General features: G+C 33.6%; 1 protein-coding gene, 1 long non-coding RNA gene, 1 other non-coding gene and 1 pseudogene across 5 annotated transcripts; 2 read left to right on the forward strand and 2 right to left on the reverse strand.

The window, feature by feature from the left end:
* Positions 1–12,295: 12,295 nt before the first annotated feature.
* Positions 12,296–15,104, forward strand: LOC107911310 (uncharacterized). Of its 3 annotated transcripts, XR_001687841.2 has the most exons (5): positions 12,296–12,383; positions 13,008–13,107; positions 13,792–13,863; positions 14,130–14,253; positions 14,695–15,104. It is a non-coding gene; the product is annotated as an uncharacterized lncRNA (long non-coding RNA). The 3 variants fall into 3 exon arrangements; XR_001687839.2 differs by having other exon boundaries at positions 13,792–14,253; XR_001687838.2 differs by having other exon boundaries at positions 13,008–14,253.
* A 5,267-nt stretch (positions 15,105–20,371) lies between these two features.
* Positions 20,372–21,536, forward strand: LOC121220334 (probable protein phosphatase 2C 55; annotated as a pseudogene).
* Positions 21,537–41,634: 20,098 nt separating this feature from the next.
* TRNAQ-CUG (transfer RNA glutamine (anticodon CUG)) lies at positions 41,635–41,706 on the reverse strand. Its single transcript has one exon. It is a non-coding gene; the product is annotated as a tRNA-Gln (tRNA).
* A 1,118-nt stretch (positions 41,707–42,824) lies between these two features.
* Positions 42,825–48,701, reverse strand: LOC107911299 (probable inactive ATP-dependent zinc metalloprotease FTSHI 1, chloroplastic). The gene is given in 16 exon segments (XM_016839166.2): positions 42,825–43,075; positions 43,198–43,447; positions 43,533–43,645; positions 43,737–43,820; positions 43,993–44,267; positions 44,402–44,516; positions 44,867–45,062; positions 45,443–45,495; positions 45,799–45,927; positions 46,011–46,106; positions 46,284–46,349; positions 46,438–46,491; positions 46,584–46,729; positions 46,732–47,017; positions 47,517–47,601; positions 47,762–48,701. Coding segments are annotated over 16 exon segments (2,850 nt in total). The 5' UTR covers positions 48,469–48,701; the 3' UTR covers positions 42,825–42,880.
* Positions 48,702–72,089: the final 23,388 nt, after the last annotated feature.

Consider the following 72,089-nt stretch of genomic DNA (forward strand, 5'->3'; position numbering starts at 1 on the left):
GTTCGCTAGACCTAGCTTCTCACCTTATGGTACTCCGGTTCTGTTTGTGAAAAGTAATGATGGCACGATGAGAATGTGCATTGATTATCGTCAGATGAACAAAGTGACTATAAAGAACAAATATCCTCTGTCCAGAATAGACGATTTGTTTAATCAGTTGAAAGGTGCTACTGTGTTTTCGAAGATAGATATGAGATCGGGTTATTATTAGTTGCGAGTTAAAGACTTAGATGTGCTGAAAATTGCTTTCTGAACAAGGTACGGACACTATTAGTTTCTGGTTATGTCTTTCGGACTTAGTAATGCACCTGCTGCTTTTATGGATCTTATGAATCGGATCTTTAGACCATATTTGGATCGATTTGTGGTCGTGTTCATAGATGATATCCTGATTTATTCCCGTGATGAATTTGAGCATGCCGAGCATCTAAGATTAGTACTACATAAACAGTTATATGCGAAGTTCAGTAAATGTGAGTTCTAGTTACAAGAAGTCAATTTTCTGGGACATGTTGTATCAGCATCGGGTATTAGAGTTGATCCGAGCAAGATTTCGGCAATATTAGATTGGAAACCTCCGAGAAATGTTTCTAAAGTTTGAAGTTTTTTGGGACTCACTGGTTATTACAGACGATTCATAAAAAGGTTTTTCTATGATTGTAACCCCGATAACAAGACTACTTCAGAAAGATGTTAAGTTCGAGTGGTTAGTAAAGTGCTAGAAAAGTTTTGATCAGTTGAAATCTTTGTTGACTGAAGCTCTGGTATTAGTTTAACCAGAATCGGGTAAAGAATTTATCATTTATAGTGATGCATCTTTGAATGGTATGGGCTGTGTTTTAATGCAAGAAGGTAAAGTCATAGCTTATGCCTCGAGACAGTTAAAGTTGCACGAAAAGAATTATCCAACGCACAATCTAGAATTGGCAGATATTGTATTTGCATTGAAGATTTGGCGTCACTATCTGTTCGGTGAGAAATGTCACATCTATTCTGATCACAAAAGCTTGAAATACCTGATAACTCAGAAAGATTTGAATCTACGACAAAGAAGATGGTTAGAGCTGTTAAAAGACTACGAGCTTGCTATTGATTATCATCCGGGAAAAGGAAATGTTGTTGCTAATGCTTTGAGTCAGAAATCACTGTTTGCATTACGTGCTATGAATGCTCAGTTGTCTAAGTTTGATGATGGTTCAGTTTTAGCCAAATTGAAAGTGAGGCATTTATTCTTACAGCAGATTTTTGATGCTCAGAAGGTTGATAATGAAATATTAGCAAAATGAGTTCAATGTGATTTGAATATTGATTCAGAGTTTCAAATTGATCTGAGGGTTGTTTGAGGTTCAGAGACCGGATCTGTGTAACTAAAAATTCAGAATTGATTCAGATGATTTTAAAAGAAGCTCATAGCAATCAGTTATCTATTCACCCGAGTAGTACAAAAATGTATAATGATCTGAAACAGCTTTACTGGTGGCTTAGTATGAAACGAGATATCTCTGAATTTGTTTTGAAATGTCTAATCTGTCAGCAAGTTAAAGCTGAACATCAGGTACCATCTGGGTTATTGCAGTTGGTTATGATTCCCGAGTGGAAATGAGACAGAATCACAATGGATTTTGTATCGAGTTTGCCTTTGTCATCGAGTAAGAAATATGCAATCTGGGTAGTTATTGATAGATTAACGAAGTCGGTCCATTTCATTCCGGTACGCATGGATTATTCGCTTGATAAGCTTGCTGAGTTGGACATCTCTCAGGTTGTTAGATAGCACGGAGTACCTATTTCTTTTGTTTCAGATAGAGATTCGAGGTTCACATCGCGGTTTTGGAAGAAACTACAAGATACATTAGGTACGAAGCTACACTTTAGCACTGCTTTTCACCCACAGACGGATGGTCAATCTGAGCGGATTATTTAGATACTCGAGGATATGTTGAGATGTTGCATTCTTGAGTTTGAATGTACGTGGGAACAATACTTGCCACTGATTGAATTCACGTATAATAATAGTTTTCAATCGAGTATCACAATGGCACCTTACGAGGCTTTGTATGGTTGCAAATGTCGAACACCTTTGTATTGGACTGAGCTCAGTGAGAATAAGATACACGGGATTGATTTGATCAAATAGATTAAACAGAAAGTGAAAGTGATTCGTGATAGTCTAAAAGTAGCATCGGATCGTCAGAAATCTTATGCAGTTTTGAAACGGAAAGATATTGAGTTTCAGATCAGGGATAAACTGTTTTTGAAAGTATCACCGTGGAAGAAAATACTCGGGTTTGGTCATAAAGGCAAATTGAGTCCAAGATTCATTTGGCCGTATGAGATTATTGAGCGTATGGGGCCGGTTGCTTACAGATTATTGTTGCCACCTGAGTTAGAAAAAATTCATAATGTATTCCACGTACCGATGCTTTGACGATATCGATCTGATCGTTCGCATGTGATTTCACCGTCTGAGATTGAAGTTAAGCTCGATATGACATACGAAGAAGAACCGATCCGAATTTTAGATCGTGAGGTTAAAGAATTGAGGAATATGAAATTTTTTTTAGTTAAAGTCTTATGGCATCATCATGGGGTAGAAGAAGCTACGTGGGAGCCCGAGGACACTATGAGAGAATGATACCCAAACCTTTTCACCGGTAAGATTTTCGGGGACGAAAATCCCTAAGGGGGAGAGTTGTAACATCCTGTTTTAGACCCTAGCCGGACAGTGGTTTCGGGACCATAAATCTGAGTCAAAAAATATTTTAATATTATTTTCCGCACTTATAGTATGTGAATTGATATGTGTGAAATTTTCATGATTTAATTTATCTGTTTGTGGGCTAAATCACATAAAAAGTAAAAGTGACATTCTCATTGTTAATATGCTAATTTGTTGTGATTTGATTTATGAGAAGTCCTTAAACGGTTATTATGCCATTATAAGGTTAGTGGACATTTATGTCCATGATTGAAGTGACTTATATGATGATTTTATTAAGGCTAAAATAGTAAAAAAGAAATAACATGTAATTAAATAAAATTAAAACATAAAACATGCATAAAATCATCATCTTTACTGAAAACACAAAAGAAAAAGAAAGAAAAAGAACAAGTTGGTTCGGCCTTGATTTTTTTCTTGATGAAGTTATGTAAATTACTCGGTTTTTGATAATTTTTACGTTTTTGAGATCGTTGCTTTGAATACTAGCTAGCCCATGCTTGAATTTTTGAATTTGTTGTGTATTTTGTGATTTTCCATTGATGAGAATTTTTTTTGTTATTTGATGATGAAAAATAAATATTTGTTGATAGATTATTAAATTTTGTTAAGCAATTTTTGATAAAAATCTAAATTAGGGATTTATTTGTGAAATTTGTAAATTTAGGGGTTGAAATGTGAAATAAATGAAAGAAATGGGCTGCTAGGGACCCTATTGAAATTTGGCCAAGCTTGGGTGTGGTGAAATTTTGAATATTTTGTGTTTTGTGAAATAGGGGCTAAATTGTGAAAAATGTGAAATGTTAGGGGCTAAAATGCAATTTGCCCATTTATGTGTTTTTGAATAAATTTGAATAAATGTGTTATTAAATAGCCAAATTTGAATTTATATAGATCAAGAACAAAAGAAAACGGAATTAGATTGGGGAAAGTCGAAAGTGGTCGAGTAGTCGATTTCATCCGTTCATTTCCGTACGAGGTAAGTTCGTAAGTGAATAAATGATGTTAAATTGAATGTATTTATTTTATACATAGCCGAATTGAATTGTATATAGGTATAACTATATTGTCGAATTAAATTTAGCATAGGTTGATTAGTTACGAGTTTAATTCGATTGATTTACGACATCCGTAAGCTGTACGAACCACAGGAAATCCGATATGTGATATCGTGTAAGACCACATCTGGGACATTGGCATTGACTTGAGATTTACGTGTAAGACCATGTCCGGGACATTGGCATCGTATATGATTTCGTGTAAGACCCTGTCTGGGACAGTGGCATCGTTATTTGATTACATGTAAGACCACGTCTGGGATGTTGGCATTGTACGGGCTTTTGTAATTATCCGAGTATTCTTTTTGGTTCGGAATGGTACAAAGAGAAATGATACGATAAAAACTGAATGTGAGTTCGAATTAAGTGATTCAGGTATGTTTGAGTTTATGAAATTGGAATGTAAAGGTAAGTAGTGTGGTATAACATAAAGTATGAACTAATCACTTGAATATGAATTATATATGTTCTTTGAAAAATTATTTGCTTATGACTTACTAAGCCATTTAGCTTACTGTGTGTTTGTTCGTTCATTAATTTATATATTTTGGAAGCTAGTTACGAGCTTGGGGATCGTCAAGGAAGCTCGTCACACTATCGATCTCTATTTCGATATTTTAAAAGCTTGAAACTTTGAACATATGACATGTTTAGGCTAGTACTTATTTTGGTTGGTCTTGAAACTTGTATGTATTTAGCCATGCGAAAATGGCTCAATCTTTATGCTATAGTTCTAATGTTTAAGAAATTTTTGATGATGAGACATGCGTGTGGAAATCTTGATATATAGATGTGTTTCGATTGTTAATGAAGTTTATATTAGGTATTTTTGGTAATGGTGTATATTATGTGGTGTGTTAGTATTTGATTTTGATATGAAGTAATGGTTATGTTATTATTTTTGATTGATTATTTAAATGCGAATGGTGATAGTAAATTATAGATATGTTATATGGTGGTTTGGTTTGATTATAAGAGTTTGAATTTGTGGACTGAATATCTGAAAAATGAAACGGTTGAACATATGTTTTTTGTTGTTGATTGTTTTGGTACGTATCTAAATGGTAAATGATGATTATAAATTTGGCATGTTTTGGGTAGATTAAATGGATAGTTAAAAGTATCAAAATAATGTTAATATTATAATAGGTTTGCACATATGTATGCTCGTAAATTTAGTTTAGATATGTGGTTTATTTTGGTGAGCCTAAGATCTTTATAACAGTGTGATTGAATCAATGAACTAGATTAAAGTTCGTAAGCTTATTACTGAGTATATATGTCTGTGATGTTTGTTATATGATTTGGTATGGGATAATGATAAGCATAATGTACATTTGACCATGATGTTAACTTATTTTAAAGTATGTTTGTGGCATATGATATGGAATGGAATGGTATGAATTTTTTTTTATATTTGGTGATTGGATTTAGGACAATTTAGATGGATAACAAAGTTTGTTAATTGTTATAAATAGCTAGTTATAAGTAAAAGAAATGTACACACCAACGTTAAGATCATGTGTTTTTGGTTATAAATTCGGCTCGTGATGGTTTGCAATAATCATGATTTGTAATGACAAGGTTAGATTAATATTGAATGGGAAAATGGTTGTGTTACTTTTAAGTTTAGATTTAATAATCGTAATAGGTGATAAGTGAATTGTTTGTGTGAGTGCAAATTTGTGGCATGAAAATTAGTATGCAAATGGGTGTACTACGATTGTATTTTGTGCTTTTATTATGGTTCATAGGGATAGGCTAAAATGTGCATTATATATGTTACATTAAAAATTTGTTCGGATTTATGGTAATGATCCTAAGATTATATATATGTTTGAATACTCTTATGTGTGCATAGGGAAATTATCATCTATTAAGTTCTTTTAAAAATTTGATTATTTGAATGATTAAAAGGAAATGTACTTATGATTTGTATAATTGAGTTTACATTACCTTAAACATGAATACTAATGAATGGATCTCCTAAGTTGTGTGCTGTTCGGTAATGCCTCGTAACCTTAATCCGGCGACGAATATGGATTAGGGGTGTTACACAAATGGATTACAAGAATTTTGAACGTATATATATAATTTCAATTAAGAAAAATTAACTTCTTACCTTTTGCATTTTAGAGGCAGTGCTGAATTTTCTTTCCCACGACAGCCTAAATTTGGTTGGGATAATAGTAAGTTTTATCCATGTATTTTAACGAAATTATCAATACGATAGTTATATTTTTAATTTGTTCATTTTGATACTTATATTTTCTTTTGATATTATATTTTGATATTAAACCGTAACCACGTTAAATGTGCCAAAAATTTGACACGTAGTCATTAATGAGCAACATGTGTCATTAATGTTCAGATGAAAAGTCGAATGATCAAGGGGAGGAATTTTCCCTTTTTTAATTTTAGGTTTAAAAAAATAAAAAAATAATGATGTTGGAAAACCGGGTTTTCGTCATAAAGATTAATTCCAATTCATTTTCAATGCCAACTAAATTTGAAAGATTAACATCACCAATTGTTTTTGTCATTAGTAGAAACCCTAAAACCTTGAAGGATGTATTAGAATAGTAAAAGAAAGTCTGATAGAAACTTAAAATTATAAATCATGATCTATCATGTTAAATCATTAAGAAAAAACCAAGAACAAAATTAGATGTGGAAGCGTACCTGAATCCATTGATTTATTGAAATCTTCGGTCTTATGGTATTGATCATCCAAATTATCACACAAGTAATTTAGAGAAAGAAAAGTGACTCTCTCTTTTCTCAAGATGGGATATTAGAAAAGTTACTCGTAATTTGAGGACTATAACCCTAATTTATAACTTTTGCATATTAAGCTAATTTATAATCAGCCCATCATTAATTAGAAATTAGTTATTAGAGTATCTATACTTATACTTTATTTAATAACTAAAGCCAAATAAACCTTAACCAAATTATATCACTTTTAATTTGGGCTAACCTTTTATGATAATAAATAATAACATGTAATTACTCTTATTATATATGTGATGTCCATATTTTTCAACAATGTCCCACTTGGACCACATTTATATACTAATTATTCTATAATTACATGTCATTATATAACCTTATAAGCTCAAAACTTTACTATCATATTCAAAAGGTATTCTGAACAATCTCGTCCATTAATTATGTTAACATAGAACTAAGGCGACTTTCGTTACATATATCGTAACTAAATCCATTCCTGATCATGTATATTAACACAACCCAATGACATAGATCAAGTATGGATGTGTAGCATGGAAATTACGTGCAATGTGAACCAAACATGGCTATTTCCAACTAGTCCTCATTAAACTTAAGTGAGGTCAGTATCAAACAGAGTGAATAAACTGAATGCTTCTTTTTTTTATCAGAAAATGACCACATACATAAAGGTCTGAACACTACAGCAAAACAGGCTTTTAGCGGCATTTTCAGCGGCGTTTGGACAAAAAACGCCGCTAAAAATCAAGCATTAGTGGCGCCTTACGTAAATCGCCGCTAAAGATCAAGCATTAGAAAGCGCCGTTAAAAATGAGCATTAGCGGCATTTTTTGAAAAAATGCCGCAAAAAACCTAAGCCCAACGTCATCGTTTTCTACATTTCGGGGCTTTAGCGGCGTTTTTAAAAAAAACTCCGCTAATGCTCAGATCTTTAGCGGAAGCGCCGCTAATGCTCAGATCTTTAGCGACGTTTTTGAAAAAGCGTCGCTAATGCTCGGGGCTTTAGCGGCGTTTTTCAAGACGCACCGCCAATGCTCAGGTCTTTAGCGGCGTTTTAAAGAAGCGACACTAATGCTCGGGGATTTAGCGGCGTTTTCCAAGAAGCGCCGCTAATGCTCAGGGCTTTAGCGGCGTTTTCCAAGAAGGGCCGCTAATGCTCAGGGCTTTAGCAGCGTTTTTGAAAAAACACCTCAAAAGCATTTTATCTGTCTATTTACTATTTAATTTGTTTATTTATATTAATTAAAATTCAATTTGCTTTTAATTGAATATTTGTTAAAAATGGATAAATTTGAAATAATGACATGTAGAAATAATTTGAAATAAAAAAAACACAGAAAAATATTTGTTGAAAATGGAGAAATTAAAATACTATTATTTAAAATAATTTTAAAATTTTTTGGGTACATGATTGATTGATTTTTAATTTATATATTAAATAATTTCAAATAATTGTAATAGATACGATAGTATTAATTTTAAAATATTTAATTTAATTATCATTATAGTTTAGGGTTTAATATATATGGTTTAGGGTATATATATGGTTAATTTAGGGTTTAGGGCCAATTTAAGAGTTACAATTTTAAGGTTTATAGATTATGGAATTAGGGATTCTAATTTAAGGGTTGTGATTTAAGGTTTATGGGTTAGGGGTTAGAGGTTAAGAGTTAAGGATTTAGAGTTTATGGATTCAGTGTCAGGTTAGGGTTTAGGGTTTAAATTAATTAGTGTGTTTTAATTTATATATTAAATAATGTTTAGGGGTTAGGGGTTTAGGGTCGGGTTAGGTTTAGATTAATTAATATTTTTTAATTTATATATTAAATAAGGTTTAGGGGTTAATGGATAGGTGTTTGGGGTTAAGAGTTAGTGATTTAGGGTTTAGATATTTGGGGTCGGGTTAGGGTTTAAGGGTTAGATTAATTAGTATTTTTTAATTTATATATTAAATAAGTTCTTATATAATTGTAAAAGAGATAATAATAAATTGTAAAGATTATTAATTTAAAATTGATATGCAATATACAATAATTGAATATAAAAAATTGTAAAATATGCGAGCTTTGGCGGCGTTTATAGCAAAAAACGCCGCTAATATGTATTAGAATTTTCCAAAACAGTGTCGTTTCATTATAAGAATTTAATTTATTAGTGGCATTTCTTCTGTAAACGCTAGAAAAGGTAACATTAGTGGTGTCTATGACTAACAAATATTTAATCTAAACCATTTGATATATTTAAATATTAGATTTAAAAAATTAATAAATAATTAAAATGTAACAAATTGATACGGATAGATAACTATCTATTTTGGATATATAGGACCAAATTATAACAAATAAAAATAAAATACAAAAATTAAAATCATTTCACATCGAACATTTAGCAAAATAATTATATTTTAGTTAGGAAGAAATATCTCTAATAAAATGGAGATTAGATCGGAAATGAATAATATAAAATCATGATTAACGTCTCAATCTTCAATAGAATTTTGGTATGTGAGAGATTAATTGCTTACATTGGATAATTCTAACTTAATAATTAATTACAGCCATTTAATCATTTTTTTCTTATTAAAATATACGATATTTATTTTGAGATTACTTGATTTTTTTATAAAAATTCAATTTATAAAAAATAATAATAAATGTTTTATAAAATCACTTAACTAATAATTTTTAACAGACAAAATAAAAGATTTTTAGCATAGCAAAACAGTGTCGTTTTATTCCAAATGAAATAATTTTTTGCGGCGTTTTTATGAAAAACGTCACAAAAGGTAAGCAATAGCGGCATTTTTATAAAAAACGCCACAAAAATATTTTACTTTAAAAAAATAGCGCCATTTTATATAGCAAAACAATGTCGTTTTATTCCAAATGAAATAATTTTTTGCGGTGTTTTTATGAAAAACGTCACAAAAGGTAAGCAATAGCGGCATTTTTATAAAAAACGCCACAAAAATATTTTACTGTAAAAAAATAGCGCCATTTTATATAGCAAAACAGTGTCGTTTTATTCCAAATGAAATAAATTTTTACGGTGTTTTTATGAAAAAAGCCGCAAAAAGTAAGCAATAACGGCGTTTTTATGAAAAATGCCACAAAAAATAATTTTACTTCAAAAAAATAATGTCATTTTATATAGTAAAACAGTGTCATTTTATTTCAAATGAAATAATTTTTTGCAGCGTTTTTATGAAAAACGCCAGAAAAGATAAGCAATAGCGGCGTTTTTATAAAAAAAACCACAAAAAAATAATTTTAATTTTAAAAAATAGCACCATTTTATAGAATCCCCTCCCCCGAAATCCCCAAATTTCCCCCCTAAAATCCTTAATTACCCCCCTTGAAAACCCCCAACTTTACAAACATACCGTCCTTTAAAACTTTTAACTCCATGCCCATTGCTATCTTTTCTTCCTCAATCCCAATTCTTAAACGCCCAAATTTGGAAAGTTATTTTTTCTTTCTCTGCAGAACTTTTAAAAAAACCGATTGCGATTCATAAACATATAACAATCACAGTCCCGCTGGACTTTTAGCAAAATCCAAAAATCTCTCTTCCTCCATGGAAGCTGCTTCGAGGAATTTATTGAGCTTCATTTCCATGCTACCGACATGTTTCATACTCGTAAGCACTCTGATATCTCTCCTTTCTTGATTTATTTTTTAAAAACTCTGCTTAAATTAGCTTATTATTCGGTTTTTGTTCTCTTTAGGGTTTTAATGGATCGATTCTCGATGTTTCGGATCTTTATGTACTGATTTGATTTAAGTTAATCAGAAATAACAGTAAGATATAAAATAAAAATGGTTGCATTTATTAGATAATTACTTGTTTAATCTGATATTTTTCTGTGCTATTTTTTAGTTAATGGTTATTATTTTTTATGTAAGTTGATTGTTCTTGAGCTTCATTTCCATGCTACTTACATGTTTCATGCTCGTTTGCACTCCGATATCTCTTCCTCTTTCTCAAATCTCCTTTTCCTTTTTGTTTTCTTTTGCAATCTGCTTATGTTCGGATTTGAATTAGCTTATGATTCATTTTTTTTGTTCTCTCTAGGGTTTTAGTGGATCCATTATAGATGTTTTAGATCTTTATGTTATGATTTGATTTATGGTAATCAAATTTATCTGTGGAACTTAATAAAAAATAAAAGTGATTACATTAATCAGATAATTATTTGATTAATCTGATCTTTTTCTATGCAATTTGTTAGATGATTAATATTTTTTAAAGTGTTTAAATCTATTATTCTTTTAGGTTATTTTCAGTTTTACCATTGTTTATGCAGAAATATCAAATAGCAAAACAATGTGAGATTATTTCTAATTTTGGCTTTTCTTTTCCGGAGATTTTTCATTTTTCCTAATTTGATTGATCTTGACAATTTGTTTTGTGCTACCTCTTTAGTGGAAGAGGACTCAAAGCATATGGATTTAACAACCTGTATGGAGTATTTCTGATATAAGTTCGATTAATATATTTGAGGTTCCGTTTGCTATTCCTTATTAAAATATTACTTAATTTACATTTGTTTTTCGTGTTGTTATTTCATTGAACTACAATCTTCAACTTCTATTTTTAGTGAGTAAAGGATTAATCAATTGTAAGTTAATTTAAATTGAGTTAAGGAATAGGAGAAATAAGTCTTTGAAACTGTCCATTACAAAACCTTAATATCTATTTTTATCTTTGTACAAAACAAGTTTACTTGTGTCTTTTCTATTTTTTTCTTGTAAATACATTATTCTAGAAACGGATGAAGAGAATGAAGCCAATGGATTGAATGCAAAAGCTGCCCAGGTAAAGTTATTGCAGGAGACTACTTAAACTAGCTTAGCACCGCGTGCACATATGAAGTCCAAGATCAGTTTTTTCTCATTTTTGATAACCTGGCTAGAGTCACTTATGGAAAATTACTAATTAGTCTGAGCTAAGTGGAAATTTTAGCAATAGAATGACTACGCCGCAAACAAACAAGAAGAACTAGTTATATTCTTATGTTTTCCATGTGTTTGTTTTAATGCTTGTTTGGTATTTCATATATATATATGTTTTGTTGGCTTTGAAGGTACGAAGATCCTCGTCATGGTGAGGGGAAAAGCACAAATGAGGCGCATAGAGAACGATACGAGCAGGCAAGTTACATTTTCAAAGTGACGAAATGGGCTACTAAAGAAAGCTTTTGAACTATCAGTTTTTTGTGATGCTGAAGTTGCTTTAATCATCTTCTCTCTTAGAGGCAAGCTCTTTGAATTTGCAAGCTCTAGCTCACATTTCAATTATATTTTATGGTGCCTTATATGCTATTATATAGTTGAAGGCACTGTTTATTTGTTATTGTTGTTTCTCATTTAAGAGGATGCATCATTGGAATGAACCATTTTCTCTTGATACCTTTGGTAGTCCAAAACAACAAATGAAATTTAACATGTGTAGGTCTAAGTACATTATAAAACCAGAGCCATTCGTATGTCTATAGTTTTGGTTAATGGGAAATATTATTGAAGTTGCAGTTGTTGATGCACTGAGCTATCAAAATATTACTGTTTTTGGGTCATATGTTAAAACCAAAGTTTTATCTTAGTAGTTTTCTACCCTTATATTTCACTAAGTAGTTTATTATTCCATGCCTTTAAACACAATGCTCAAACTAGGAATAGGCATTACCTTATAATTCTTTGAGTTGGCTGCATTTTTTTACTCCTTTAGATCTTCTATATTATTTTTATTCTTGTATATATTCTGACAGTACCACTTTTACTTTGGACTGTCACTTGGTTATAGAGACATCACAAGAGATCAGTGATGTACCATATGGAGATTATTTCCGTGTAGAGGTACAAGCTAGACCTGAGCTCCCTTGAAATGCGTTAACGTATAAAGTGCTCTTCTGCTCTCCATTCCCTAGTATGCCACTATTAGGCATAAATTATCCTGCTATAAGATTATGTGTCAGAATTTTCAGAAACAGAGGAAAATTGTATTTTAGCCCTTCAAGTTGAGAGCTAAATACAAAAGCATGATGTTGCGTCCACCTTTCGTTGGTGTATGTTCATGCAATATATATTGGAGACAAATTTGTCCATTGCATTTCAAGAAATTTAGGTTGGTAATTTTCTTGAGCCAAATCATTTTTTTCCCAGATTTGGTCAATGTGCTAAATTAAATCTTGGTTTAAGAATTATTGATAAGTAAGCATACAAACTGGCATGTAAGGTTTTGAGCTAACTTAAATGCGCATTTTTACTACCAATCTCCTCTAGTATTCTTCTTATCAGGGTATATATCATGGAGAGTAGAAGATGCTAAATAATAATTCTAAATTGTGGAAGTTCATGAAAAACAGTTCTGTTTCAGTTGTTCTGAAATATTCCTTGTTTTGTGCATAATCTATTTTTTTTGACACTTTTAGCTCAGTCGAAATGTTTCTAATATGTGCTTGAAGTTGCTGTGTATTCCAGGGGCTTTGGGATGTAGAAAGCGACAATGATGGCCAACAAGAAGGCTACGTTTTGCGGGTTTATGTTAATGTGGCTTTTAGCAAGAAAACTGTTTGGAAAGGTTTGCCTTTGCTGAATGATGATGAATCTCTTGTTTATATAGTGTGCTCTTTTATCATTTATGTATTTCTTATGTCGCATCTTTGTATTTTGATTTGCTGAGTTTCTATTGTTATTGACTCCTGTTACAAAGACTTTACATTTATGTGTTTCATATTATAATTGCATCTGAACTATTATAGCCGAAGTGCCAAAAAGATTTCTGCTTTAAGAATGAAAATGATTACTTATTGTTTGTGGAAGAAGGGATTATTTGGCAAGAAATAAAGAAATAGAACTTTCGAGAGTGCAAAATATCTATGTACATATAATTGGATGTTATTCATGTTTAAATCCAATAATTTCTTCAGAGAAAAGACAGCAACATTAGTCACAACTTTGTTTACCTAATGTCTTAATGATCTACTGATGATTTCATATATGACTCTGATCATTGCTTGAAAATGTTTATGTCATGTTTTATATGTACATAGATATTTTCTTTCATCTTTTGAAATTCATTGTGGAAATGCTTAATGATACTGTTTAGTTAATCATTTTTTTTCATTTGAGGTTTTTATTGCATTTATGCTTATATACATGTAGCTTCTGTCCCAATTAAAACATTGTTTGGTTTTTTAATTACAAGCTTTTCCATACATTGATTTGTGTTGCTATTTGGATATATCATTTATTTAACATGCAGCAAACTATAGAACGTTATAGGCAGCATACAAAGGATAACGAAACCAATAAGCCAATTGAACAAAACCTACAGGTTAGCATGTCTTTTGTTTTTGATGTCTTAATGCAATTAATTATAGATTTATTTATGATTTTCATCTCTTTACTTTATATAGATTCTCCTCCATTTGTTAGTAAACACATGAATTTGAATCGCTAGTTTTTGTTAATTGTCATGTATAAATTGGTAAGGTTTAACATTATTGTCCTATTGGATTAATTTCATGTAAATATAAATTATATATATACCCAGGTAATTAATTTCATGTTTTTATGGTGCATATTGACTGAGAATGGCAGTATCTAAAGGCTGAATGAGCAAACATGTTGAAGACAGTAGAGGATCTTGAAGTTTCAAGAAGGTATTGGTCTTTTTATAAGATTCAACCCCCCACCAAAATATATATTGGGGTTAAAATATAAGGTAAGTCCATGTACTCTTAAAAATTTTGATCCATCTTTGACTCTCAGTGCGATGGACATTAAAGGCTTTCTGCTATGCAGCAATAAGCTCCAATTGCAGGCTTTTTGGCATATGTAGAATTATCTCGGCACTCACAAATGCTTTTGCTTGCCAAGGATGTTTCTGGTCTACTTAGATGAACAATGCTTATTTGTTTTTTTTTTTTGTTTTCTTTTAACTATAAATGATAAGAATGAAGTCTTAATGAAAATTATTATGAATGCTCTTTTACTCAGTTTCTAGTGCTGCAAGTGTGAGCTAAGAAGAAAAGCTATTTTTTTTCTTGTTTGTAAAATTGCTAAAACGTGTGTGCTTATGATAGAAACGTGTGTGCTAAAATTGACTACTGCAAATATGAAAACCAGCTCCTTACACTTTTTAAGTCTTTGCTCTACTTCGCAGGCCTTGTTTCTACATTTGGAGCCTCCTATGTTACTAGAAACAAAGGACGTCGAGCCAGCATTCTTATTGGTGTAGTCAGCTTCTTCCTAGGAGGAGCTAGCAATGCAGGTGTGGTGAATATCACAATGTTGATCATTGGACGCATTCTTCTTGGTGCAGACATCTAAATGTGTTTGGTATTTTAGGTATCCAACATTTATTGATGCACTTAGAGATTTGGACGATCCTCTTACAATGGTGCACCTGTTTGCAATGTTAACTTTGAATATTTGAATCTTTGGATTTTGGATTTGTTTGAATTATCCTTCTAATTAGTTACTTTTCTCATTTCCTACTGGATAGAAATGTGTTTGACTTTGGATATTTTCATCATTTCATGCAAGAATGATTGATTTTTTATTATAGTTTAATTATGGTTTTAGTCCCTCTGTTATCATTTGATTTTAATTTAGTATAATTTGGTTTCTTTAATTTTATAATATTGACATGAATTAAAAAAAATGGTAGATATGTGAATTTATTATTCGTTAGGATTGATTGGAATTTTAGGTGCTCATTTATTTAAACATAATATTTTAATTCTAAATTTAAATTTATTAATTTTTATATTTAACTTTAAAGTTAAAATTTTAATAGAAATTTTAATTTAATTAATATTTTTTATCCTTAAAAGTATATAATTTAAAGTTTAAATTTCAAAAACATAATATAATATTTATCATAGAAATAAATATTTTTTAATTAAAATATTTTTTAAAAAGTCATGTTTTTAATGGCGTTTATCAAAAAGCGTTGCTAAAAGTCATCTTATAATGGCGTTTGTGGTAGAAGCGTCGCTAAAGGTCTTGTTCTTTAGCGGTGTTTGTGAGAGAAGCGTCGTTAAAGATCATGATCTATAGCGGTGTTTGTGGGATAAGCGCCGCTAAAGGTCTAGTGTTTTTGTAAAAGAGCCGTTAAAGGGCATGACTTTTAGCGGCGTTTATTTTTAAAAACGCCGCAAACGTTAGTGGTGTTGTCAATAGTGGCATTTTTTGCAGTGCTTCCAAAAGCGCCGCTAAAGGCCTAAAAAAACGCCGCTAAAAGCCTATTTTGGTGTAGTGGAAAACAAACATAAAGCAAATAAAATACAAACTCCTGCTAAGCCATGATGTCCTCAAGTAATATAACACCCATATGAGCAGTGTGCTCATGAAAAACCTTGGGTGGTAACCTTTTGTGAGCAAATATGCTATTATGGAGTTTGTCCCAATGTGCTATATGGATATTTGTTCATTTTACACTCTATCTTTCACAATGAGGAACTTTATGTCAATATGCTTTGACTTAGATGAGCTATTGTTGTTGTTGGAATACAATACTTATTGTCACAAAATAATTTGAGTGGTTTTTCTATATTCTCCAAAATGCGCAACCTATTGACAATGTTCCACAACCATATTTCATGGTTTGATGTCTCATAACATATGCAATAACCTTGCCTTCCTACATCAAAACACATCCCAAACAATTCAAAGATGCATCACTCTAAACAACAAATTCTTTCACTTATTCAAGCTATGTCAACACCGGTGCCTTTGTCAACATATTTTTCAACTAATCGAAACTTTGCTGGCATTTCTCAGACCAAACAAGGTTAACATCTTTCTATAACAGTTTCGTCATAGGTAATGCTATTATCAAAAAGTTCTTAACAAATCGTCGATAATATCCGGCTAATCCCAAGAAACTACATATCTCAAAAATGTTTCACAGAGGCTTACAATTCAAAATAATAGAAATCTTGCTTGGATCAAATTGTATCCCTTCAGCTGAAATCACATGACCAAGAAATCCAACTTTAAGCCAAAATTCACATTTACTAAACTTTGCATACAATTTCTTTTCATGCAAGGTCTAGAATACGATCTTCAAATGTTGAGCATACTCAAATTCATTTATGGAATAAATCAGAATATCATCAATAGAAACAACAATGAAATTGTCAAGATGTGGTTGAAAAACCCGATTCATTAGATCCATAAACGCATTTGGGGCATTTGCCAATCCAAATGGCATAACTAGAGACTCGTAATGTCCATAACGAGTTTTAAACGCTGTTTTTGGCATGTCGACATCTTTCACTCACAACTAATAATAATCAAATTTGAGATCGATCTTAAAAAACATTGTGGGTCCTTTCAGTTGATCAAATAAATCATCAATATGGGGTAACAAATATTTATTCTTTATCATGACTTTATTCAATTGTCGATAATCTAGACACAACCTCATCGATCTGTCTTTCTTCTTCACAAATAAAACAAGTGCACCCCACGGTGATGTGCTTGGTTGAATAAATCCTCTGTCAATTAATTCTTGCAATTGAGCTTTTAGTTCTTTTATTTTGGTTGGAGCCATTCGGTATGGAGCAATCGAAATTGGAGCAGTCTCTGACAATAACTCGATAACAAATTCAACTTCTCGCTCTGGTGGTAAACCCGATAATTCTTCATGAAAAACATCTGTAAACTCACATACCATTGGCACTTGTCAACTTTCTTTTCTGATACTCTAGAATCAAAAATATAAGCTAAAAATGCATTACAACCTTTTCGGATCAATTTTTGTATTGAAATCGCTAAAACTATATTTGAAATACAATTAGACTTTGCGGATTCAACATAAATCATTTTCTCATTCTGGCATCTCAAATCAATTCATTTTTTATGACAATTCACAATAACATCATGAACAGAGTCAACCAATTCATTTCCAAAATAACGACAAATTCGTTAAATGGCAGTAACATTAAATCAGTAAGAAAGCCGTAGCCTTGAATTTTTAGTTGACACTGTTTGCATATAAAATCAACTACGACACTAACCTAACAGATTTTTTACTTTGATGACATGTTCGGTTGACTCAACTGGTAAATTCTTTTTAGTTACTAATGTAGTGCATATATATGAATGTGTCGATCTCGGGTCAACTAATGCATATACAGTAGCATCAAACATAGAGAATGTACCAGATATAACATCAGGATTTGATGCCTCTTCACGTGCACGGATCGCATAAGCTTTGGCGAAAGCTTGAGCTTCAGATAGAACTGCTGTGTCTTTGGCCCCACTTCTGCTGACTTCTGCAGCACCACTATTTCCTGGACTTCTGCCTTTGGTAGAAGTAACAACAAGTTTTGCTTTCCAATCTATGTTTGCCTCAATTCGCTTCGGTCAATCTCTTTTGAAAGGACCGGGAGATCCACAAATAAAGCAGGATTTGTCATTCTTCCCACATACACTGAAGTGATTTTGGCCACATTCACTACATTCTGGCTTGTTTACATTACGGATGCTACCCATGCTAGTCATTGAAGGTGCCGATGATCTCATATTGTTCTGTATAGATCGATCTCTACCTGAAAACCCTGATGGCTTAGAAAAACGGTCACCTGATTCTTTTATCTTCTTCTATGGAGGAGTAGAAAATGTCCTATTTTAGTTGCGTTTATTAAAATCACGAGCTTTCTTCTCATTTTATTTCTTACGATTATGTACCTCTTCCATCTTCTGGGCTTTGTTAGACAAAACCACAAATTCTCTAATTTCCATTGCACCCACCTATAACTTGATCTCATTATTTAAGCCATCTTCAAAATGAATACACATTTCTTCCTCAGAAGATACAATTTCATGAGCATGCTTACTAAGTTGAACAAATTCATGCTAATATTTCACAACTGATCTGTTACCCTGTTTCAACTCGAGGAATTCTTTTTGCTTCTTATAAAGATATCTTTTACTAACGTATTTCTTTTGATATTTAGTTTTGAAGAATTCCCAATTCACTTATTCCTACGTAAAAAAGTAAGAGATTTTCAACTGGATTTATATGATCTAAGCTCTCCAACCCCAATAGTTAGCTTTTGCAGCGTGGTCCTTATCATAATGAAGAAATCAAAATAAACGACAACCAGTTTCATTTTCTTGAATTTTCATACATTAATGAAAATCTATGTAAATAGCATCCTCTTGCTTGTGCATTCAAAGATCCTAACCAAAGTTGTCGCCTTATGAGTTAGCAACTCCTTACAAAGCCAAGCGAGCTTCGACCTTCGTCACTGCTCCAGCAACTCATCTTGCTCCTTAACCTCGATCTTCAGTGGGGAAAAGAATCGGGCAACCGTGAGGGAGAGGGGGATGAGGGGGCAGGAAAAGGACAGTTTGAAAGTAGGAAAGAGGGTGGAAAAGGCAGAGGGAAGTGAAAGGGAAAGTGTCCATGGAGGGTTTATTATGGTTTAAAGAAGGGTTGTTGGTTCAGGCCAAAAAAAGAAGAAGAGGTGTTGGTTCAGATTAACGAGGGTTGAAAGGAGGCATTAAACTTCTATTTTCTTTTACTTTTTTTAAACCTATAAATATGAAAAGGAAAATTTTTCCCAATTCCTTCCCCTGGACGTTTGACTTTTTTTTAAACATCCAATGGGACACATGTCACTCATTCTATGGTCCACGTGTCAAAATTCTAACACATTTAACATTGAAGTACCAAAATAGAAGACATAAAGAAAGTATAAGTATCAAAATGAATAAATTAAAAGTATAAGTACTACTTTAACAATTTCATTAAAATACAAGGGTGAAACTTGAAATTATCCCAATTTGGTTTTCTATAAAAAAGAAAAAGTAATAATCAATAAACGGAAACAAAATAATCAAGGGCGAAATTAAGGGGGCTGGGAGGGCCCTGACCCCCCCTAAAATGGAAAATTTCCATTTAGGCCCTTTATAATTTATAAAAATTTAAGTTAGTAATGGTAAAATTATACTCCCCAAAATGATAAAAATTTGATTTAATCCTATAAAAATTATAAAGATATAGGGTATTAAAATGACGAAATTGCATTTTTACTATCATAAAAGTATATAATTTAATTTCGCCCCCAAATTTTTTTTTGACTTCACCATTGCCCCCCTAAGCCACATTTCTAGATCTGCCACTATGAAATAATAATCTATAAAAAATGCAACATTGTTTCTAAAATATAAAAATGTAAAAAGTAAGAGTTTATTTATTTTTAATTATATAATTTATGTGGAAAAATCGTGGCATTCGTAAAGTATTATGAATTAACGTGTCAAATCAACTTCTCATACATCTTCAATTGAAAATTAAAGTGATTAAATGTGATAAATTGATAACATGTCAAATCAATTTCTCATATATCTTCAATTGAAAATTAAAGTGATTATAATGTGATAAATCGATAACTTAATGGTCATATAATAATTTTTAAAAATAAATAACTAAAATGTCAAAAGCAGAGTGGGAGAATTATAATTGTAATTGGAGTACTTTAATTACTGATATTATTCGCTTAAAATCTCTTGCTTTCCACTGACCTACTTCTCAACTTCCTTCGTTTTGAGTTCAACAATCAGAAGAAACCATGTATTCAATTTTTTTTTTTACATGTCATTTAGGACGAAGAAAACTGTTCTTAGATATCGGAAATTCGTTAATTTAAGAACTTATTTTAAGGGGTATACAGTTATACACAAAACACAAAGTGCATCAACAAAGGTGGCATTTGGCAGTGGAATTATGCTTTACAATCTCATGTTGGAAAGGGTAGGCCCATCAATTACCAAATTCCCCACCAAGTGTTGAAGATTGATTGGGAAGAAGGGAAACTGAATGACGCGCTCACAAGATCTGGTCTGGTCTTATTATTATTGTTTTGTTTTGGCTTTGGGGTTTTAGGAATGGTATTCGAAGGGAAAAGTTGAGGCTGAAGTGTGGGTCGTTTTATATAGCCAAAGATCGTGCTTCAAAGCCACAAGGTGATGACAGCCATTTTATCTGTGAAGAAAAGAAGACAATCGGAATGCAGATGGTGTGGGTGGTTGGAGCAAGCACGGTGTTGATGCTGGATTATATGCGGCGGAGCTCATCAACAATTCTCTTCTGGCTACCCTCACTCAGCCACTCACTCAGGTTGATCCCATGAAGGTTTTGGATGAAGCCTTCTCTAAGACCAAGGCTCAAGGGTCTTCAACAGCATGCATCATAACTCTCCAGGAGGGCAATGTGTGTTGTTGTTTTTGCTTTAATCTTGTTGCGCACGTACATGAATCATGTTAATGCAAAACTATAATTCTTTGTTGGTTTTACTTGAATAGATGTTGCATGCTGTTAATGTGGGAGATAGCAGGTTTATGGTGATCAGACGAGTTGAAATAATATACAAATCCCCAATTCAGCTACACTCTTTCAATTTTCCGTATCAGTTGGGAAATTCTGCAAATTGTGCTAAACCCAGGCAGGCACAGGTAAGAGCAAATAGTGGATTAGCTCAAGTTTAGAATATATATTGCAATGTAATATACAATGTGCGCAGGTAATAAAGGTTAGAGTAGCAGCAGGAGATGTGATAATAGCAGGAACAGATGGACTGTTTGACAACTTGTTTGAATTGCAAATACTGGCGACAGCATCAAAAGGGATTGAACAAGATTTAGGTGCAGAGGAAATGGTTTGGGAAATGGCTCAACTAGCTTACCAACCATCCAGGGATAAAGCAGCTGTCACTCCATTTATGGAGGCTTCTAAAAGGGCTGGAAGATTTCGTGATGGTGGAAAAGGAGATGATATTACTGTCATTGTTTCCCGCATTCTTGGTGCATAGTAGCTGTCTTTTCTATAATCAACTTAGCTCCAGTTAACATTGGATTTATATTTTAGAATTATTGTTGATAGGATACAGGAAACTGATGTCATATGCAGCGAGGTGTTCTTCATGGTAGTAAATCTTAAAGCCAGCTATAGCCGAAAAGGGCATAATAATAATAATGGGGGTTTCAAGAGATGTTTATGAGTTCCTTTTATGAGCCGGTAGTTAGAGCGGCTTCCCTCTCAACCTGTCTCCTGCTAGAGGTATCCACCCTCACTATATTATAAAGTAGTTGGAAACAAACTTACGAGAAGCAGTTGATTATATGTCACGTAACAATACAAATTTAAATTAACAGTTACAATGTATAATATTTTTAGATTTACTTCTCATTTAGCTTTTAAATCAATTATTTTTAAATACAATCGTATCTTATATATATAATATAATAAAGTACATTTTTTATATATGCGATAAGTGACAATCTCATTTCTTTATTTAATTTTTTATTTTTAAATAAAATTAATTCAAAAGTAATGTGTTAAACCTCTATTTCTAAATATGTAATGTAAATATATTTTTAATATAAATAAATTTAATTTTCATTTTAAAAAAAAATAATTCAAATATTTTTAATGGAAATAATGTATATTAAAATCTTCTGTTCATGTATAATTTTAAATAAAAACAATTCAAATATTTTTAATAAAAATACATTTTTATTTTTATTTTTAAATACAAATAATACAAATATTTTTTTATTAATCCATATATATATAATAATTTAATAAAATTAATACGTAATCTATTATACTTTGTATATATACTAATGTTGATTCGGACAATAATCGTACACTGTAATTTGTCCTGGGTTAAATAAAATATTAAAAACTATTAAGATATTGGCTATTGATAAAATTAAATAGTTTAAATTACAATTAATATGTAACTTTTTTTGGATTTTATCATTATTTTTAGATAATTTTTAAAAAAAATATTAAATATTTATATTATCTTAAATATTTAATTTAAAATTAAAAATTTTAAAATTTAGATAAATATATAAATAAATATTAATTAGATAATTTATGCATTTTATTTAACTTAAATATTTATTTATATATTATTCTACTATTATCTATTTAAAATTTTGATTTTAACATAAAAATAATTATTTTTAGAAGTATATTTTAAATTACGTAATTTATATATTCAAAATTTTCAAACTATCTAATTTAATTAGATTATATTAAAATTTTAAATTAAAAAATATTTTTTTAAAAAGAATAGCAATTTAATTAGAAAACAAAACAGTATAAGATTAGTGAAGGTAAGTTCTAATTTTCTCACAATTTTTTATTGTTTGTTAATATGATTTTTATCTAAATTGTTATGTTTATTAAGCTTCACAATGGTTTTGAATAATGATAATTTTATTGTTGAGACTATAGAGTAGGCTTGATTTTCCATTGATTAAAAAGGAATATATATATAAACAAATTGGACAACATAAATAGGAACTATCCTAGAATTAGGGGATTACAAGTAATTGATTACAACTAATTATAATATAGAGAAAATCTCTGGGAATTAATTCTCTAATATGCCCCCTTAAGATGGAGCTCCAAAGGAGACATCAATCTTGACCTTTAATTCTTGGAAGTGTTTTCATGGAAGCGGCTTGGTAAGACATCGGAAAGTTGATCTACTAAGGAAGCATGAGTAACACGAAGAGCGCCTAATTGAACTTGATCCTGAATAAAGTGATAGAAATTTCCACATGTTTCATGTATGAATGAAAGAATGGATTAGAGAAGAGGTAGGTGGCACCAACATTGTCACTATAAATAACAAGTTGTGTAGGAAGAGTGACTCCAAGCTCCGTGAGAAGAGAAAAAATCTAATTGATTTCTAAAGTAGTAGTGGTAACTGACCAATACTCAGCTTCTGTGGATGATCGAGCAATTGTGTGTTGTTTTGTGGATGACCAAGAAATAGGATGACAACTAAGATAGATAATTTAGGCACTCGTAGAGGTATAGTTGTCTTTGTTGCCAGCCCAATTTGCATCTAAGAAGGCATGAAAAGAAAGTGGATTTTGTTTATGAAGAAATAATCCACGAGTCAGTGTGCCACACAGATTCCGAAGTAGCCATTTTGTAACATTTTAATGTTCAGATGTCGGGTGATGCATGAGTTGGGATAGCTTGTTAACAACATACATTATGTCTGGCTGAGTGAGGCAAAGATATTGTAGACTACCAACAATGGTTCTATATTCTTTGTAGTCAATCAGTGTTGTACCTGAATGAAGTATGAGATTTCCATCAGTAGCAAGTGGTGTAGCAACAGGGTGTGCACCAAACATTTTTGTTTGGGTAAGAAGATTAGTGATGTAGTGCTTTTGAGTAAGCAATAGACCAGACAAAGTGGTGAGAACTTTAATGCCGAGAAAATAGGATAATGAACCAAGATCCTTGATTGAAAAACGTTGTGCCAAGAGATCAATGTAACATTGAACAATATTAGTGTTGGTACCTATGATAATAATGTCATCTACATAAACAAGTAGTTATATTGTAGTGTTTATAAAATAAAAAAGTTATATTGTAGTGACACCTGAGTAGAGTATGAATAAAGAAGTGTCTGCATGAGAGTTTGGGAACCCAAACACAATGAGAAATTGGCGAAGTTCAAGGTACCAAGCCTGTGAGTCCTGCTTGAGTCCATATAACCTTCTTTAATTTTCATACATGTGTTGGGTTGTCTCGACCAACAAACCCCAGAGGTTGGACCATATAGACATCTTCGAAAAGATGACATTGAAAAAGGAATTATTAATATCCAACTGTTGTAATTGCCAACCTTTATTGATTATCAGGCTTAGAACAAGGTGTATTGTTGTTGGCTTGACAATTGGACTAAATGTGTCATGATAATCCACACCAAGTCGTTGATGAAAACCTTTGGCAATTAGTATAGTTTTATATCTGTCAATAGAATCATTAGCAAGTTGTTTAATACGAAAAATCCACTTACAGCCAACAAGATTTTATAGAAAAGATGATGGAACAAGGTCCTAGGTTTCATTCCGAACAAGGGCATCAAACTCATCATTCATAGTTTGTCTCTATTTGGGATCTTTTAGGGCTTGGTTAACTGTATGAGGCTCAACGCCAGATGATTGAGGAAAGATAACAGTGAGACTCATCTTGGTTAGGGGTTTGTGGATGTTTTCTTCTGCTCTAATGGTCATGGGATGAGTATTTTGATGGGTAGGTTGAGTTGTGTTTGAAGTAGAGGAAGTTTTAGAATTGTGTGGTTAAAGCAGTAAATTGTTAATCGAACTGTCTCTAGGTAAAGGGAGATTTGAGGACTAGGGTGAGCAATCGACTAGTGAGGGGATTGGTCAACTGTTTAGGCATGTGATGATGGATTTTGACATGAGGAATCCCTTTGTAGAGAAGTATTGAGTGAGTAACGTGAAATGAGGAGAATTTGGATTGGAGGAAGCCATTTTGAAAATGATCTCTGAAGTGGTATGAGATAGATAAGAGTGGTGAGTAGTAAAGGGAAGGAGTTTTTTTAAAAAAATTGACATGATGAGAAATATATGTTTTAGAAGTAGACAGATCAAGACAGATATAGGCACTTTGTGCGGAAGAGTAACCAAGAAACATACAAGTGTGGAACAACAATCAAGTTTATGTTAAGAATAAGGATGAAGCCACAGATAACATAAGCAATCGAACACTTGAAGTTTAGTGTAGTTGGGTGGAGACCCAAAGAGTTTTTCAAAAGGAGATAAAAGATGTAATGTGGGTATGGGCATACGATTGATGAGATATACAACAGTTACAAAGGCATAAGACCAATAATTTAGAGGCATGGATGCATGAGTGAAAAGAAATAAATCGATTTCAACAATATGACGATGCCGTCATTTTAAAAGACCATTTTTTTCGAGTGTATGGTGTGGTGTAGTACGATGGGATATACCATTGGTAGAGAGAAAATTTTTAAAAGCTTGATATTCGCCACCATTATCTATATAGTGAGTAAGAATTTGATTTTTAAATTGGTTTTCAACTAATACCTTGAAGAGCACGAAGACATCATAAACATGGGATTTACACTTAAGTGTATAATATCATATGTATTGGGTATAATGATCAACAAAAATAGCATAGTATTGAAAACCATCAATAGAATAAACATGAGAGGTCCAGAAATCAAAATAGAGAAGTTTAACCGAAGGGATGAGGTTAAGGTAGAAGAAGAAAATGGAATTTTATGACTTTTATTACATGATCTTGCATTGCAATGTGTGAAAGAAGACAAGGGGCTAGATAATGGTAAAGAAAACTTGGAAGCAATATTTTTCATAATAGGGAATGATGGATGACCTAGTCTAGAGTGCCACTCGGATGAAGTGGTCTTGACACTAGAAAAGGCAAGCACCGATGAAGGAGGAACTGAAAGAGATGTGGTTGGCCACTTATATACGCCATCCTTAGGTTCACCCATCAAAAGGATTACCCTCGTGTTTAGATCCTTCACCTGAAAGTAGAATGTAAGAATTCAACAGAAACATGATTATTGGTGCAAAATTGGTAAATCAAAATTAAGTTCTTTTTCATAGAAAGGACACAAAGGACATTTTGTAAAGTAAAGGTGTGAGAGGAAGTAGGTATGGTGGTAGAACCAGTGTGGGTGATGTGAAGGGTTGATCCATCGCCAATCATGACATCATCAGATCTTTGATATGATTTATAAAGAGAAATATTGCTCAAGTCAGACGTAACGTGGTGCGATGCGCCGCTATCCAGTAACCATGTAGAAATAGTGGTGTTGCCGACAACAGCATGATTGGCTCGTGATTTTCAGGGTGTGGAGGGGTGATATCCCTGAGATCCTTGAGGATAAGGTGTCAGAGATTGTTGATAAGAGATTAGGTGAAACATCAGGCATTTTTTGGTAGTGTGTCCTTGAATGCTGCCAGCTTGACAACGACCCAAATAAAGTTTGGTGGAGTGTGGTTGTTGAGATTGTTTCGTAGCCATTAAAAAATGATATAGGTATATTTTTAAGGATATTGGTTATTGTTTTTCTGGAAAAAAATGTTCAAGACAATTAGACTCTTGATACCATGTTGAGATTATAATGTTGAATGTTGGTCAGTAATGCAGCAACAAGGATTTTTGGTGCACAATCATGCAACTAATTTTTTTTTGTTATATGCAAACTAGTCTAGTTTATTTGTGACTTAGTTTGATAATTTATAATATTATTTGGCTGATATTTTTCTTGTTCATGTATTGATTTAGCTGATAAGTCAGCTTATGAAAGTGTACAAGCAATGTTATGCAATTTCCAATGTTGTTAGTAGGAGTTGTTAAGTATTTGGTATTTTTTTTGTAACTTAAGATAACAATCTAAAAATGAAATGAGTGTGCTGAAATCATCTTTTTTTTTCAGTTTCTTATTTTTTTTCTTTCATGTTTTCTGTCTATTGTTACTGATAACCTCAACAAATGGCATCAAGAGCCTGTTATCTTTGAGGGCCTTTTTTGTTCTTTGTTGTTTGCTGATAAATAAAAAATAAAAGTTGCTTTATTGTTGCTGTAAAATATGAGTTTTTCACCACCACCACCACCACTTGTTTTTTTGGTGAAAACTACTACATATAGGTAGTGAAAATGAAGACATATTTGTAGGCTCATTATTTATGGAATGTGGTTGAGAATGATAGAGAGCCACCTCTATTGAGAGCTAATCCTACCATAGTTAAAATTAGAAAACACAGTGATGACTGTGCTAAAAATACAAGGAAATGTCTTGCATGCAAAATAGAGTCTCAGATGTGATCTTCACCAAAATTATGGCCTGTGACTCTCCAAAACAGGCTTGGGAGAAGCTGAATGAGGAGTTTCAGGGATATGATAAAACAAGACAGCAATAGTTGATCAATTTGAGGAGTGACTTTGAAATTTTGAAGATGAAAGAGTCTGAATCGATCAAGCAATACTCGATAGGATAATGGCTGCAATCAACAATATCAGATTGCTTGGAAAAGATTTCAATGACTGAAGGATTGTTGAGAAAGTTATCACAACCCTTCTAAAAAATAGTTAATTTATCAACTCTGCACACATCATATTGCATCAGATGAAAGAATGTTCAGGGAGATAGACACCAGTTTTATTTCAAAAGTCAGAATTGAGAATGTAAATTTCATTGAAGCTAGATGAAGAGGAGAGGTTATGATCGACACTCACTCATGTATCAAAACAATCTCATATATCCTTTTTGTACCTGAAATTTACCAAAATTTACTTAGTGTTGGTCAACTGATATAGAAAGGCTATTCTCTTATTTTCAAAAATAAAGCTTGTATGATTGTAGACTCATGTGATCAAGAATTAGTAACAGTGGCCATGGCTGATAGATGTTTTATTCTAGATGTAAATCAGCTAAATTTAAAGGCTTGTGCTAGCTGAGTTGATGAATCATGTTTATGGCACAAAATGCTAGGGCATGTTAAATACAAATCCCTCAGTTTGCTACATAAGTTAGATCTGGTTGAAGACATGTCTAGGGTTGATGTTAAAGGTGAAGTTTGTGAGGTCTACCAACTTGGGAAGCAGGTCAGATTGCCATTTCCAGTCAACAAAGCATGGAGAGCTCATGATAAGCTTCAATTGGTCCATACTAATGTTTGTGGACTTATGAAGACTTCCTCTCTAAGTGATAGCATGTAATTTGTTTTATTTATTAATGACTGCACAAGGTTTTGTTGGGTGCATTTTTTGAAGCAAAAGTCAAAAGTAGCTTATTTATTTTGGAAGTTTAAAGTTATGGTTGAAAATCCAGCCAACTGCAAACTCAAGACATTGAGGTCAAACAATGGCACTGAATACACATCAGAAAAGTTTCAAAGACTATATGAAGAAACAGGAGTTCAGCATCAACTGACCAACATTTATACACCTCAGTAGAATGTTGTTTGTGAAAGAAAGAATCGAACAATGTTGGATATGACTAGATGTTTTTTATTTGAAAGAAAATTGCCAAACAATTTTTGGGTTGAGGCAGAAAATACTTCAGTATATCTGCTCAACAGATTGCCAACTAATGTAGTAAAGGGCAAGACACCTTTTGAAGCTTAGTTTGGACACAAACCATCTGCTTTACACTTGACAGTGTTTGGTTGCATTTGCTATGCACTTGTACCAGCTGAGAAGAAAAGTAAGTTGGAGAGAAAGTCAATGCTTGGAATTTTTGTTAGTTATAGCAGTACGAAGAAAGGGTATGGGGTTTGTTATCCTTCCACCAAGAAGATTTTTGTGAGTAGGGATGTGAAGTTCAATGAGAGCAATGGATGGAAATAGGATGACACTAATACAATTTTACTTAAACAAGATAAGCAAGAAAAAGATCTACAGTCAGTTGAAGATGAAGTTCAAATTGATGAAGGGTTTAATGCCATACCTGTTAGAAGAACAAGGCGTATCACTGACATTTATCAAAGATGTGATCTAGTTGTTTTAGAGCCTTCAAGTTTTGAGGAAGCTGCCAAAGAAGTCTTTTGGAAAGAAGCTATGGAAACAAAAATGGACACGATACACAAAAATGATAAATGGGAACTGGTTAATAGACCAATCCAAAAAAGGGTCACTAGTGTGAAATGGATATTCAGGACTATGTACAATGTTTATGGGTCTTTAAATAAGCACAAGGCAAGATTAGTTGTGAAGGGTTACAGCCAACAATATGGAGTTGATTTTTTAGAAACCTTTGCACTAGTTGCAAGGTTAGACACCATAAGGATCTTATTTGCTTTAGTAGCTCAAAGGAAGTAGAAAATACATCTATTAGATGTAAAATCTACTTTTTTGAATGGTTTTCTTGATGATATTTTTGGTGAATAACTAAGGGTTCAAAGTGGCTGGAGAGGAAATCAAAATCTACAAACTTAAGAAGGTCTTGTATGGCTTAAAACAGGCTCCAAGAGCCTAGTATGATAGAATTGATACTTATTTATCTAACCTTGGGTTTGAAAAAAGCATTAGTGCGCCAACCTTTTTTTGTAAAAAAGTGTGAAAATGAGACTTTGCTAATTGTGTCACTGTATGTAGATGATTTGCTTGTAACTGGTAGTAAAAAAGAGTTGATTGATGAGTTCAAGAAGCAGATGCAAGTTGTTTTTAAGATGTTTGATTTAGAGGAGATAACCTACTTTCTTGGCATGAAAGCAATTTAGACTCAACAAGCCATTTTTATAAATCAACAAACATTTGCCTTGAAGATTTTAAGTAAGTTCTGTATGGAAAACTGCAAACCAACTAGCACTACGGTGGCACAAGGTGAAAAGCTTTCTAGCAAAGATGACTATGAGAAAGTGGATGAAAAGGGGTATAGAAGCCTTGTAGGTTGTTTGCTTTATTTGACAGCACCGAGGTCTGACATTATGTTTGCAGTCAGCCTTCTATCAAGGTTTATGCATCATTGTAATGTAGCTCACTTCAAAGAAACTAAGAGGGTATTAAGATATGTCAAAGGAACTCTTAATTTTGGAGTAAAGTTTTTGAAATCTAAAAAGCTCAAGCTAATTGAATATTCAGACAGTGACAGGGCTGGTTTTGTTGATGATATGAAGAGCACTTCAGGGTATTTTTTCTTTCTAGGCTTAAGAGTGTTTTGTTGGAGCTCGAAGAAGCAAAAAACAGTGGATGGGCTAGTTTTGTTGATGATATAAAGAGCACTTCAGGGTATTTTTTTTCTCTCTAAGCTCAAGAGTGTTTAGTTGGAGCTCAAAGAAGCAAAAGATAGTGGCACAATCAATAGTAGAAGCAAAGTACATTGCAGTTGTTGCGGCTGTTAATCAAGTCATTTGGCTAAGAAAGCTTTTAGGTGATTTGAATGTAAGTCAAAGGGAAGCAACAGAGATCAAGGTTGATAAGAAGTTTGCGATTTCAATTGCAAAGAATCCAATGTTTCATGGCAAAACAAAGCATTTCAAAATTAGATATCATTTTTTAAGGGAAGCTAAGCAATCAAAGGAAGTAAACCTGATTCATTGTAGTTTAGAAGACCAATCTGCTGACATTTTAACTAATCCTATGGGACTACCAGGTTCGAGAGTTTGAGAAAAAATATTGGTGTCTGTTGCATAGAGGCCAATGAGAAGTGTTGAATGTTGGCCAGCAATGCAGCAACAAGGATTTTGGTGCACAATCATGCAGCTATTTTTTTCTTGTTACATGCAAACTAGTCTAGTTCATTTGTGACTTATTTTGATGATGTATAAGATTAGTTGGCTAATATGTTTCTTGTTCAGGTATTGATTTCAGCTTATGAAAGTGTACAAGTAATGTTATGCAATTTCCAATGTTGTTAGTGGGAGTTGTTAAGTATTTGTTATTTTGTTTGTAACTTAAGCTAACAATCCAAAAATGAAATGAGTGTGCTGAAATCATCTTGTTTTGTTTTTTTAGTTTCTTATTTTTGTTCTTTCACGTTTTTTTTTTTGTCTATTGTTGCTTATAACCTCAACATATAAAGTATAATATTGGAAACAATGGCTTAATTTTGTATTGATTAAGAAGGAGTATATATATACACAAATTCAGCAACATAAATAGGAAGTATACTAGAATTAAGGAACTACAACAAAAATTAAGAAATTATAATTACAGAATTAATTCTCTAATACTTATATTCTTGTCGTTTTTTGTTGCAATCATCATTTTGCACAACTCTTTTATTATCGGTAATAGAGAAAAAAAGGACTTCAGCCAAAATTACAATGTAATAAACAATTGTCCCATATCAGCTTGACATCACAAAGATATCTGCTATTATTCACTATCAGCATAAGAAAGTATTTAAATTATTTGTCTAAGATTAAAATATCATTATTTAAATTAAATCTTTTCTATGTAAATGCAGGAATTCAATACCAAGATATCTTCTCTCCATTTACAACAATCAATGAACAGGTTTTCCACCATTATACATACTGAAAAGAAGGAGACAAAAGAGTGGAAAGAATTTTAGGGTTTAGGATATTAATGATGCACGGTGGGTTTAGGGTTTTTTTTCTATATGTGCCGTAGTTATTGTAAAAAAAAAGTTGATTCAATATTAAATGTTTCAAGCTTTGAATTCCATTCCATTCCGTTCAGTTGTTGAAATTAAAAATAAAAATTTAAATTATTTTAAGGTAAACCTAAAGTTTTAACATAATCTTTATTAATTCCTTCTATCTCACATTCTCAAATGGTAATTTGACAATACAATTATACCAGTCCTTCATTCTTCTTATTTACATAACCAAATGAATTATATTTCCTAAAACTAAACTTAATTAATTATATGATGATGAAAATTTATACACTTTTTTTAAAAATAATAAATAATTATATTATTTAACGATAATTTTTATTTTATTTTTAAAATTTTATCATTTTTTACCTCATTAGGTCGGTTAATGTATTTTAAAATATTTTGAAATTCTAGAAATGAAAATTAATATACCATATATTAAATTTCCATCTAATAAAATGAATTAATTAGTTTTAATTTTTTTATTACACAGTTATAATAATTTAAAAATACTTAATAAATTAGTGAATCTTAAATTAGTTTTAATAATAAAAACACTTTCAAATTAAATTAAAGATAATATCATGTTTATAAAAATAATTAGATTACATAATTACAATAAAGATACTCTGTTATATGAATTGATGTATTTTAAATACTTTAAAATAATAATAATAATGACGGAGTATAGTAAATTATTATATTTACTATTTTTTATTTGTATATTACAAACCTTAAAATCTATTTAAATTACAACAACTCAATTTTTTACTTTCTGCATTGATACGGAAATAAGAATCAATTTCAATCATGGTAAATAAATAATATGAAAATTTCATCTTGCAATAATTATTAAACATTTATATTATTTTTTTAACTTCATAAATTATAATCAGCTCTTGTAGTACGATTTTGTTTGCCTTTTGGTATGTCTTTTATCTTGATTCTCTTGTTTTGAATTTTCTTGTAATATTTGATTTGTCTGTTGTCTGTTGTTCTGGATTGTCATAAGTCACTCTCTTCATTTATTCTCCTATCGTTCTTACGGTGGTGGATTATGTGGGTTGTTGTTTCGATGTTTTAAGCAAGAAATGGAAAGGAGAATAGTGGATCTGAAAATAGAGGATGGATAAGAAGAGGCATGGTTTCTACCTGGTGAAGTTGAGTCTCGAAAGAACATATAATTTCTGTTTGGTAGGATATTTTTTTACGGCAAGTGTGATTCATTTTTCGGTCATGAGAAACACAATGGCTATTTTATGGTACCCTCTCGAGGGAGTCCAAATTTTAGATCTAGGGGGAAAACGATTTTTATTCAAGTTTTTTAACGAGTTAGATATTAGCTGGGTGATTATTGGAGCTCCTTGAACCTTAACCATCTCCTGGTTATTCATCGGCTAAAGGAAGATGAAGATCCAATGCAAATACGCTAGTATTTTCTAATTTTTGGGTACAGGTGCACGACTTACCACCGAGTTTTTTCATAGAATCAGTAATGAGCCAAATTGGCAAGTTTTTGGAGTATGACACGAAGCAATTACCTCAGGGCTTTAAAAATTTTCTTTGTATTTGAGTCTAGTTAGATATTCAAAAGTCTTTGAAACAATGAAAGAAAATAATGATCTCTTCATTAAATTTTATATATGCAAAAATTCGATATGAAAGATTAACCTTTGTTTTGTTTCTTGTGTGGTTGTTAAGTGATAATTTTTGCCCAGTATGATTAAATCACAGAATGAAGGAGATGGAGTTGGGATGGGATGCTCAACCGAGAAGAGCTACAACGGTGAGCAATATCTGGCCGAGGAAAGAAAGAGATGCGAGTTTTTTTAGAAATAATTGTGATAGGGAAATGCTTAGGAAAAATTCAAGGATGAATCAAAGGAAAGAATCATGGTTGAATATTAATCCTATATTGGGGATTAATTTGGAGGGATTTTCAAATAAAAAAGATTCTAATGAGGTGGGCTCCTCTAATGGACTGGGTCAGGTGTCTATGGAATTTGAATTGGAAGATAACCCGATTGAGAATATGGAAGGAAAAAAGAGACATCGTTCGAATAAAAGGGTTTCTAATGTTTCTAGTGCTTAGGATTCGTTAGAGGCCACTGATGAGCGTGTTACAACTCATACTCAACAGATATCACTAGCTGCCAGTGGGCATGCCGACCAGACAAAATGAAGATTCTATGTTGGAATGTCTGCAGTTTGGGGAGCCTGTGGGCAATACAAAGACTTTAGCATGTGTTGAAAATATATCGTTCCCAAATTTTCTTTATGGATACAAAACTTAATGTTGGTCATATGGAGAAAGTTAAGAGGAGATGTGGTTTTCAGAATGGCTTTGAGATTCCTACTGATGGTACTTGTGGTGGGTTGAGTCTTGGGTGGAATGGTGGGAAGTTGGTCACACTTAAAAGTTTTTCTAAGAATCACATTGATATAGGAGAGTGAGGAGAAACCATGACGGAGGTTTGTTGGTTTTTATGGGGCACCTAATGTAAGGGACAAAGCTGATATGTAAAATTTGTTACGAACCCTAGGAAGGAGTAGTGATTTACCACAGTTGGTTGGTGGCAATTTTAATGATATCCTTTATGCGTCTAAAAAGAAGAGAGGATTACCGAAGGGTGAAGGCAGAATGGAAGAGTTTCGTAAGATATTGAAGGACTAACAATTAGGGGATATATGTTATTCAGGACCTTGGTTTATGTGGGAGAGGGGTAATGTGGTGAAAAGAAATATCAAAGAAAGGATTGAAAAAGGCATAGCAACACTGGACTGGATGCAACTCTTCCTGGATTTTTTGTTATGTCATTTATCAAACTAATTCTCGGATCATTATCCCTTGTTTATTCAAACAGAGCATAACGATTTAGGAAGAAAAAAAAGACATTTTCGTTTTGAAGCATGGTGGGCTTTAGAGGATTTGTGTGAGGGGGAAATAAGGTGATTATGGGAAGAGAGTTCAGGAGGTTGTATGCGTCAACTTTCGGCACTTACCTTTGGTATGCAAGCTTGAGCTGAAAATATCAAATGAAAAGAGGTAAAAATGTAAAATGTATTAACTAGGAAACTTGAGGAGTTTGATGGTCATGATATATCGGATGAGACATTGGTCGAGTTGATAGATATTAAACTACAACTTAAAATGGAGATAGAAAAAGAGGAAACATATCGAGAGTAACGGGCTAGAGTGAATTGGTTGAAGATGGGAACCAAAAACACATTTTTACCACAATTATTTGTCTTAGAGACAACGCACAAATCATATATGAGGACTGCAAAGAGAAGATGGAGCTTTGGTTTTTGATCATCAAGATGTGGAATATAATGCCTCCACCTGACCTGTTTGCCGGACCTGGGTGCGAACATCACAACCTATCTGGGTTATCGTTCATACTAAAATCTCACTAAGTTAAAAATCAAATTGTATTACCTATTTACAAAACTTACAATAAAGACATATATTCTAAATAAAGTTTGTTGTACCAACTACGGACTTTTAGGAATCCAAATAAATACAACATAATCGCCTCCTTGGCGAAGTTCCTAAAGGCATCCATTTCCTATGTGCATGACATTTTACTATGGAATTCCTTGATTCAACATGTTCTGGCTTGGTCCTTCATCAACCTCTTTAACCCGCAATTCCTACATCTACAAATCAGTCCCCTGTAAGTTCAAATGAACTTAATGAGTTTCTTTATTACACAAAATGTACCCTACCTTGCCAGTGATTCGGATAAATAATAATTATACAATAAAATCCCTGCTAGTTGGAAACATTTTTCTTAGTCCGTCGTAGTGGACTTTTTCCTATACCTGATCCTATCCTCTAGTGGATAGATTGTTTAGTGATTTCCATCCGACCATTTTTCCAGCTATCAACCCACATTGACAGTTCCACTGAGTGCCTCGCCATATTTGCGGACTCTACCCTTTCCTTTACTTAATTTTTTCCTACCATTATGCACTATTAATGAGGCCTTCCAACCTATCTTCCCAAGTCTCTTGGTGAGTATTCTCAACCTCTTTATTCCATAGCAGACTTTTTCCTTATCTTAATCCTGCATGACTTGCTCACCTTCTATCCTTGGTATAACTAACATAGTTACTTGCCACCTTGGTGAATTAAATCCTGTTTAGATTAAATAAAGGTTGGATTCTTCTTCATAATCTGCTTCGGTCACATGACCTTTCCCTTAAGTGTAACACGCCTATCTGCTACGGTCCTTTATGGCCTTCAACACTCAGCCGAATGCTATTGTGTGGCTATTTGAGTTCATGATTCCTCTTTCACACTGCATTCCCACATGGCTATCCATTTGGCTGATACTTTCTAGATGGTTTTCTCCTTTAAAAGAAATGGTCTTGACAGACACTTCTGTCATCCCGTGTATCCTTCTATATTGGGTCCCCAGCTGACCCATCTATTCTGAGTCCCTTTTTTTTCTGAAATGCTTAGGGTCTTATCCCTAACCTACTAGTGATCTTGACTATCTTCTGGCAGTTCTTAACAACGAATCCTTGCTATGATACTCAATTTACTCTTCTCTTCCACTTACTTATACACCAAGCACTACTAGCTCGGCAGATTTGCAAGACTAATCCCTATCAGGTTGCCACTCCCATGCCTTTTTGGCCTCCATGATCACTACCCTGGCTTTCCTTTCTCACTCTTCTTACACTTATCATTTTTTCGTGGGTTCCTTTAACCCGCTAACTAGCCATTGTCTACATATGCTTCTAATTTCCTTTTAACATCCTTTCCATGGATGTGGAGTTTCCCCTGGTTACTACACAGTTTATCCACCCGTATTGATTGTCTTAGCGAATGCTCTTCCTCATATCGCCACAATTGAAATGTGGTCTCATGCAATGTGCCCTACTTTTAATGTCCTAGCAGACTCTATTAATTTTCATAGTCTAATTATGGTCTTTCACTTCAGGATCCCGGTGTTTAACGTCCCATCGGACTATCTCGTATTTAATGTCCGATTGAACTATCCCATGTTTAGCATCACATCAGACTATTTATGATGTCGTAGTATCTTTCAGCTAAGGTCTTACACAGTATAACCCCATGTTTATTGTCTCAATGGACTATCAAAGGATGCCATAGTGTTTTCATCTATAGTCTTACTTAATTATTTCATGATGTCATAGCATCTTTCAGCTATAGTCTTACACATTTTAGGCGTATAGCCTTTGATCGATCTCATGGCCTAGCCATGGTCTTTACTATTTCCATTTCATTCCATCCATTCCTTCATTTCACCATCCTATACATTGATGCTTAAACACCGCAGTATCCCCTCCGCAAGGCTCTAAACTTCGCTCATTACAGGTGCACACTTCAACACCGTATGGTGTTATCTAACAAAATAATCCTATTTTCCCTTCCTAGCTTTGCTTAAACCCAATTGTTTTTCCCTTACATGCATTACATGCATTTCATGGATGAAATACCATAGAATCCTAACTAATTCATGCACATCGATCTAGAATGGCGAATACTCATAAATCCATGCAATCATTCAACTTACTTAGCCTTTCAGGGTTAAGTGTAGAAACTTATTTAATACTTGATTGCCTTGTCTCATCAGCTTAGCTTTTCCGAACACCAAAGCTCTCATTCCCCTAGCAGCTAAGCATGACAACCAAATCATGGGTTAAACTCAATATCGTTGACCTAAACCTCAATTTTTCATACACATGCAAAACCCTTTAAATGGTTCTAGAAACCCTTAATGTTATTTCTTAAACTTACAAATATCAAAGGTCTTAGTACCTTACCACCTTTCTAGATTTTTCCTACTTATCCTACTTAAACCTCATGATTTTTTCTCCATGCAGAGCCTTCCAATACCATTGTTTCCTCGGAGCAATCGTGGAAGATGAAGAAGAGAAGAAAATGAATCAGATTGGAGAAAAAGTCACCCGGAAAGTCATTCTCTAACTATTTATAGTCCTTTCTGCACGATCTTCAACCGTGCAACATCCATCCATTCACAATCATTTTGTCCCCTACTAAGGAACCAACTAGTTTTAATCCAATCGAGCCAAACTTGGTTCTCAACCCTATCCAATTTCAATTACTATCTTTTCTTGATTTTTCAATAGAGACTGTTAGCTTACGTTCTCTTTCAATTTAACCACTAAAGGCTCCTAATTTCTAGGTCTAAAAGAAATTGGGTGTGACATAGAAGTTGTTGCTAGAGTGTACTTTACGGGTCTGTTCATGAAAAGGGGGATTGGAAACCTTGATTATGTGCTATCGAGGGTAACAAGATGTATTTTAGACAGTATGAATCAGGGATTGATTGTTAAATATAAGAAGGAAGAAATTGTTAAGGCGTTGAAAGGGATGGAACCTACAACTGTACAATATAAGTATTTAGGAACTATTACAGGCCATAACCAAATTCCCCTATTACATGCCACATAAACCAAATTGAATTCAAAATCTACCAAAAGATCCCCGAATAGTGTGAATTCTTCGAGTTGATCCGATCTATCGATTTCTACAAAACGTGATCTACATGGAAGAGACAAAGACACAAGTAAGCTTTCATAAAGCTTAGTAAGTTCGTCAGTTAAACGATAAAACTTAATTAAATATAATAATTCAAATAACAAGATAAATGAATAGAGTTCCTGTCAACAAGGTTATTATTAGAATTCCTGTCAATCACAACTCACAACAGGTGAGTAATGCTCAAACATTACTTCAAATCAATTTTCCACATTTTAATACATTCACATTTCTTACTATCACAATGCGTAATCTCTTTAACATATAATGATAATACAACATTTACCACATTTACACATATATACTATTACGAACCGTTTACCGTTTCGCACATTGCATTTAGAGCCTCATGTATTTCCATCCGACGCATACTGGAAAGACGATTGAAATCCCGGTACACAATTCATATTGTACCATAGTCCAACTATGGTCTTATATGTGCATTGCCATGGCCCTGCCATGGTCTTTCGTTCATAGTGTCATTACCAGGTTATGGTATTATCATCAAGATGTCATAGCCCAACTATAGTCTTACATATATACATTGCCATGGTCCAACCATGGTCTTACGTCTAAATAGTTGTCATAGCCTCGCTATGGTCTTAAGTACGAATGCAACATGTCTCCATTGATATCAAAAATGATCATTTTGTAACTTTTTACAATTCCATTTCTATCAACAAATCAATTCAATCTTAGTAATTTTATATCATTTAAGCTCTAACATTCATAAAAAATTAGAAATACAATTTAGTTCATATTAAATGAACTTACCTAATAAAAAAACGAAGTCGAAATTGGGAAAATGATCAATCCTTTACTTTAGCCTTTCCACGATTCAAACCTGATCGATTTATTTCTTGATCTAAAATAATAATTCTATTTAATTATCAACTTCCAGCAACATAATTAACTAATTTTAATCATTTAAGCTCTAACATTCATAAAAAATTAGAAATATAATTTAGTTCATATTAAATGAACTTACCTGATAAAAAAAAACGAAGTCGAAATTGAGAAAACAATCAATCCTTTACTTTAGCCTTTCCGCGATTCAAACCTGATCGATTTATTTCTTGATAAAAAATAATAATTCTATTTAATTATCAATTTCCAGCAACATAATTAACTAATTTTATGCAATTAAGTTATTTTGTACATTTTTACAAAATTTCCCCAACATTTTACCTTTTATGCAATTTAGCCCCTAAGTCCAAACTTACAATTTAACCATTTTCAACCAAATTCAATCTTTTCCAAATTCTTTGGGACCCTATTACATCCCATATTTACTGTTATTTCACATCAAATCCTCGTAATTTTATCACTTTAACATTTTAGTCCTAAAACATTAAAATTACCAATAATTACTTTATAAAATAATCCTATTTAACAACCAAGCTTAATAATTTACCATATCACTTCAAGAATATCCAAAACTCATCAATGGCATATTCCATAATCTTTAACCGTTTTGAAAATAAAGATGCGGGTTAGCTGGACCTAGTTGCAACGATCTCAAAAACATAAAAATTACAAGAAATTAATTGGTTAAAATTGACTTACTAAATTGAAGGACAAGCTTGGACAAAGTTTCCCAAGCCTTAACAATGGTGTTTCAGCCATTTTTTTCCTAGAAGATTCACGAAGATGATGTATTTTAACCTTTGTTATCTTTTATTTATTTACTTAATTTTGCAATTTACTAATTTAACATTTTAATCTAACTTAAAAAATGACTAATTCTGTATATAAGTGTCCAATATTTATGAATATGGTATAATTACCATCTAAGGAAGGTTTAATTGCATAATTGGTCCTTCAATTGTTTTAAATTTTTAGCTAAACAAGTTTAATTTCAATTTAATCCTAAATTAATAAGGACTTAATAAGAAAATAGCCCAAAGGCTAGTGGATTAATCATTCCACTGCCGCTTGGACTTTTCGATCATGGTTTAATAACTATTTTGGTCCCTTTACAATTTTAAATCTATAGCGATTAACTTTTACCTCTTTTACAATTTAATTCTTTTACCTTAATTAAGCAATCAATCGTCAAAATTACCGGACCAAACCTCAATTCACATATGATACAACTCTATAAATATTTACTAAAATATTTACGACCTTAAATTACGGAAACGGGTCCCAATTCCTCATTTACAAAAACCACTTAACCTTTGGACTAAACCATTTATACTAACTATTAATTCAATTAATTAAAATTCATCAAATCAAAATTCAATATAAAAATTATTATTAACTCGCATAATTTAAATACTAATTTTACAAACTTACTCGTCAGATTTGTGGTCTCAAAACTACTATTTCCGACATCATTAAAATATGGGTTGTTACATTATAGATGACATCATCTATACCCTTGTGCTTATGTGGAATGTCACATAGGTTATTTCGTTGACATGCGGTTTGATTGACAGTCAACTTACGTTTATTGTTAAAATTGGGTTAATTTCTGAAGCAATTGTAACGTTGAGAGTATTAATCTAAAAAAAAAAAGAGGGTTAAGGGTTCAAACCCAAAAACCCATAAACGTAGAGGGTAGTTTCGATAAATATGCCTATATTTATATTACTCTTTCGCATTTTGATTATATAAGTAAGCAGGATTGCAATTCTTTTGAGTTACTCAAAAAAGGAAATCAGTTTCAAAAACATTTTTCTATACAAAATTTCCACAAATAATTCTAATGTATTGTTTTTAAATGGTAACGATTTTTTTTAAGGAAATGGTAACAAATTTGTGTATTATAAGTTCATGTAAGTAAAAAACAATTTAATATAAAAAAGTATTATCTATATTAAAAAATAATACATTAATATTATTTTTACTTGTATTAAATAATACTAAATTAAAATAATACATTAAAAAAGATAATTAATTCCATTCCAAAAATAAATAATCTTTTTTAAAACAAAACACAAAAACGAAAACAACTAAATGAACCCATCATATGCGAGAAGCAATTTGTTTTATCGGCAAAAAGACCAGCTCCTAGCTCCTCAGGTGCTTCAACATACACATGCACATCTTCTATCCTATCAAAAGTCATCTTAACAATGCGATCAACCACTTGATTTTTCTCCCTTGGAGCATGCCTAATTCTCCACTAATCTATTGTATGTAATATCAAATAAATCCTTCTTACCAAAGTTAAGATCGATTCGGCCAAGTGTCTATCCTGAAAGGCATTGACCATCTCTAGACTATCAATATGGATCAATATCTTGTTGTATCTCGTCTTTGAAGAAGAATCAAACCATCTAAAATGCCTCAAATCTCAGCATCAAACAGTCCCTAAATAGTGGTTGAAACCAATTATTTTAAATATTTTAGTTTTGGAATCAATTATTTAGTAAACATAATGTAATAAATTGTTTTTGTATATAAATTATTTTTAAATGGTAATAATCATTGAGTTTTAGGATTTAAAAACAAAATTGTTACCTAATTATTTTATATAATAATGGTTTTTTATATTATTACTAAATCCAAAAATAATACATTAAACGTATTGTTATTTTAACTAATATATATATAAAAGAAATGAAAGAAAATCCAAAGGGGGTACATTAGTAATACAACTCAAACATTTGTTCAGTGAATGGCAGAAAATAAAAAGCAAAGGTTCCACCGAGATTTGAACTCGGGTTACTGGATTCAGAGTCCTATGTCCTGACCACTAGACCATGGAACCATATTCTGCCCGGACTTCTCTACTTTTTTATATATATATATAGAATAATATATATATATCCGAAATTAGATTAAATTAATGATAAAATAGTAGGGGAGAAAGTAAGAAGAAGAAGATGAAATAAATGGGAGAGAAATTTGAAGCATAAATTACTACTAGTCTTCTTTTATAGTTTGTTTTCAGGAGTAGGAAGTTGTAATTAAATGATTTAATTTCGGCCTGAACATTGAATATGAAATGTACAAACAATATCCTTCTTTCATGAAATGGTGAAAAAAGATTAAAAATGAACAAGTTCTTTTTTAATGAAAATGTAAAAAGAGAAAGAAAACATCATTACTAACAATTTAATTTTCTTTATTCAATTTTTTTAATATTTAATTTATCAGAAATTACTTCATTACTACAACACACGTCATATATATCAAGAAACAAGTTTTTAATGTTATCTTAGAAATTGTGTTCCCATTGCTTCAGTACCATTCAGTGGATAAAGCAATGAAGACTCCACGTCATATACACCAATTATGTTAGGAAACCATGCTAACCATACATCAGTTTTAATGTGTTTATACTACCTTTTTTTCTTTATTTTTACTTTTTGATTTTCCAATTGTTTTGTTTATGTTTTTCTTGTTGCATATTTATTTTAATGTGTTTATAAAAAATTAATAATTAAGTTAGAAAATATATCAAGCATACATCAGTTTAAAATAATATTTATATGTTCTAACATTATTTTATTAGTTTATATATTTTAATATGCTTTTAGGATGGAACACATTGTAGTACCATCGTGGGGAAGTTTAGTAAAAATTAATTATATTTGAATTTTTTACATCATTATTTTTCTAATTACTAATTTTGTAGTATATAATATCTTCATTTATCACCGATAAAAAAGTTGAGATTGATGATGAGAAAAAGTATAGTGTAAAAGAAAATTACTCCACAAATAATTAAAAGTAACTTTAGAGAAAAATCTTTAAAAAAATGTATTTTCTTGTCACTTTTCAAGGCGAGTTTAATAAATAAAAAAATTAATAGAAGATTTTGATAAAAAAATATATATTTTAGAAGGATAGTAGTTTTAGAGTTGAGATGGGCATCAATGAATATGAAGAAAATTGTGGTTTATTAAACATAGAATTCATGAAAGACTGAAAAGCCATACTCAAAGTGTTTCAGATGTTGAAGGGGTTAGCAGCACTTGCTGTAAGTCCGGTTCACGTTCTTGTTCTTGTTTGATAAAAGGAAGACTTCCTGGGTTTTCCTCTCCCAAAACAAGATTCAATGGAGTTTGAGGAGGGTACTTGTTTAAAATGTAGTCAATTTCCCCTCCATTGATCTCCTTTTGATTCAGAAGAACCTGCAATTAGCAATACATAAATCAAAATGAAGTTTTTCTTATCAAGTCTGAAACTTCACTTTAGTACTTCAGATACCAGCTCCTCCGTTTCAAGTGCAGATATCTTTTGAGAATCAAATTACCTTCACCGCTTTCAGCAAAGCAGCGTGATGCCTCCTAAGAAGAGAAACCGTCCTTCCATACATATCCCGTAGTAGTTCCTCACTCCTCTTTGCGATTTCATCATCCATATTGAAGTTGACAGGGGGTTCAATCAGGTCATAGTCATCATAAAGAGATCCTTCAAAGTCTAGCCGAGGACCCACGAATTTAACTTTCTTTCTCCATGGTGGCGGTTCTCCATGTATGACCATTGGATTCTCCAAATTCCATCTGATGGAAGTCATAAAAGACCTGATATTAAAACCATTTCACTCGGGGAGAAACACTCAAAAAGGCATGCAGCAGTTCAACTAACATGGTTAAAATTTTGCGAGCAAGCCAAGATGCATCTGCCAGGTAGCTAAGTGATGCCCTCGAGGTGTCCCGCCCATAAATTATCTCTTCAGCAGCTCTTCCCCCAAGAAAAACCTTCACATAAACAATGGTTCACATTACAAATATTGACAAAATCCAGACAATCTGATAGAATCAATTTATAACTGCTAGCATGAATCCACACCTGGAGCCGATGCAACAGCTGCGGTCGGCGCTCAAACATGTATGATTCATCATCTAGCCGATGAAACACAACTTGTGATAGTGTCTGCATAAATCGCCATCATTAGCTATGCCCCTGAGACTGCCGAGCAATAGTGTTTTGTTTTGTCTAACTTTAGGTGATATTACAAGCATGCACAATAGCTAAGCATCAAAATTAACTTCCTCAAAGAAGGACAGTAAAAACAAAAGATAGAAAATAAGGAAACCAATAGCACCTGACCACGAGGAACAACAGAGATACGATCACAACATTCAACTTCTGCATTTTCATATCGCCTAAGCAGATGAGAAGTTATAGCAACTCCAACTTCAGTAGTTGCTCTGCGACACTGTCCCTGATGACCCAGATCAATACCAACACGCTTAGGTCCTACAGTTAGTCGATCTACTGCATCATTCATATCTGACTGAAGAATAGATTCATGCCTTTTCCTGACAGCCACAAGAGCAGCCTCTTGGACTAGTTGAGCCAATTTTGCTCCAGTCCATCCTATTAAGAGTATATATAATTTTGCTATTAAAATAGAAACCAACTAGTCGAGTCATCCTTGTTCCCTCTGTTTTATTAAGAAATACATGATTCCAGTAATCAAATTAGAAATTAAGAAAAAGTTGAATGCATACCAGGCAAGTTATTTGCATAAGAAGACAAATCAACTGACTCTGACATCTTCACTTTGCTTGCATGAATTTTCAAAATTTGCAATCGCCCCTTAGCATTTGGAGGACGAATTCTTATCTACATAAAAACCACCAAAGGAAAAAAGATGAATTGGTGTCATTTCACAAAGCAATTCAGAAAATAAAAACAATAAAGATTGTCTTCCGGAACCGGAAGACACTTCAAGTATAATGGATTCAACCAACAGATAGTGCATAGCATATAGATGTAAAACAGGAGCATATGCAACTATGAGGAGGATACCACTCTCAGAAAAATACATACTTGAAGCAACAAATATAATGTCACACTTCAACAAGGCCTTAACAATAAATGCGAGAACTGCTTAGAATTTCCATCGAATATATTTTTGTATTGATGAGATATATTAACTAATTAGATCTGCTATTCAAGTGATGGAAATTAACCTTGCGATCAAAACGACCTGGCCTGAGAAGTGCAGGATCTAACAAATCTCTACGATTTGTAGCAGCCAAAAATATAACACCTTTGCCAGTATCAAACCCATCAAGCTCTATTAGTAGCTGATTCAAAGTAGTTTCCCGCTCCTGAGTGGCTGCATTATACAGGTGGTCTGTTGTTTCCTTGAAAATCCCTTGACGTCTGATCAGATAGAAAGAAAGAGAGAAAATCATTCACATATGATCTTAAAGACAGCTATGTTTTTCTCCTCTCCACTAAATTCATCTATGGTTATCTTCCTACTCATAATTGCAATGATAATTGGCCTGTAAAAGGTACCGAGTGTGGCCCATTCTCAGTGTCTTATAAAATACCATAAAAGATAAGCAAGGCAACTATATTTCCATTTCCAATCACTTGATTTAAATCAGATGCAAAATATTAATGCTTAGTTGCAAACTATATCTGCAAAGCTTATACCTCATTCGCCTTTTCACAAAAGATGTCAACAAATGGTGTGGTTTCAACAAGTTCTTGCATTAAAAAAAGAAGGGATAGGAGTAGCAACAAGATTATCATACCTAGTTGCTAAAGCATCAATTTCATCAATGAATATAACTGATGGTTTATTTACCTGCAAATGATAAGAATTTCTCAACAAATTACACAAAGAACATAGCACAACCAAGTATCTGTAAATAAAAGGAATCCGTACTTATAACATAAAAAACAATAACACAGAAAATACAACAAGTTGATTTATAGGTGCCCCAACCATCTGCAACATTTTATCTGTTTCCTAATTATTATCAGATGCCCAACAAGTTTCTTCAAGATGAAGCATCAAAAGTATGGAATCTAGATTACAAGTACCGCACCACGATTAACAGCTACACTGCCTTAGCAATCAAATATAAGAAACTTATAGCATTATCACCTTGGCTCTCTTAAACAGATCCCTGATACGAGCAGAACCAACACCGACTAAAACTTCCACAAATTCTGAGCCTGCCATTTGGTAGAATGGAACACCTGCTTCACCAGCTATAGCCTTGGCAACTAAGGTCTGGAAAAGTATGAGATACATAAGATAGATAGGTGAAGGAAATTCCATAGCAAATTTTGCGAACCTCTTAATAAAAAACCAACCTTCCCACATCCTGGGGGGCCCTCCAAAAGAACCCCATGAGGAGGCTTTATCCCTATCTTATCAAATAGTTCTGGATTCTTCAAATATCTCACCAACTAATAAAAATACGATACGAATTAGTAAGACATCATTATAACAGAAGACACACACAGACACACATATGTATGCAAAACACAGATAGAGAGAAATGGAAAAGGAAAAAGAACCATTTGCACAACTCAAACAGGGGTCATCCTTCTCTTTCATCTATTTTCAAATAGAAAAATGGATACCTCTTGAAGTTCCTCAACTGCTTCATCTATGCCTGCTACATCACTAAACTTAACACCAGTTGAACCCTGAAAGAAAAAACTTTTGAAGTAGCCTTAGAAATGCAACACGGACTCTAGCAAGATAAAGATGAACAAGTAATATTTCAAGTCTCACATCAACACGAGCTTCTGCTTTGGATCGCGAAAAATCAATGCCTTGCCATAGATCCTGCCATTTTTATAAACAGTATTATTTACATACTCTTTGCAATAAACAAATCAGATTAAACAGTAAAATTTGCAAAGATGAGCAATGATTACCCATTTCCTGAAGTTCTTAGGTCTTCTTGAAAGTGTGAAACGCACAAGAAGAACCATGGTTAAAAGGACAATTGTGATGGGTTTTAGCATCTCGATACTAGCAGATACACCACCGAAAGTGTAAAATTCATACAACTTGGAGAAAATCCCCCATCACTAAACACATCAACAAGATTATCCCAAATCCTCTCTAATATACTGAATATGATACCTAGAAAAAGTTTAACAAATGGTTTCACTATGGGCCATACAACATATACAGTTGTTACAAAGACAAAACTGGTGACAGCAAATGCAGCAGCTGCTAGAAACCCTCCAACAAGAACTGCTGCGGCAGTAATTACAGCAGTCACCATTCCAAGCTCTACCATCACTCTGCTGGATATGGAAGATGCCACTGGATGAGGATACTCTGGTATTTTACCCACCCAAGACTACATCACAAGTTTAAACAGTAAAGGAGATTAATAAGGAACCAAAAGATACAGATTACCCAACACCAAAGTACCAAACATGCTTCAATGCCTATGACATGCGCAATTGTCTCTATTCTTCACACTGTTTTTTTCTCAGAACATCAAGGAAAGATATAGTCTTAATATTTAATGAAAGATATTACTAACAAAACTTCACATACTAACATTATATAAGATTCAAGTGATCAAGGCAATTCTTACAACAGAACTATGATCTTGCTAAGTTGACATAAACCTCATCATTTCCAGTTAATTCAATTATTAAGTGGACACTTTGGACTATAGTTTTCACAAAAACCAGGGCATATACATCAAAACACATGTACAAAGTGAACTAATCCATGGCTATCGAAATAAAGCAACTTTACAACCACCTCATAGTTATTCTATAAAATACTCATAAGCAGCGATTTCATGTATAGCTAGAGAATCAAAGAATGGTTAAATGGTTTATCACCGTCATGGGCGTCTCAATTTCATATCGTTGTCCAGTGTACTCTCTTAAAAGATCTTGGGCTTCACTCTCATTCAATCTCATTGCCCTACAAAGATAAAACAAACCGCATAGATATATTACAGAGAACTGCAAAGCAATACAACTAGAAAAAATTCCAAGCCATATTAATATTCACATAGATATATATTATAGAGAACTGAAAAGAAATATAACTTGAAAAAGATGCGAGCCATATTGACATTCACCATTTAGTCCTTTGCAAGCTCTTGTCACCAGGAATATCCTCCAAATCCACAACAAATTCCCAATACCTACCAACATATGAAACACCAGAAACCTCCTTGGAAGTCAACAATTTAACCTTGTCACTTTTCATAGCTTTCCTAAAATCTTCCAAGCTCATTTTGGGCAATTCCTCCAAATTCTTCTCGAATTCCTCCTCCTCGGATAACTCTGCCCCAAAAATCTGCTCTGGCACGTAAAGCTTCCCTTTATACTCCCTCAAAATATCATTCAAATACACGTAGTCATTTTCACTAGTTTCACTCTCTCTTTCCCCTCCAATGGTTTCATTTTTTGATTTTGATTTTGTATTCAACTTTTTCTTCAAAATTTCGATCAAACCCAGATTGCTACCTTTTCTTAAATCATCTTTTTCTTTCAAGGTGTAAATCTTGTTACCAACGAGGTACCTGGGCTCTACTTGGCTAGGGTTTTCCTTCAAAACCCTAGACACAAAGTCATCCCCTTTGGGCTTGCTAGTGTCACCACCGGGCTGTGAGGATTGTAATTCGCATAAAACCGTGAATGATCGGTGAAGTAATGGAGTTCTTAATCGGAATTTTCGGGTCAAATTCGAGGGATGTATTCGTTTGGGGAGATATTTGATAGGAGTAGAGTAGGGTTTTGGAAAATTAACCCTAGCTGAGATTAGAGTATCAATGGTGGCCATCCTCTTCAGCAAGCTCGGAGAGCATTAGGGTTTACAAAATGAGCATTGGAACAAAGCAATATTCAGCATCAATTTCATTCACCAAAATTGCAGAATAGGGTTTATCCGACTAGGGTTTTTGATATATTAAAATGAGGAAGAAGAAATGGGAGTTGATAGTTGCTTTTCCAGACTTATCAGAGCGAAGCTTATCCGGGTCAGGCCTGACCGGCTTTAATAAGTGTAGCCATTTGTTTACGTTTATTATTGGTGTCAAAATGGGCTTTATAATTAAGCGTAGGTCGATTTTAACTTTTATCAGAGAAATAGGTTGGTTTTAGGAGAAAGAAACTCGAAGCGAATTTAGATGTGTATGTTTTCTGCATAAATGGTAATAAGCCACGCTCAATTGGACACGTTTTCTTTCAACGATAATTACAACGATTATTTCGACCATTGTCATGCCAAATGGTAAAATAAAAAATAAAAACTCAACAGTAACTTTTTTTTAACCTATAAATACCCTTATTTTTCATTTTTTTACATTTACATTCTTCTTTCAAACTCTCTCAAGTTTTTATTCAAAATTTATTTATATGTTTATTTAAAAATATTTTTTTAATTATATTTTATTTTATTTGTTCGGATCAATTTCTCGAGAATGGACGCCTCTCTAATCCACTTCGACGACAACCATATTTTCGCCGCCTAATTAGTAAGGGTAATTCGTTATTTTTAATTATGTTAATTTTTTTTATAAATCTAAATATTTTTTATGTTATAAATAGACGAATGATTGTGTGCTTGTAACACCCCTTACCCGTATCCAACACCGGAATAGGGTACGAGGCATTACCAAAACACATACACTTGTAAACGTATTTAACCGAGTTATAAAATTTCATCAAAATTAAAACTTTCAAAATAATTAACATGTTTCTATAACTTTTCACAATATATCCTCAAAATATTATAATCATAATAATTAGGGCCTGCGAGACCCGATACATACTCATGCAATTTAATGCTTCATTTCCATTTCATTCAATTCGCAATTTCTCATGCTCATAATTTAAATCATATCACTAGCAATTTCCATTTAATTCACGTACAATTCAATGACATCAAATTCAAAACTAATACGTATTTACCATTTAACTCAATGTTTATTGATTATACCATTCAATAACACATTTATGAAATTCTCAATTTAGCAATGAAAATATCACTTTAGTTTGAATAACAACATCGTCCTGATATAAATACACTACCACTTATCCATTTACTTTAATTCTTTTGGGCCCATTTGTCACTTACCATCCTTAATCAAATTACGGAACGGTCACGGAAAATTGAGTACTTCACTTTCACTTTGCCATAGTATAACTATGGTCTTACGTATGATCACTTATCACTTGTCCCTGATCAGATAAGTGTAGCCACCTATCACTTTGTTTCTTGATCAGATAAGTGTAGCCACTTATCACTTTGTCTCTTGATCAGATAAGTGTAGCTAAAGCTATCACTTATCACTTTGTCTCTTGATCAGATAAGTATAGCCGAAGCTATCACTTATCACTTTTCACTTGTCACTTGATCAGATAAGTGTAGCCGAAGCTATCACTTATCACTTTGTCACTTGATCAGATAAGTATAGCCGAAGCTATTACTTATCACTTTCCACTTGTCACTTGATCAGATAAGTGTAGCTAAAGCTACCACTTATCACTTTGTCACTTGATCAGAAGTACTCAAATCCGGCGTTCCGCTCAATTTGATCATTTATTCATATATCAGGCTTACCAACATGTGTTAATTCATAAACCATTCATGGTATTATTTCATGCCAAATCATATATTGAATATACCATACACACATACTATGAAACTTTATTTTCACACATGAGCTTAAACCATGACCAATAATGCACAAAAATAAACATCATTCATATTTCATCGTTTATGAGTTATAATCAAACATATGACCATTTATACACGAATCATTCATATATTTCCCAATTTTCCTCCTCCTCCTCTCCATTCCACATCCTTAATGTGTATAACACACTTAAACAACATTAACCATAATTTCAATATTCACTAACATGTATATTCAAAGCTGTTTATCCGAGTCAGAGTCACTAAATTATTTTTATCCGGAGCTAAAGAGCTCCAAATTAAGATCCGTTAATTTTCCCTGAAACTAGACTCACATATCTTCATACCATAAAATTTTCATAATTTTTGGTTCAGCCAAATAGTACAGTTTATTCTTTAAAGTTTCCCCTGTTTCGCTGTCTGACAGTTCCGACCACTCTTCACTAAAAATTAATTATCTCATTGTACAGAATTCGGATGATGTTTTAGCTTGTTTCTTCTAAAAATAGACTCATTAAGGATTCTAGCCATATAAACTATAACTCATAATCATTTTTTTTTACAATTTTTAATGATTTTCCAAAGTCAGAACAGGGGAACCCGAATTCATTCTGACCTTATCTAACAAAATCTATTATATCTCATGATTTACAATTCCATTGCTCACATCATTTCTTTTATAAGAAACTAGACTCAATCAGCTTTAGTTTCATATTTTATTCATCCTCTAATTCAATCTCTACAATTTTTTGTGATTTTTCAAAGTTACACTACTGCTGCTGTCCAAAACTGCTTTAGTGCAAAATGTTGATTTCCATTTTGCCCCAAATTTCACAGTTTATACAATTCGGTCCTTTCTCAATTAACCCCTCAATTAATCTAATTTTCTCAATTAGTACTTTACTAGACATTATAAGTTGTTACACAACTATTGAAATTCAGAATTTCCACATATAACTCTATCTTCAAACTCTTTTACTATTAGGTCCCAAACATTCACTTTCTATTCAATTCTTTCAATAAAATCAGCATATGAACAATTTAAAGCTCTAATTTCATGCTAAATCATCATATACTTCCAGCACATATTCATATCAACTTTCAACTTCTTTCATAAAATCAAAAACTAATGGATTTAACAAGTGGGCCTAGTTGTAAAAGTCATAAAAATACAAAAATTTCAAGAAATAGTCAAGAATTGAACTTACTTGTAATAAAAATATGAAGAACCAGCTTGAAGAAGCCCTTCCATGGTGTTTTAGCTGATGAGAATTCAGAAAAATGAAGAGAAATCTAGATAATTCCACTTGGGTCCTAACTTTATTAAGCAAATTTTGCAATTTTCTAATTTTGCCCTTAATTCTCCTTACTTTCTTGCTGATTTCATGCCTCTGCCGTCCAGCCCAAATAGACCTTGGGTCTATTTGCCTTTTAAGCCCTCTTCCTTTTATCATTTAAGCTATTTAATCATTTCCCAAAATTTTGCATTTGTTACAATTTAGTCCTTTTTGTTCAATTAATTATCGGAACTTTAAAATTTCTTAACGAAACTTTAATACTAACTTTTTAACACTCCATAAATATTTATAAAAATATTTATGGCTCAGTTTAAAATCCCCGAGGTCTTGATACCTCATTTCGATTCTAATTATTTTAATATTTATTTCTAGTGCACTATTCACTATTTCAAAAATTTTCCTAACTTCATATTTAACTTATACTTACTAAATTAATAATATTTTCTACCCATTTGTCGAATTTAGTGATCTCGAATCACCGTTCCGACACCTCTGAAAATTCAAGCCATTACATTTTTTTTCGTCGGATTTGTGGTCCCGAAACCACTGTTCCGACTATGCCTAAAATCGGGCTATTACAACTCTCCCCCCCTTTAGGGATTTTCGTCCCCGAAAATCTTACCAGATGGTAGGTTAATGATTTACTTCCACAGTATATTTCAAATTCACACATGATTTTGGATTTTCATATCTTTTACAGATAATCACATAGATTCATAAGAAAATCAGGATAGCGATATTTCAGCATCTGAAGCTACACAAAGTATCGAAAAATTACAATCCATATAGAATGATATCCATTTTGATAACCTGAGTAGTTTTCAGAACTATCAAATATTTCTCTCTTTTTATATTGTCCTCATTTTCTAATTCATTCACTTTTCCGACCACATTATTATTCTCCCGTACACGAACTTCTGTAACACTACACTCGTAAGCTTATTCAACCAAAATCTCACAAATTTCATTGTAACATTTTACTAATATGGGGGTGAGTGTAGTAAAGCCTCAAATTTATCTTACACATAAATGTGCATAACACATACCATCACAAATAGCCAATTCATTACTAAGTTCACATTCTCAAAGCATTTAATAAACATTTGCTTTTAATCACTTTTGTTCTCAACACAAAATTCTAACTCAAATCACTAATTCACAATCAAAATTTTTATATAGCATCATAATCCAAATATCATAACTCATATGCTTGTATAATTATAACATTCATCAATAAAAAAATGTTTTATTCTTTGATCCATACCTTTATGAGTTTCAACTCATAATCAATACATTTTCACTCAAACATTTTAGTATTTATTTCTATACTATTAGAATTAACTCAGTTGAAAAACATATCTGTCTCATCAAGATAATTTTCGTCATAGAACAATACTGATAAGGGGGTGATGGTGAAGTCATAAATCTTTCAACTTGCTCTCATAGATACATATATATATATGATTTTGTATTCATCATCAATGTAATACCATCATAACCACGTAATTCATTCCAAGCAAATTAACACATCTATTTATTACAAATGTTTTCTGTCACTCACAATTTCACACAACGAATTTACTTACTCAAGCTCAACGTTAATATCTAATTAAATTCCAATACTTGGCTTCTATTTTACTTACCGACATTTGCCAAATTAGAGAACGTCTTACGGAATTGAGTACTTCGTTTTCTCGATGCCATAGTCCAACTATGGTCTTACACGTAATCACAAATCACATACCGATGCCATAGCCCAACTATGGTCTTACACGAAATCACATATCACTTACCGATGCCATAGCCCAGCTATGGTCTTACACGGAATCACATATCACACATATCACTTACCGATGCCATAGCCCAGCTATGGTCTTACACGGAATCACATAATCACATGCTCACATGTTGCCATGGTCAAACCATGGTCTTTTCCGTCAATTCATCACATATCACTGAACGAAAGTACTCATTCCTGCGTTCTACTCAATTTGACTTCGAATTCAATTTTTCATACTATTATAATATTCATGGTTTAGACATAAAACAAAATATCTTATTATCTTTAATTTAACAATTAAACATAAGATTCTATCATATGAACATACTAATTTCACTTATTCAAGCAGATGTACATACACACGTTCCATCTATTTAAGTAAATTTGCTTATCATATTCACTTAATCAAATATGTTGAGCACATAGCATTATATAATCACCAACATACTTGGATGAGCTTGTCACAACATAAACTTTTTTTTTTTAACTTATAGTCATCTCTTTTCATACATGAACACATCCATATCACAAATTTTTATACTTACCTTTCCAAATTCCAACATAACGTGAGCATATTTCATTTATCTCAATATCATTTTTAGCATTATCGAAAATAGCTCGATTGAAAATCATCTCTGTCTTAACAAAGCAATTTCGTTAGAGCCCGGAGATATCACATCATCAAGAGTAATAACGTGGCATGTATAGCTAGGCTCACATATGCTACGTTTGGTCCGAGAACCGACTAAACCGTAGCTCTGATACCACTAAATGTAACACCCCTTACCCGTATCCAACACCGGAATAGGGTACGAGGCATTACCAAAACACATACACTTGTAAACGTATTTAACCGAGTTATAAAATTTCATCAAAATTAAAACTTTCAAAATAATTAACATGTTTCTATAACTTTTCACAATATATCCTCAAAATATTATAATCATAATAATTAGGGCCTGCGAGACCCGATACATACTCATGCAATTTAATGCTTCATTTCCATTTCATTCAATTCGCAATTTCTCATGCTCATAATTTAAATCATATCACTAGCAATTTCCATTTAATTCACGTACAATTCAATGACATCAAATTCAAAACTAATACGTATTTACCATTTAACTCAATGTTTATTGATTATACCATTCAATAACACATTTATGAAATTCTCAATTTAGCAATGAAAATATCACTTTAGTTTGAATAACAACATCGTCCTGATATAAATACACTACCACTTATCCATTTACTTTAATTCTTTTGGGCCCATTTGTCACTTACCATCCTTAATCAAATTACGGAACGGTCACGGAAAATTGAGTACTTCACTTTCACTTTGCCATAGTATAACTATGGTCTTACGTATGATCACTTATCACTTGTCCCTGATCAGATAAGTGTAGCCACCTATCACTTTGTTTCTTGATCAGATAAGTGTAGCCACTTATCACTTTGTCTCTTGATCAGATAAGTGTAGCTAAAGCTATCACTTATCACTTTGTCTCTTGATCAGATAAGTATAGCCGAAGCTATCACTTATCACTTTTCACTTGTCACTTGATCAGATAAGTGTAGCCGAAGCTATCACTTATCACTTTGTCACTTGATCAGATAAGTATAGCCGAAGCTATTACTTATCACTTTCCACTTGTCACTTGATCAGATAAGTGTAGCTAAAGCTACCACTTATCACTTTGTCACTTGATCAGAAGTACTCAAATCCGGCGTTCCGCTCAATTTGATCATTTATTCATATATCAGGCTTACCAACATGTGTTAATTCATAAACCATTCATGGTATTATTTCATGCCAAATCATATATTGAATATACCATACACACATACTATGAAACTTTATTTTCACACATGAGCTTAAACCATGACCAATAATGCACAAAAATAAGCATCATTCATATTTCATCGTTTATGAGTTATAATCAAACATATGACCATTTATACACGAATCATTCATATATTTCCCAATTTTCCTCCTCCTCCTCTCCATTCCACATCCTTAATGTGTATAACACACTTAAACAACATTAACCATAATTTCAATATTCACTAACATGTATATTCAAAGCTGTTTATCCGAGTCAGAGTCACTAAATTATTTTTATCCGGAGCTAAAGAGCTCCAAATTAAGATCCGTTAATTTTCCCTGAAACTAGACTCACATATCTTCATACCATAAAATTTTCATAATTTTTGGTTCAGCCAAATAGTACAGTTTATTCTTTAAAGTTTCCCCTGTTTCGCTGTCTGACAGTTCCGACCACTCTTCACTAAAAATTAATTATCTCATTGTACAGAATTCGGATGATGTTTTAGCTTGTTTCTTCTAAAAATAGACTCATTAAGGATTCTAACCATATAAACTATAACTCATAATCATTTTTTTTTACAATTTTTAATGATTTTCCAAAGTCAGAACAGGGGAACCCGAATTCATTCTGACCTTATCTCACAAAATCTATTATATCTCATGATTTACAATTCCATTGCTCACATCATTTCTTTTATAAGAAACTAGACTCAATCAGCTTTAGTTTCATATTTTATTCATCCTCTAATTCAATCTCTACAATTTTTTGTGATTTTTCAAAGTTACACTACTGCTGCTGTCCAAAACTGCTTTAGTGTAAAATGTTGATTTCCATTTTGCCCCAAATTTCACAGTTTATACAATTCGGTCCTTTCTCAATTAACCCCTCAATTAATCTAATTTTCTCAATTAGTACTTTACTAGACATTATAAGTTGTTACACAACTATTGAAATTCAGAATTTCCACATATAACTCTATCTTCAAACTCTTTTACTATTAGGTCCCAAACATTCACTTTCTATTCAATTCTTTCAATAAAATCAGCATATGAACAATTTAAAGCTCTAATTTCATGCTAAATCATCATATACTTCCAGCACATATTCATATCAACTTTCAACTTCTTTCATAAAATCAAAAACTAATGGATTTAACAAGTGGGCCTAGTTGTAAAAGTCATAAAAATACAAAAATTTCAAGAAATAGTCAAGAATTGAACTTACTTGTAATAAAAATATGAAGAACCAGCTTGAAGAAGCCCTTCCATGGTGTTTTAGCTGATGAGAATTCAGAAAAATGAAGAGAAATCTAGATAATTCCACTTGGGTCCTAACTTTATTAAGCAAATTTTGCAATTTTCCAATTTTGCCCTTAATTCTCCTTACTTTCTTGCTGATTTCATGCCTCTGCCGTCCAGCCCAAATAGACCTTGGGTCTATTTGCCTTTTAAGCCCTCTTCCTTTTATCATTTAAGCTATTTAATCATTTCCCAAAATTTTGCATTTGTTACAATTTAGTCCTTTTTGTTCAATTAATTATCGGAACTTTAAAATTTCTTAACGAAACTTTAATACTAACTTTTTAACACTCCATAAATATTTATAAAAATATTTATGGCTCAGTTTAAAATCCCCGAGGTCTTGATACCTCATTTCGATTCTAATTATTTTAATATTTATTTCTAGTGCACTATTCACTATTTCAAAAATTTTCCTAACTTCATATTTAACTTATACTTACTAAATTAATAATATTTTCTACCCATTTGTCGAATTTAGTGATCTCGAATCACCGTTCCGACACCTCTGAAAATTCAAGCCATTACATTTTTTTTCGTCGGATTTGTGGTCCCGAAACCACTGTTCCGACTATGCCTAAAATCGGGCTATTACAGTGCTGGAGGCGTTTATACATAATACAAGGGAGCCTCTGATCCCTGAAATTCATGGGTACCTACAAGAGGTTGGATTCTTGCATGTGTCTCGCATGCAAGGGGGCTGCAAACTTGATCCCACATTAATCATCGCATTGGTAGAAAGATGGAGGCCTAAAACACACACTGTCTGCCTTCCATGTGGAGAGTGTACAATCACACTCGAAGGCGTAGCATTAAAGCTCGATCTACCGGTGGATAGAATAGTCATCACGGGATCAACGGTGGTTTAGGGGAAAGTGGACCTCAGTATGGCAATCTTGGGAAAGGTCTTGAACAATTTCAAAGATGGTCGGATATCGATCAACTGGTTGGAGAAAAATTTTGATAAGCTTCTCGACTACTCAACGGAGGAGGTCATACAACAGTACGCCCAAGCATTCATCATGAGGTTAATCGGAGATATTTTAATGCTTGATAAATCTAGAAATTTGGTGCGCGTAAGGTGGCTTTGACATCTAATGCACTTCAGCGAATGCACAAAACTAAGTTGGGGATCTACTGTGCTGTCAAAGTTATACCGAGAGCTTTGTCGGGCAACGCAACTAGATAAGATGTCGATCGGTGATTGCTTGTTACTGCTGCAGTCGTGGCACTGGTAGTGAATATCTTTTTTATGTCATAGAGTCACCAACCCAAACATGTTCCCGTTGGTGATGAGGTAAACATCATTTATCAATAAATACGTAGTTTGTGCAGTAAATGTTTTTATTTATTATAAGTTTTGCCTAATATATCATTTGTACAGGTGGAACCATAGGCCGAGTTACATGAGACTGCCCAACGAGTTAGAAAACGTTAGGCTACTGCTAGATCAACGCTCGAAAATCGAGGTTAATTTTCTATCCTTTTCAAACCTATATTAATTATGCAATGATTCGTTGAAAAAATTTAGTAACGATAATTATAATTTTTGCTTTTCAGTTTGAATGGATGTTGTATACCGACCCCGAGATCATATCTTACATTCTACCGGAAATGTTAAACAACCGGGAGATGTGGGATACGAAGGTGTCGTTGGTAGTGTACACGACGATGGAAACAACAAATCGGATTGGGTTCCACGACAGTTCAGGTATAAGCAACGAATTCCACCTTCACTGCAAGACATGAACGAACCGTACAAGTTAAGCATGCGGGGGAAAAACGACGAGGACTGGACGGAGAAGCACAATGAGCACATCTAAGCTTGGAATCGTAGGATAGAATCCCTACTAGCTCGCAAACCATTTTCTTGACGGACACGACGACAACTAATGATTACTTGACATGGTTTAGAGCTGTCGGCAAGCCGTATCTGCTACTACCAGAGGCGAAGAGTAGAAAAATTCGACCGAATAAGCAACGATAACGGCCACAATAGCGTAGGAAGGGACATGGTCACACAACGGGTTCGTCATTGGCTCTAGCAAAAGATGTGCCACCTGTGGCTATGCTATATCTAAGTCAACTCCCTCAACTTATTCTCGTTCAATTCCCTAACCCCGTGTAATTTTCACAAGCACCACCGCACTACAGACCACCGCTACATGTGGACAGTTTTTCTATTCCTGCAGGTTTATATTTTGGGGGATCAACATCCCTTGCATACTACCCCCTATGCCGATGTCGATGTCAAACCCTATATCGAGATAGATGTCGACGTATGCACCGCCACTGATGACAATATCGATGCAAACACTATGCATCAATCGATGCCTAGGTCGATGCCGATGTACCTGCGTTTAGGGTATATTATGGTTACATGCCTATAGTAACCTAAACACTATGCACATCATTCTTTTACTAGGGTGGCTCATCGTCGCAACCACCAAACGCGGGAGTGATAGATACACAATAGCAGGTAAGGACTACACAACAATCGACCACAGAGGAAGATGATGACGCTAATGACCTCGAAGAAACAGTTGTCCAGGTGATGTGATCCAGCTCGATTGATTGAGTCATGTTCACTTAAGATGCCTGATCGTCGACGAGAAGCTCGTTCGAATTTGTAAATAGATGGAGTTAAGTTGGTTTATAAGCGGAAGTAGTCAAAATGGGTTCACAAGATGGATTGGTTTGATGGTTGATAGGTTCGATTTAACAAAGAAATAATTTATAAGTTGATAGTTAAAATGGAATGAAAATACGATCTCAAGCGTCAAGAACGATTCAATACTATATGAAATATTGCACCGAGATTTATATTACTTAAGGTGGATTAAATGGAAAAATCGAAGATGGACCTTAACCCGTTACCTATATAGAGGTAAGAACCAAAGGTATAAAAGATGGTTAAACGCCACACCGGTTTGGTGATAAGTTCAATTGAGTTCGGATGGACGCCACTAGCAAGCTAGATAAGTCGTTTTGAGACTCGAACGAAAGAAGAGAGGAGGTAACCTCACAAGAACAAAAGTTCTATTAAGTTTTTATAATCAAATTCTGTAACCTTTTACAATAAATAAATGAACTATTTATAAGCTACTAGGGATAGCCGAATAGTCAAAAGATACAAGACTTAGGTATTAAGAAATTCGGCTAAAATTAAGTAAATGAACTCCCCTAGTGACTATGTCTATGTTCGGCTGAAGAAAAGATTCAATGGACAGCTTCATAACTAAGAAAATGAACTTGGATCTTAGTGAATGCATGAGAGGCCAATGGACATGTCTAGGTTCGGCCATGGTGTGAATGCCCCCTCCAATAGATGCTTCTTGGCCGAATAATCAAATAAGAAACCAATAGCCAGTACACAATGCATGTAGGTAAGCATTCATGCACTCTTCCATTCGATGTAGCTAGATATGCATGCACCTTCCAATTCGTTGCACCATATTGTTCATGTATGTACATTTGGGCTCCAATTCATGAATGTGGCTAAGGATTAAATTAGATTCTGCTCCTTGGCCGAATGGTTACTTTGGAAATCTATGGGACAACCATCGTTCATTGTAGGTGATCATTCATGCATCCGTCCATGCTTTGAATCCAACTATGCATGAACCTTCCTCCAAATGAACCTAGCTATACATGCACCAGGCCATAAATGAAACTCCACATGCGACTATACCTACATAAATAATAAACACATCAAACACATAATAAATAAAGCTCATAAATAATTAACTTAACTAGTGATTAATTCGGCTAGCTCAAAAATGACAATTAACGTATCAAGCTTATTTGAGCTAGTATATTCGGTCATGAGCTGTAGTAAAATGATTAAAATAAAACTAATGCTTAATTATTGAAAAGTATAAAAAGAAACGAGCTGAATGTAATTTAAAATGAGCTCAACGAGCTGAATTAAGTTCCAACAAGCTGATTGGAGCTGATGGAAGATTGATGAGCTGGAAATGAGCTAAAATCAGCTCGTACAAGAGTGCAAGGACTTGTTAACATGCTAATCCGAGCTTCCCCTTCAGCATTGATTTGGTTCTCACTCCAAAGTTTAATAAGTAAGGCCGAAATAGCTTCTTGGAAACGCCTAGCTCGAGCTCTCGTCATGGCACCTTGAGGAAGCTCGATTGGTGTTTGGCTCGAGTTTGATGAGCTCCCGGCCATGCTTACATCACCAGGGGGCATGCTAGTACATATTCAAATGATGAAAACGACGATGAGGAAGCCTACAGACCTGCAGCTCCAAATACACCTCCGGTATCACCTCCGAAGGCACCTCCTGTTGATCCTCCGGTTGTACGCACGATTCCACGAAGAAATCATGTATATGACCGTCATCCACCACCTTACGGCACACATTCTCCCCGATGACGAGTGTGATGTATTTTTTAGTTATAGATATTGTGATGTAAATAAAAATGTCATAAATAAAAAATAGTTAATTATTACAAAACAATCCTCTTAGGTGTTGCACATTATTAATTATTACAATTAGTATAAAGTCTCTATCTGAATAATATATTTGTCTTTTCATTAGTTATGCGCAAGTTGACAATAAATAAGAAATTGAACCAAAGGGATTACGCAAAGCACACTTATAAATATGAAATTTGGTAGAAAGCAATGTTTCGACACTGGGCCCCAACGTATCTCTGTACAGAGAACATGTTGTCTTCATATGCCATGCGTTTGTAAAATACCCGCATAATTTCTTTTGATTGTGTCTCTCCCGAATATCCATATTGTTCCTTATTCGAGTGGAATTCGGGCAAACTTTCAAGACGTGACGCAGGTTCTTTTTTGGCACCAACTCGAACGGCGTACTAGGAACAGGCAACCACATACTCTCATTTGGGACGGGTGGGAATTCAAGACTCCACACACTATGAATGTATTGTAGTCGGCAAATCTCGTTAATGTAATATGCGTACTCAATCTGTATGTTTCCACATGTGGCAATTACATGTGCGTATGGGAACCAAAGTGCTTGGAATCTCCAACAATCGTAGGTCCCTTCCGTTAGGTTCGCACAAAGGATGCACCTAACATTTCCTACTAAGGCCTAGCATGCTCCGTGACTCAAAAATTAAAGTTTCGACGTGAGTGGCACACTACATACATCATGTTTGCTCTCGCTGTATTTTGTTGAATCTCTTGCATAACGTCATCGTAGAATGTATCACCGTTTGTTATCTGTCCAACATATGTCGACTCATTTTAAGAAATAAGACGGTCGATTGAAAGTATGTCTCTTTGACAACCAATTTACCAGTAAACGACATGTTCTATTTAGTATCAAACTGATGTGTTCGACCAAGTTTGACGTTATGTGCCTGTAACGTAGACCCCATTGTACGACTGAATCCATTGTTCTAATAGTATATTTGAAACATATTCCGCACCGTAGGCGTTAATGGTGCTTAAGTTGTTCAACTTTTGATGGAAAACATGTTGGAAAAACTTGTAATTTGTCGATAAATAACTACCGATTAGTGCAATAAAATAACCCCATATTTGAAAATTCGATGTACAGTGAATACATAGTTTGAACTATAAACCCATGTTGATGACTAGATCTCACTTAGTCGCCGAAGGATATTTTCTGTAGTAGTTGGATTCTACATGTCGTATGCAGTATTGATTATGAGTGCAATCCCAGAGGGATCCATGATGATCAATCGCTGAGAGTATTCTAGGTCTCCTGTCCAACATGACACATATGTCAAGCTACACACAAATGAGGCGGCACAATCGACTCAGAAAAAAATCACAGTCATCTGTCGTTTCTTCGAGAGTTATTACGAACGCTATAGGGAAATTCTTTCAATTACCATCTTGAGCAACAACAAGCAACAAACGTTGTTGATACTTCCGTACGTCCAAGTGTCGTCAATTTGGACCATAAGCTTGCAGTGTTGAAATGTCTCTATGCATTAATCAAAAGTCCAAAAGAACTGGTGCAGTACTCTTTTCCTGGGGACCAACTGATCGCCATAATAACCTGAACGTGTTTTGAGATCGGTTATAGAACCTAGTACATACCAATCCAATACCTGACACCATTGTTATAGATAGTTATACAAACCTTCCCGCTCGTGGTACAACTTTTCCATAGCCTTCTATTTTCCAACCCACACTTTGTAGTACGTTGAAGTGTATTGTAACTGGCTACGTATATCCGTAATCAACACCGGTATTTTAATCTAGGGACTGGCCTTTACCATTGGTACAATATTGTCAGTAATCATGTCTGAGTCTAGCCTTAGATGGCCCTGACTTGCACTTGTCGCAACACACGTATAGGGATCGAGATATTTTTTTATCATCCACAGCCCTATTTTCTTCTGGTAAGATGCCATGATTTTCCACTTATACCTTTTATCCTTCATTGCGCATTTTTCTTCAAATTTCTCAGAGTGAGACTTTGTCACGTAGTAGTTCACGTCATTTTTGATGTTGTACCGCTTAAGTGCACCAAGAAAAACATCTCTGTTGGGATATTCCATTCTAACTTCTAGTACTCGTACATCACGATATGTGCTTGCATGACCAGGTGTTTTGTGTGGAAGCCGCGAATACTCTAAACCCTCCTTGGCCGATAGGTCGATGTTCGTCATGTAAAGCAAAGGTTCATATGCCCTGAATTGTGCATTTGAATTCAGAGCATTATTCAAGGCGTTATCATTAGACTCGTAAGGTTTTGATTCTGTTGTAACCGAATTCGGTTCGAAAAATAGTGCCACTTCTGAACCATCTAGACCACGCTACTGGATTGGCTCAAGTTTTGACTCCTCCCCCTCGTTTGCATCTGTAACCCCTTCTTCCTCACTTATATCCCCTTTCTCGTTCACACTTTTATTGTCACATTCGAGTACGGTGTTGGACGTACCCTCGCCAGCCCCTGTCAAAAAGAGTAGGTCATCGGTTTTCCTATAACATATGTGTCTGCCAAAATATTCAATAGGTTGATGACCAGTGCATGTCGATGGTCCCCCAATATAACTGCTTCTACCCCATAACATCGACCTAGTGCCAAAGTTGAAATCGAATGCATTGATTGAATGTTGAGCCCAAGTGTCTAGATTTGGGTTATGCTGATACCCTGACTTGTATTGACCCATAAAGTTTAGATCGATGCTGGAGATCAATGAGTGTTTTCCCATTGATGTTTCGAGAACATCGTAGTAGTTGCTTTGAAGGAGGCAAGAAAACCCACAGCACAACCCTATAGTAGGACTTTCTACTTCAGCTTAGGTACCCGTATTCACTGCGATGTTGGTCGAAGATGGGCCAGATCCATCAGCATCAACGAACTCAATGTATAACTCAATAATAGTATTTCTGATTTCAATGTGTAATGATATGACCGTCTCAATATGCGTCTCGTTATTCACATTGAATGGCTCATACTTATAAGGGTCAACGGATGTAAGATATATGCATTGCAACCTCGTAACTTTTCCCATGGTCAAACCCTCGACTTTCTTTCTAATTCTGATTCATAACTCATGCATTTTAATGGTACCATTGAACACAAATTCCACAAACTTCAGTCCTACAAACACCACCTTGAACTCTGTATTACAGATTTGACCGTCGTAGTATATAACAGATTTCACTCGTCGGCTGATTTCAATATCAGTCATGATTTGGATGAATAAAAGCAAAAAAAATAAGTAGAGAGTTGTGTGAAGGAGTACACACAACTCTGTTCTGTTTGTTATTAACTTGATGTGAGTCTATGTTATGAAAATTATGCCCCTTTTATAAGAGAATTATGTAGGGAGAAAGAGAATACGTGCTATTAATTTTGTTTATGAATGAACACATTCATTGTATATTATATGGTGCAAATACTTTTCATCACGCGTTTAGAATTCATATAATTTCATCGAGATTCGGTGCTGCATAATGTGCTCAGCAGTCATATGAAAAGGTCCTTTCAAAGACCTGACACTTTGAATAATTCAGGTGCTTTAAACACTTCAACACGTTTAGAATATGTTTCAGCTCATTTTCAAGATTTTCCTTTACAAACAGACCCTTCTCTATGGCTATAAAATGGCTCTCACATAACAAGATTCATAGTCTGTCAATCATATAATTTCTCTCTAATCCTCTCAATTTTTCCACTATAAGCCATTTATCGGTCTTAAAAAATTTAGTTGCTAAAAATATTTGGTTTACGTTTTAGGTATTCTTGAGTCATCGGTGATACAATATCGCTCCAAGCCGCACACATTTCATATATCATGTTGAGATGGGATCATTGCCTCCGAAGCCTATCCTAGAAAAGTCGGTTATTGGGTGATTTTGCTTTCTACAGTCAAGGGTGAAAGTCGACATAAATTTCTCAATCGACAGTAGTTATGTGGTAATGAATCGATGTATAACGGGGGAGTTAGTTTACGGTCGTTACACAGTCATGAGATCAATATTTTCGAATACCCGAAAATGATGCCCTATAAATACCATACAGAAGTTTGAGGGTATATTCATACGAAAAAATTCTAGGGCTTCCAACTATAATTGGAGTTATTTTTTCTCCATTTCCAAGCAACTAGTACCTTTAACCTTCCTTCTTATTCGAAGCCCGACACTGTTGTGAACGCAAGAGTACTATCAGGTAGGGAGCGGCTATTGTAGTGCAGTAAATGTGATGCTTCTTTCGAAGTGACAACAGTTGTCATTATTACACAACCCATTAATAGTTATAACTGCTGTTGCGCCAACTCGAGTTTGACCTTTTCTGTGCTAGAACATCTCCTCTCCATCTGAGAGTCCTCTTGTGTCCATCTCATGTTAGCTTCTGGACAAAAATGAAATGTTAAAGATACCGAATGCTTGGAAATAGAGAAAAAAATTATGTTGATTACACCGAAAGTCCCTAGAATTTTTCTGCATGATTATGGTCTCAATCTTATGTATGGTATATATAGGGTATTGTTTGCGGGTATCTAAAAATTTTAAACTTTTGACCGCGTAACGATTGTCACTTGGCCCCCCAGTTATACTCGAACCCATGACCACATCATGGCCGCCAGCTGGGACCTTTACATAGACTTCTATCCTTGATTGTATCAAGCATTATTACCTCGAAATTAGATTTCCTCACGAAGGGTTTCTAAGGTGATAGTCCTATCCCACCATGACATATGAAATGTATGTGTGTTGAGGCGCGTTATTACATTTCCGACCCTTCAAAACTACCAAAAAAATTCTGTCATTTTAGTCAAAAACCCTGAACACTTTCAAAAAACCCTAAACCCTAACATTAAAAAATTATAACCCTAACCTTAAAAAACCCTAAGCCTAAAGAGAGAAACAGAAAGCGTGCCTAACTGGACGTGCTTTCAGTTTCTTTTTCCTAAAATTGACCTATTTCCCTAATTAAAGTTAAAATCGGCCTAAAGACCTAATTAAAAAATAAAATTGGCCTATTGTCCTTATTTAGCCGTCAAAATGTGTCTTTAAAAAGATAAAAATGTAAATTTATTGAAAAGTTTTTTTAAGAGCTAAAATTTAAAATTTTTATTTTTGGGCTTGGATTAAAAAGCTTGTTTAAAATCTCAGTTTGGTTTGAAAAATTATTTGATTATTATTATTTTTTTGAAATAAATCAAGGATTGGGTTGAAAAGGACGTTTCAACCTCAATGGTAAACAAAGCTTTAGTTTTCTCACTTTAATACCCTTATTTTTATGGAGCTACCCATAACCCATCTTAAACATTAAATAGGAGGATAAAACGCACTTGAGTGAGCTTAAACCCATATCTTCCTAAAATAACAATAATGTGAATTCCGATTGAGTTAAGACCCAATCAACCAAATTATTTTTATCTACATGTTATACCCTTATTTGTATAAGGACATATGGCAAGCCGAAAGGACACCTGAGTAATAAGCTAGGTGGCACCGAACCAGGAAATCATCCATAAGTCTTACTTTTCACACAACCATTCGAGCAAGTGCAAGCCATCCGATACCCAAACTTTTAGGCTTTCATCAGGAACGTAATGTTGTTGGTCACTAAACACTACGTGAAGTCAACAATTTTATATCATCAAGTCTAAATGAATGATAGGATTTATCCCATCATAGACATCCTCGTCCCATCGAAGACATTCTCCCCACGTGTTCCGTAATGATAGTTAAATGGAAAGTCCAACATGTTAACATCTTCTTACATGGAATCCTTTTCGTTTATAAATACTTCCATGAAAAATGAAGATGGGATAGACTCTCAAAAGATACTAAACCTGTACTCTGTCAACTTATCTCCAACTCTCAGTTTTCGTACTCTCTCTACCTCCACTTTTTATAACCTCTGGCTCTCTATTCGACTGGGTGAACTAGCCTTCGTGATGACCACCACTCTCTTATACATTTCTCTTCCTTGTTGAATCATTGTACCAACAATTGGTGCGGTGAACTTGGACACATTACTTCAAAATCTCAGAACAATATCCTTGTTGACCCAACTAACCAAGCCAATGACCTAACCAACTAGATCAACTCCTTTGCTCTGCCTAGCGCCCCTATCCACCCCAGTTCAAGGGTCTCGTCTAGCTTGAACTCTATTTGGGTTCCTTCTTCTTCTATCCTTGTAAGAACTTTTTTGCAATACGCACATGTTCTCTTCCCCACCCTAGAGTAACTTGTAAAATTTTTGGGCATTTTCTTGAATCTTACCCCTACCATCTCCACTACATCGATTGGAATTGTCTCTCCAGCTACCTCAATATATCAATTTCCAAACTTGGTAATGCGTAGTCTCTTAAGGTTCTCTCATTACGTGCCATGTGCATGTTGGCGGGTAGCTGTAGTGGTGTTGGTGGATCTCTTAAAGTGTTATGGTTAGCGTCATCGAACAATAGATTTTCACGTGGTACATTGCCTTCAGTAGATGGTGGTGGATCTTGCATCTGCTATTATTGTTGTTGTTACTATAAATGATTTCTTTGGATTATTCTCTTTGGATCTGTGACTGTTACAATAGGTGTTCCCCTACTACGAGTCATACACTAAACCCAAAAAGAGAAGATTAGTAACAATAAAGAAAATAAAATCGTATCTATTACCTAAAAAATTCCTAATTATCTTTTTTTAGTGCAAAAATTAAAATCAAGCTAGTAATGTTGCCTCCCCAGCAACGGTGCCAACAACTTGACTGCCTCCAAACGTACTAACGTCCAAAGTGTGAATACTATAGTGAAAAATATATCAATGAAGCGGTATCTGTAAGTATACGGGCCTAGTTGTAATATAGTTACAACAAAATAGGTGAGTACTCCGAGGATCGTACCCAAGGGAGGTAAGTACTCGGTCAATTTTAACCTAAACACTAAAAGATCTAATTAGTACTTTGATTTAATTATAGTACAATAGTAAAATAAAAGAGGATTTTTACGATAATAAAATAAAATAACATAAGGAAATAAAATTTCAAGAGATCAAAACATGGAATAAATCAGATTTGATTATGAGTGATTAGCTCGCTTTGGTAATCCCTATTAACTATCGATTCAGGTTCCTCGTCAATAAACTAATTGCTACCCCAATAGGATCTTCCGATCTTCCACTCAAATAATGAGTCAACAAGGACTACTTATCTTCTAATCTCACTGTCTAGACCGATTTGGGGTTAAAGTGTTCACGGATAGGCCATACCAATTTTGGGTTAATTCCCACCTTGATGACTGTTTAGGGTTGTCAGGCCTAGGGTTTAAATTCTTCCTTTCCCAAACAACTGATCCGTTGAGTAACCCTATAAAATAGTTAACAGATCATACCTTCACTCGCTAATCCCCTGTAGAAGGTTTAGTTCATCACGGTTTTCATAAACAATATGGAATTTATGTAAAGAAAAAACATGATAAATAAATTGAAGTGTAGATTTTAAGAAAACACCTGATTTGTATTAAATATGAAAACGAATCCATAAAGTTTGACTATCTCCACAAACCAAATCTCTCGAGATAAAATAAGGACAAACTAAAAATAAATCTAAAACTTAAGATGAAAGGAAACTAAACTAAACTAAAATTTAAAAGTGAAATTATAAACTAAGTAATTGGGGTCTATAACATGTGACAAAGAAGCCTATTTATAGATTTCAGGGGTATCTTCATGGGTATGTCGCGACACCCTTAGTCTGTGTCGCGACAATAAAGGCAGTTTCATGATTTCTATATTCTACTCTCTATGTTGCAATATTAATCATCCCGTGTTGCGACATATAAACCAATATCTATTTATTATGCCTTCTAATATTCACTTGCACACTTATAAAGTTCATTAGTTCACCTTCAGGCCTCATTTGGTCCTTAAGGTCAATAAAAAACTCAATTTGCGCATTTTATTAACTTAATGAAAACCTATGAAAACATAACTAAAAATTAATGGAAATGCTTGCTTTCAAGCTCCTAAAGCGTAGAAATTAGTTTAATCTACTACACCAAATCACGGTAGATTAACCACCCTTGTTACCTTTGAACTTTCATTCCACTAAGTCTAATATGGCCACATCTCATTTTACACCCAGTAGTGAATTTGTGGCCTCTAGTGGTTCAGTTAAGAGATAAACTTGTTCTTATCCTCAGCTGAGATTGAAAACGGAATAAGAAAGGGATCGTGCTTTTAGTGTGGAGCAAAATACAGTGCAAGCCACAAGTGTGTGAAGTCATAACTCTATCAATTGTTGCTAGAATCTTGCTCTGATGGGTAAGGAGAGGACTTCCAAGAGTTCCTTACGTAGCTCGATAACCTTCCACCTACTGAAGATACTAGTAAGGGACCCATTTTGTCATTACATGCCATTTAGGGGTCTCAAGGGGTTAATACAATGAGGATTGCAACATGTATTGGGGAAACTAAGGTCATTATTTTGGTAGATTTTGGTACCACTCACAACTTCATTAGTGTTAAGTTGGTTAGACAACTTTCTCTTCCAATCAACCAAATGCACAAGTTTAAAGTCATGGTTGTTAATGGGAGCAATCTCTTAACCTGTAGTATATGTCAAGGGGTGACTTGAAAGGCTCGGAACACTAGTTTCCTCACTGATTTCTTTGTGTTACCACCAAAAGGCTATGATATATTACTTGGAATCTAGTGGCTTTTTTACTTAGGAACCATTGTATGGGATTTTGGCTATTTGACCATGCAATTCACCTATGAAAGGGCACTTTGTATGCTATAAGCAATCATGCCAAGGTCTATCCAGTTGTTGGAAAATACTCACTCTACCAAGATTTTCTCTCTACTTGGCCACCCTATGGGACCTTGTGCAATGATGGTGACTACACTTGTACAAGCCTCATTGCAAGTGGCCACTATTTCTATACCTAATTAGATGTAAGCACTATTAGAGAAGTTTGGGGATGTCTTTTAGACCCCTATTAGTTTTCCTCTACTACGGCTGCTAGACCACAAGATACCACTGAAGGATGAGAATGTAATGGTTAAAATTAGGCCCTATAGGTACCCCACTATGTAAAAGAATGAAATGAAGAAGTTGGTCCAGGAAATGTTGCAAGCTGGTATCATCAGAGACAACAATAGTGCCTTTGTTTCTCTCATAATGATGGTTAAAAAGAAAAATTATAGATGGAGATTATGTGTGGACTATATGAAACTAAATCAGCTGACCATTAATGATAAGTTTCCAATTCTTGTGATTGAGAACTTCTAGATGAGCTAGGCCAAGTAGTGCATTTCTCCAAGTTGGACCTTAGATCAAGTTATCACCAAATCAGAATGAGAGAGTCTGACATTCACAAGATAGCCTTCAAAACTTATTAAGGGTATTATGAGTTTCTAGTCATGCTTTTTGGCCTAACAAATGCCTCATCCAGCTTCCAAGCATTGATGAATTTAGTGTTCAAGCCACTACTGAGGAAGTCTGTACTGGTTTTTTATAACATTTTAGTCTATTCCAAGTCCTAGTTAGATCATTTGTTGCAACTTAGAGAGGTGTTTCACTTTTTGAGAAGTCGTCACCTATTCTCCAAGAAAAAAATGTCAGTTTGCCTCCACCAAAATTGAGTACCTAGGCCATGTCATCTCCCAAAGAACTGTAGCTATGGGCCATTCTAAAGTGAAGAGTGTGATGGATTGGCCAACTCCACAGACGATAAAGGAGCTTAGGGGTTTCCTTGGACTCTCAAGGTATTACAGGAGGTTCATTAGGAATTATGGGACTATAGCTACTAACTTTTTAAAGAAGAATGAGTAAGGCTGGACATCACAAGTTGTTGAAGCTTTCCAAGCCTTAAAACATGTTCTAAGCTCTGCTTCTGTTCTCATTCTACCTGATTTTCACATGGAATTTTGTATAGACACAGATGCAAGCAACTTAGGTGTTGGAGTTGTTCTACAACAAAGGCATCCAATTATATTTTTCAATAATGCCCTTGGAGTAAGGCACCAAGCCTTGTAGTCCTCATTACTTTCAACAAGTGGCATCCCTATTTGATTAGGCACTATTTTCAAATCGAGGTTGACCACCAAAGTGTTGGAACACCCGTATGCCCCGTGGTGCAGTAGAAAATTTATTCCGGTGATCATCAACCATGGATCCATGTACGAGAAAAGAATTCAGGTTGAAATAGGGTAAAAAATATACCTTTTTGATCTAATTCCCTTGCGCATTGGTGATCCCAAGCCGCAACAAAATTGTCTCGGCCTCTACGTAGTCTACTCAATCGAAGAATGAACAACAAAATTCTTTTGAACCTTTCAAATAGTATTTTCAAAAACAGTTGCTTGACCCTCTATATTATTTTCTTGGTAACCTATGTAGATGTAGGGATTCACATTTTTTTTATTGTTTTTAATATCACATAATCAGAAAAATGAAATTACTCCCTTATTTTTATAGAAACATATAGAAGGTATCAAAAAATATATTATTTCCAAAAGAATATCAACTTCTATGTCTTTTTATCTTTGACAGAAATTTGATAAACTGTATTCAATTAATATTTTATATGAATAAAATTTATATAGTAATTTTAAATATGTTCTCTATTTGTGTACAACAATTTTGCACGTATAATACGTTTAATATTTCACTGTCAAATTAATTTAATTTAATTCATGTGACAACTAAACACAATACTAACTGTATTTGGATTTTGTTTGCTTCAACCATAGGGTGTGACCCTGTAGGCTCTTCTAATGTTAGTTGTAATACTAGAATATTTCTAATATTACAAGCAATGAGTAACACCTAACAATGCATCATTGGTACCCAAGTTACAAGAAGTTGTGATTTGACATAACTTTTTTGTGATAAATTTTTCATGTATTATATTTTTTTATCCTTTATATCTAAATTGGACATAATTTATGGAATAGTCACACTTGTATAGTCCAATCTCACATTTCTTGATATTCTGAGTAGACTACAATAAACAAATAAGTGTGATATCTCATATCAATTTATTTGAGCATATCAATGCATTTCTAGTCTCACTCCATCAAGTGGCCTAAGATATTGCTCTCATTATGTAGGAAGGACAAATTTTATCTTGAT

The sequence above is a fragment of the Gossypium hirsutum genome, chromosome D08 (genome assembly GCF_007990345.1).
Source record: "Gossypium hirsutum isolate 1008001.06 chromosome D08, Gossypium_hirsutum_v2.1, whole genome shotgun sequence".
NCBI classification, from domain to species: Eukaryota; Viridiplantae; Streptophyta; class Magnoliopsida; order Malvales; family Malvaceae; genus Gossypium; species Gossypium hirsutum.